Source organism: Dipodomys spectabilis, unplaced genomic scaffold (genome assembly GCF_019054845.1).
Source record: "Dipodomys spectabilis isolate Male_0828 unplaced genomic scaffold, ASM1905484v1 ptg000023l, whole genome shotgun sequence".
In the NCBI taxonomy this organism is placed as follows: domain Eukaryota; kingdom Metazoa; phylum Chordata; class Mammalia; order Rodentia; family Heteromyidae; genus Dipodomys; species Dipodomys spectabilis.
The window spans coordinates 4,875,255-4,933,473 of NW_024870700.1; the positions used below are offsets into that span (position 1 = coordinate 4,875,255).

A 58,219-nucleotide genomic window follows, 5' to 3' on the forward strand; every position below is an offset into this window, starting at 1 on the left:
GGAAAGGGAGTTCAGAAAAACACCCGAAGCTCCTTTGAATGTGACTGTGGGCATCTGGGCAAAGCCGCCCACCCATTCAAACCATCTGCTTACACGTTGTGGGGATCCTGGAGTGTCAGGCCCTGCGAGGGAGACATCCTCGTTGGTAGGCCGGGCACGCACGCGCGCGCGCATCCATCTTGGACCTCATGAATATTCATGAGGGCAGCAGCAGAAGGGCCGGCATCAAAAGCTGCGAGAAGCAACCACTCATAAATATGAATACGGGCCGGCCCACGTGCTCCCTTTCCCGGGAAGGCTCACCGGGCGGAGGACGCCCAGGCAGGCCCTGCGCGTGCCCGAGCGGAGCGGGTGCCCGAGCGCAGGCGCGTCCCCGCGAGCCCGGGCGCGAGCGCGGGCAGGGGGCGGGGCGGAGGCGGGGAGCCGAGCGGAGCGGGGCGCCGCGGGAGCCGCGGGGAGGGCCGGGGAGGGGAGGGGAGGGAGCGGCGAGGGAGGGGAGCGCTCGCGGCTCGCGGCTCGCTCCTCGCTGGCTCTCTGGCCGCAGCCGCTGCGCTCCGGCCCCGCTCGCCCAGGCCCGTGGATGGGGGTGTCCGGCTGAACCCGGGATCCGCCTCCGTCCACCAGGACCCGCACAGGTGCAGTCGCCTCCGGTGCGGACCCGACCCCCACAGCGGCTCGGGTGAGGGTCGGGTGGGGGTGGGTGGAGGAGGACAGTTGCGGGGGGGGGGGGATGCCGAGGTCTTCCTGCCCTTCTCGTCCTGGGGAGCGCGGGCAGATGTCAGACCTGGCGATCGTGCATGTGTGAGCGTGCAAGAGTGCACCAGTGCGCGCGCGCGTGCACGTGTGTGTGAAGGGAGGTGGCGGGGTCCAGAACCGTTATCTGGTCGGGTTCTGTGAACCCGGCCCACACTCCTCTTTGTGCGGAAGAACGAGACCCCGCGGCGGCCCGGCCCCTCCCCAGGGCGTGGAGCCTCGGCCCGGCCCGCGCCCGAGCCTTCGGCGGGGTCGGAACCGCTGGCCGCAGCTGCAGTCTGTCCGCTCGGGAGCAGGTCGGAGGAAGGACGGGAGCGGCGGCGCGGTGGTGGTGTGCGGATGTGTGTGAGTGAGTGTGCGTGTGAGTGTGCACACTGGGAACCGGTTCTCCTCCGGACCCAGGGCTCCGGAGACTGCAGGCTTGATTGGCCCTGGCTGCCCCCCTCTCGCCTTTCTCCGTCCCCCCCGCCGCTGGACACACACTTGCTCTCCAGTGTCCACCTCAGATTTGTCCCAAAGGGGCCGTGGGAGTGTGTGTGCGGCCTGCCTGGGATTAGCCAGGCTTCCCTGGAGCGCCAGCTATTGTGCTGCCTGGAGGAGCCCTTTCTTTACCCCCAGCAGAAGGGGGCGAGGGAAAGGGGGGTGCCTATGAGATTTGGAGGTGAATGCAAGAGCAGGAGTGGAAAGAAGCGGGGGGGAGGGGGACTCAGAACCACAAAGGGGTTGCCGATTTAGAAATGACAATGAAAAACTATTTCGTCCCAGCCGGGGAAGCTGCTGGGTTTTGCTGAAGGAGTGGAGGGCCGGTGCTAGGGATGGAGATGGAGATGGAGGAGGAGCATACCATCGATTGACCTATGGAGCAAGTAGTAGGAAGACCCAGGGAGACGCAGTGGGGCTTGCGTGGAGGTGCAGAGGCCCAGCATGGTGAAATTCCCACAGCTCCCACCCGGGATTCACTGGGCTCCGAGCGGCAAAGCAGGGACCGATAATGTTTGCTGCAGTCCCAAGCTGCAGATCCTGCATCATGGTGCTGCAGGGAGAGGCTTCTGTGTTTCCTACTGGGTCTCTGTCAAGCTCTTTTCTCTTCCAAACCACACCATCTATTGGGCGCCCAAGTGAATGGAATAAATTATAGGACAGAATCACACTATAGTCCTGGGTTCCATGATACAGAGGAAAAGAACACATGGGGCTTTGTGGCTCACTCTAGTAATCCTAGCCATTCAAGGGGCTGAGATCTGAGGATCATGATTCAAAGCTAGCCCATGCAGGAAAGATTGATGCTCTTATCCCCAATAAGTGGGAAGTGGAGCTGAAGCTTAAGTGGGCAGAGCATCAGCCTTGAGCAAAGAAAGCTAAGGGACAGTGACAAGGCCACCAGCTCAAGCTTCACTACCAGCACACACCCCACCCCACCCCAAAAAAGGAAAAAGATGAGCCTCCCAGGATTCATTCTTTCTGCCATTTCTTTTATTTACTTATTTATTTAAAGTGTGAACAGACTATCTCTTGTATTGACATTAACTTTGGGGTGGGGTATAAGAGGTTAGGAATAGAATCTAGGGCCTCACACATTCTAAACAAGTGTTCTGTCACTGAAACACATCACTTACCCTAAGAGTGTGTGTCAGTATTAGGGCTTGGCACTGTCCCTTAGTTTTTTTCATTTAAGGTTAGTACTCTACCACTTGAATCACAGCATCACTTCCAGCTTTTTGATTAATTGGAGATAAGAATCTCACAGACTTTTCTGCCCAAGCTGGATTTAAACCTGGATCTTCAGACCTGGGCCTCCTGAGTAGCTAAGGTTACAGGTATGAGCCATCCGTGCAAGCTTTAGCCCTAATTTTTTTTTTTTTTGTCGGTCGTGGGGCTTGAACTCTGGGCCTGGGTGCTGTCTCTGCACTCTTCAGCTCAAGGCTAGTGCTCTACCAGTTGAGCCACAGCACCACTTCCAGTTTTCTGGTGGTTTATTGGAGAAAAGAGTCTCACAGACTTTCCTGCCCAGGCTGGCTTTGAACCGTGATCCTCAGATCTCAGCCTCCTTAGTAGCTAGGATTACAGGCATGAGCTACAGGCACCTGGCTTCTCCTAACTTCTAAAGGTAGAAGGGCTCTGAGAGTAGCTAGGATAAGGACAGTAGCAAGCTTGCCAGGATGGAAAAGTAGAAGATTATTTTCGGTATTTTTGTTGTAAAATAAAGGCACCCTAGGAAATGAAGGCACTCTAGAAAAAAGGAGAGCAAAAGAACATGAGCTAATGAGACCCCTCCCCCAAAAAAGAATCCTGGGGTAAAGAAGGAGTTATGTGATATTATTTCAAGTCAAGTGCCAACTCTAACTAAAGACCCCACCTGGAGGCTATGGTAGGGCCAATCAGGATGATGGAAAGTCATTCTTCTGCTACAGTCTTTCTACAAATGCAGTTGGGTGCCCTGTAATTTCAGATCCCAAATTTGGGTTTTTAGTTTTAACTCCATCTTTGATTCTTTATACAGTGTTTCTTGATTCCTGAATAGTGAGTGAACAAAAACCAGTCAGGATATATTATGGGCTGTTTTGAATAACCACATTTCTGGACTCTAGCTTAGTATTTACTTCTTTTCTAGTCTTTTTAATTCATCTGTTTTTTTTTTTCTCGAGTCTTCCTGAACTTTCAGCATCTTTTCCTTTTGATGCAGTAAAAACTCAACCTCGGCCCTAGATTCTGACTGAACTGGCCCTTGTTGCTCGTTAATAGTGTAGAATCAGCATCCTTGCTAGTAATGCCTTCTCATTCCCCTCCACTCTCACACCCACAGAGGAACACAGATTTAAAGCAAGTGGAAATATCTGCTAATAGCTGGCTAGCTTTCATCTCTCTCTGTAGTAGGAAGTGGGACCAGTGACCCAGGAACTTTAGCCAAATGAATTGAAAAAGGCTTTAGTAAAAAATAAAAACAACCAAAAAATGTCCAAATATTTGGGGTAATAGTTCTCTCATTTGTTAAGCATTTGAAAATATCACACATAGTCTCTGATGGCAGAGATTACTTTTTTTTTTCCTTTGGTCGCGGGGCTTGGGAGTTGTCCCTCGGCTCTTCAGCTCAAGGCTAGTGCTCTACCACTTGAGCCACAGCATCACTTCCAGTTTTCTGGAGGTTTATTGGAAATAAGAGTCTCACAGACTTTCTTGCCCAGCCTGGCTTTGAACCACCATCCTCAGATCTCAGCTTCCTGAGTAGCCAGGATTACAGGCATGAGCCACTGGCTTCTGGCTGAGGTGACCTTTCTTTTGCTTGGAACATGCTTATACCATACATCTGTGCAAGTTATTCTGATTTTCTTAGCCTAATTGGCATTTATCAGACAAGCACTTTCTGAGTTCTTCCCCCCACCCCATCCTGGGGCTTGAACTCTGGGCCTGGGTGCTGCTCTTGAGCTCTTTTTGCTCTAGGCTAGCACTCTACCACTTGAGCCACAAGGTCACTTCTGGCCTTTTTCTGTGAATAATTGGACATAAGAGTCTCATGAACTTTCCTGCCCAGGCTGCCTTTGAACCACAATCCTCAGATCTCAGCCTCCTGAGTAACTAGGATTACAAGCGTGAGCCACCAGCACCTGGCTCACTTTCTGAGTTCTACACATTGTACTTAACACTGCAAATATGTCATTGGGTTCACAGAATGACCTACAAGGTAAGCAGTATTTGAAATCCCATTTTACAGTGAGGGCATTGAGGAACAAGGAAGCAGATAATTTGTCCACAGACTCCCAGGTAGGGTGGTAGAACCAAGATTGGAATCCTGAGTCTAGGCTCTTAGCTGGCTCTGCACTACCTCAATTAACAAATCCCTCGGCTGCCTTTCCCTACTCTCAGTTACACCTCAAGAGCTCTCCCTCCCTCCATCCCTTCTTCCTCTCTCTCCTCCCTTCCTTCCTTTCTTCCTCCCCTTTCCCTTTCATCTTTTCTTTTTCTTTTTTTAAGAGGGTCTTACTGTGTAGCACAGGCTGACCTTAAACTCTCCGTCCTCCTAAAAGCTCATCTTTTTGGTGCTGATGTTCTCTCAAATGAATTTCCTCCTCTTCTTTTTTCTCCCCCTCTTTTCTCTTCCTCCTCTTCTTCCTCTCCTTCCTTCTCATTTTCTTCTGTGCCCTCCTCCTCCTCTTCTTTTTCTTTCCTTTCTCCTCCTTTTGTGCTATGAACTCCTTTGGTAGTATGGGAAAGCCTATGGTATTTCTTCTCTGAATAATGTTTTAAAACCCATTAAAATACTTAGGTTTACAAAGGAAACCAATTTCATTAAAATACAGATATATGGGGGTTAATAAAGAGTAACAGTGAAGGTGAACAGATGAAAGTACATAATATGAATTTATGGAGAGACTACAGTAAAACTCATTTGTTTAATTTACACTGAAAACAAAGAAATATACATATGTATAGTCGAGAGCCTACTCTATAGACCATTGATGAAGGATCCTTAATACAATTAGTTGTGCATTGCCTTTTAAAATTGTTTTTAATATATTTTTATTGTGAAGATACTGTCAGAGGGGTTACAGTTACATGAGTCAGGTAATGAGTACATTTCCTATTGAGCATTGTTACCCCCTCCTTTGTTTCTCCCCTGCCATCCCTTCCCTCCCCACCTCCCCAACTCCTCCCTCCCCCGCCAAAGTTGTAAAATTCGTTTTAAGCTGTGTTGGGCAAAGTGGTGGTGACTAGCCATGTGTGGCTGTTGGATACTTGAAAGGAGATTAATTTGAAGATAGACTGTATATGTAAATTACACACTGGATTTCCAATGTAAATTAGGTCATTAATATTTAATATGAATTACATTGATATGTTAACACTTCGATTATACTGGATTAAGTATATAGTGAAAATATATCTTATAATTGAAATTATTAAATGAACTTGAATTGAAATGATTAAAATGAACTTCCCAAAGTGTGAGCTCTATATCAGCAGCTTCATATAACAAATGAAGAAATCAGTACCCAGTATAACAGCGATGGCAGGACCGTTGGTTTCCTCTTCTCCTTTTCTTGTGGGGAGGCCTGTGATTTTTCTAGGATATGGTTTTACATCTTTACATCTGTTTGGATATCAAGATTTTATCATATTGCTTTTGCAAACTGTGAATGCTCAAAATATGTGTGTGCACAAGTGTGTGTGTGTGTTAGATGTGGGGCTTGAACTCTGGGCCTGGGCTCTGTCCCTCAGCTCTTCATCTCAAGGCTAGTGCTCTACCACTTGAACTACACAGCACCACTTCTAGTTTTTGTGGTTTATTGGAGATAAGAGTTTCATGGACTTTCCTGTCTAGGCTGGCTTTGAACTGCGATTTTCAGATCTCAGCCTCCTGAGTAGTTAGGATTACAGGTGTGAGCCACTGGTCCCTGGCTGTGTGGATATTTTTTGTGCCACTACAATGCTTGGACTTAGGACCTTGTACCCTCTCTTTCTTGCTCACAGCTGTTGTTTTATCACTGGAGACACACCTTCGGTCTGGCATTTTGCTAGTTAATTGGAGATAGAGTCTTGTAAGCTCTTCTGCCCAGAATGGCTTTGAGAACTATGATCCTCCAGATCTCAGCTTCCTTAGTAACTAGGATTACAGACAGGTGTGATGTGAGTCATCAGTGATCAACTATTTGTTGATGCAAAGGTGACTGACTTTCTCCTAGCAAAACTAACATATGAACTGTGCCACTTGCCACACCCAGTTTTGTGAAGGAATGGGCACTAATAGGGCAAATTCTATGGCTCTTGCTGTCTGTTTGGCTTTTCTCAGCTTGTGGTTCCAACTTTAGCATGTAACTGGATCCATGATCCTACAGCTTGGGAGAGAAAAGTTGGGCTGCCTTTCTGTGTTACAGGGAAGGAAGCTGGGCATGTGTAGAGGAGTATGACAGACAGTATTGCTTGAGGGAAACTGTATATAGGGACAGAAGAGAATTTTTCAATGAACACATATTGATTGATTACTGGCCACAGGGCAGCTGGTGTGCTTGAAGCCGTGGAGGACATCAGAGGTTGTTTATGCCCTTGAGGAACTGAAATGAAAATTGAAAGGAGCCAGAATGTACGCACAGATGGATAAACCACAATTGAAGGTGCTATATGAAGAGGGCATGATAATGTGATGTGTGTGTATGTGTGTGTGTGTGTGTGTGTGTGTGTGTGTGTGTGTATGTTTAAGAAGTTTGCAGGCTTGCTGGAAAATGGAAGGCATCCTGAGTGTGCACTGCTCAAGATGGAAGTGGAGTTTGGCTTTGTAACACTTAAGTGACTGGGTTGTTTCCTACAAGATACCAGGTCATTGAGTTCATTCAAAGGCATATGCTCTGTATCTGAATAAAACTCAGGTGTTCATGGGAAAGTCTGTTTACTTCTGTGTCTGTCCCTGAGAAAGAAGTCTTGCCGTGCTGTCCCCAAGCTGCGAGGCTCAGGTAATACTCCTGCCTCCACCTCCTGAGTAACTGGGATATCAGGTATAAACACCACTAAGCTTGGCTGAAGTTTCTATTAGTGTTCTGTTATTTATTTATTTATTTATTGCCAGTACTAAGCTTGAACTCAGGGACTGTTTCTTAGTTCTTTTGCTCAAGGCTAGTGCTCTACTATTGAGCCAAAGCTCTACTTCTGGCATTTTGGTGGCTAATTGGAGCTAAGAGTCTCATGGACTTTCCTGGCCAGCCTGGCTTCCTACTATGGTCCTTAGATCTCAGACTCTTAAATAGCTAGGATGACAGATGTGAGCCACTGGAACCTGGCTTCTATTATTTATTAATGAGAAGATAAGGACTGTGATCCTTTATCCAAAATATTTAGGGCTAGGTTTCTTTCAGAATTTAGATTATTTCCAATTTTGTAAGGTAGTAACAGAATGCCTATTTTGCATTCTGTTCTCTGTGGTCTGAGGGTAGCAATTTCTTTACTTATTATTTTTTATTTATGTTAGGATAGAACCCAGGGCCTTGTGCAGCTCAGGATCATGGTCTATCACTCTGCCATTCAGCTATACCAGTCTCTTCTATAATGAAAAAGCTACAGCAAAATACAATAAATTAAAATCATAAGTAACTTCACATTCAGTTTGGGTTTATTTATTTATTTAGAGATAGAGTCTTTGTGTAGCCCAGACTGGATTTGAACTTGAAAGATTCTCCTGCCTTGGCCTTTCTTTCTTTTCATTTCGTTTCTTTTCTTTCCTTCCTCCCTCCCTCCTTCCCTCCTTCCCTCCCTCCCTCCCTTCCTCTTTCTTTCTTTTTTTTTTGGTCCGGTTGTGGGGCCTGAACTCTGGGCCTGGGCGCTGTCCCTCAGCTCTTCAGCTCAAGGCTAGCGCTCTACCACTTGAGCCACAGCACCACTTCCGGCTTTTTTCTTTTTGCTTATGTGGTGCTGAGGAATCGAACTCAGGGCCTCAGGCATGCAAGGCAAGCGCTCTACCACTGAGCCACCTTCCCAGCTTTCTTTCTTTCTTTCTTCCTTTCTTTCTTTCGTTCTTTCTTCTTTCTTGTTGGTCGTGGGGCTTGAACTCTGGGCCTGTGCACTGTCCCTCAACTCTTCAGCTCAAGGCTAGCGTTGTACCACTTGAGCCACAGTACCACTTCCGGTTTTCTGAGTGGTTTATTGGAGAAAAGAGTGTCATGGACTTTTCCTGCCCCGGCTGGCTTTGAACTGTGATCCTCAGATCTCAGCCTCCTGAGTAGCTAGGATTACAGGTGTGAGCCACCTGCGCCTGGCTGCCTTGGCCTTTCAATGCTGGGATTATATGTGTGCACCATAATGCCTAGGCTGTGTCAGGTTTTATTGGTAAAGATCTTCAGGTCATGTCATGTTTCTGCAAAACAAGCTATAAAATTTATAGTTTTTTAGAGCACATAGTGAGGGTCTGTGTACGTATGAGGTATTGTGGTAGTAGTAGTGAGAAAAAAATGTTGAATGATATTAACATTTGTCATCTGCTAAACTCTGATTTAAGCGCTTACCTGCTTATAGATTTAATCTTGTAAAGACCCTTTGAAGTAGTCCTGCTGCTCTTGTCTGTGCGTGCATGCATGTGTATGTGTGCACATGTGAGCACACACATGCATGCACACCAGTACTGGTTTGAACTCCGGGCCTGAGCTCTGCCTCCAAGCTTTTTTATTCAAGCCTAGTACTCTACCACTTAAGCCATAGCTCCACTTTCAGCTTTTTGGGTGGTAAACTAGAGATAAGTGCCTCGTGGACTTTCCTGGCCAGTCTAGCTTCGATCCTAGCTGCAATCCTCAGCTCTCAGCTTCCTGAGTAGCTAGGATTACAGGTATGACCCACTGGCATCCAGATTGCTATTGCTGTCTTGAGAAGAATAAAAGAAAGTACAGCTGAGTTTCTTTTTGTTAAGCTTGTTTAAGGTCATAGGTGGCAGGATCTGAATAGGATGGACATCTGGGCAATCTGGCTCAGGAGCTGCCTACTTACCCACAATGCTTTGGTTTTTGGAGCAGGGAATTAGAAGCAGACATATCTCCAAAGTTCACTTTATTTAACTAATTGATTAACATATTTTGAAGTCCTTAAGTGCACAGTAGAGGGGAAGTGCAGAAGCAGCAGATGCCAGGAAAACAGAATTTTTATTTCCAAGGGATATTGAGTAATGGAATACATGACTAAAGTTCCTCAGGACAAGCACAAAACCCAGCCCCAGCTCACACTGCCCTATGTATTTCTTTCAGGGAAACAAATCCTGAGAATTGCTGTTGTATCTCAGTGCCAGGATGGAGGCCCCACTGGTGAGTCTGGACGAAGAGTTTGAGGACCTGAGGCCCTGCTGCTCCGAGGACCAGGAGGAGACACCCCGAGGTCTCTATGGCACATCTCCCCACCATCTGGAGGACCCCTCCCTCTCTGAGCTTGAGAATTTTTCTTCTGAAATCATCAGCTTTAAGTCCATGGAGGACCTCGTGAATGAATTTGATGAGAAGCTCAATGTCTGCTTTCGGAACTACAACGCCAAGACCGAGAACCTGGCGCCTGTGAAGAACCAGTTACAGATCCAAGAGGAAGAGGAGACCCTACAGGATGAGGAGTAAGGAGTCTTACTTGCCCTCACCTGCCTCAGTGATATAGTTTGACCTCCTTGACCTAGAACTCGTTTCTGTCTGGCACAAGGTTTATGGGGCAGTGACCTGGTAATTGTTGGCATTGTTCTCTAGATGTCCCTACAGTCACCTGCAGAATGCTTTCTTAGACTGAAAACTTAGGGAAATGAAAGATTTAGCTTTTCCTCATCTCAAAACAGAATTTAAAATTTTTTAAAATTGTTATTATACAGTGATGTACAGAGGGGTTACAGTTACATAAGTAAGGTAGAGTAGATTTCTTTTTGAACAATGCTAACAAAATAGAATTTTAGAAGCACAGAAAATGTTAAGATCTAGCCAGTTTTGTTTCAATGGTAATCTATGCGTATATTCAAAATAAGAGGGAGAAAAAAATTGACTGTGATGGAGAGATCTGTCATTGGACCAATTTGCCCTCAAGAAACATCAGAAATCTGAAAAATTCAGAATTAAAACAATTATTTCCCACCTCCCCAGTTCTGGGAATTTATTTATAAATGTTTACCCAAAAAAGAAACTTTCCATGTAGCTGGGTGCCACTTGCTTCTGCATGTAATTCTAGCTACTCAGGAGGCTTGAGAACTGAGGATCACAGTTCAAAGCCAGTTTGGACAGCCAAATCTGAGATTAATCCAAATTAACCAGCAAAAATCCAGAATAGAGCGGGATACTGGTGGCTTACTCTTGTAATCCTAGTTACTCAGGAGGCTGAGATCTAAGAATCATAGTTCAAAGTCAGCCCAAGCAGAAAAGTCTGTGAGACTTTTATCTCTAATTAACCACCCCCAAACCTGAAGTGGAACTGTGGCTCAAGCTGGTAGAAACTAGCCTTGAGCACAAAAGCTCTGGTTCAAGCCCCATGGCCAACAAAACAAAACAAAAATCCAGAAGTGGAGCTGTGGCCCAAGTGATAGAGTACCAGCTTTAAGTGAAACTCAGTAAGACAGTGAGCTCTATACCCACAGAAAGAAAGAAAGAAAGAAAGAAAGAAAGAAAGAAAGAAAGAAAGAAAGAAAGAAAGAAAGAAAGAAAGAAAGAAAGAAAGGAAGGAAGAAAGGAAGGAAGGAAGGAAGGAGGGAACAAAGGAAGAAAAGAAGGAAAGAGAAAGGAAAGAGAGGAGAGAGAGAGAAAGGGAGGGAAGGAAGGAGGAAGAAAAGGAAGGAAGGAAGGAGGAAAGGATGGTTTCAAATTGAACTGAGAACTACCCTGGACAAAGTAAAGGGAGAAACTAGATGATACAGTTTTTGAGTATGCAGATTCCCTGTTTCACTTATTAGCTACCTCGTAGTGTCTTAGCAGATGTTAAGGAGAAAAAAAAAAAAATCTGAAAAAAGAGGAGGGGCTAGAAAGAGAAATGGGGGTAATTTGTTGTTTAAATTAAGCAAGAGTTGTAGGCATTTAGAAAAATATGCATGAATGCCTCAAATATGTATAAATTCCTCTTTAGGAAACACACAAATAATATCCAGTACTGGTCATGGAATATTAGTGCAACTGTGCTTTTGTTTATGATTGTTGCTGTTGGTTTGTTTTGTCTTTCTTCTTTCCCTCCCTCCCTCCCTCCCTCCCTCCCTCCCTCCCTTCCTTCCTTCCTTCCTTCCTTCCTTCCTTCCTTCCTTTTCTTTCTTCTTTCTTTTTTTGTGGTCCTGGGCTTGAACTCTGGGCCTGGCTGCTGTCTCTCAGCTCTTCAGCTCAAAGCTAGCACTCTACCACTTGAGCCACAGTGCCACTTCTGGTTTTCTGAGTGGTTCATTGGAGATAAGAGTCTCACAACCTTTCCTGCCCGGGCTGGCTTTGAACCTTGATCCTCAGATCTCAGCCTCCTGAGCAGCTAGGATGACAGGCATGAGCCGCTGATGCCCAGCAATTGTTTTGTTTTTCTCTGGCCATGCTGGGGTTGGAACACAGGGCCTTGTGCTTGGTAGACAGCTGTCTGTCACTGAAATCCTCCCTCAGCCCCTTTCACTTCTCATGGATTTGAGTTGCCCATAAATAGCAAGGTAAAAAGTGTGTCCTAGAGGATCTGACTGTATTTGATGTCTCCCAAGGTGGCACCTCTGTCAGTGCAGAACCCATACGTCTACTGTCTTCCATTGCATTTTTACCATTTAATTCAGTATAGTAATACACCGTTTAACACAATGTGTAGTAAGCGATCAAGTAATGTTTTAGAATGAAAATATGCATTGGATGAGTGGTATCCACAAAGCCTTGCAGGTCCATTTCTCACAGCATTTCCTTCTTTGTCTTTAATTAACGCTAGTCTGACTATAGGAAGCATGTCAGCCTGGTGACCAGTGTTAGAACGGTGCTTAGAAATGATGTTTTCATTCAATTTCAAGTTTCCAACCGATTCTTTTCAAATCCTAAGCTGGTTGTCATTTGCTCAATTTCTGTAAGTCAGAAAAGAATGTCTCTATAGCTACTTTATGCAGAGAATAGTTTTTCACTCCAGTTCAATAGGCGATGAACTAGAAACACAAAGATGATGAATTCTAATTTTCCTACTCCTCTCACTAACTCGCTGGGTGAACCTTGGGCACGTCACTTAACTCTAGTTGACTGCGTGGGTCTTCATCTTTGAAACTTCCAGAGCTCTATCTTGGTGAAGCAGGGCTAAGGACTCACAAAGAATCCAGTTTCTTCCTGCTCCCAGGATGTACTCTGCAAATGACCTTTTTAACGTGTGTCCCATTTCTATGGCTTCCAACAAATCATCCCTCCTCACCATCCACACTCTCCCTTTGCCTCATTAAGGGTTAAAGCCCAATGAGCAGCTTCTTCATCTCTCCAGATACATTAGCTGAGGCCACTCAATGTTAATTACTGTCACATAGCATTATCAGGCTTCTCTGACTCATTTTACTGCTTCATTGACTGCCTTGGCTAAGAGACTGAAGGCTAGATCACTTCTTAGAGACAGAGTAAGATGTCGGGACCTCGTAGAGGGAAGAAATAGATACCATACTTTCTAGACATTCGGTGTCTCTAACTGTACATCTTTTTTGTTGTTGTTGTTTTATTTCATTTCATGTTATTGCCTTATCAATTATACAGAGGGAGGGATTTCATTGTTACATCTCTATACGAGTCAATGCTATATTCCAATCAATTTCACCCTTCCCTCCCCAATTACACTCTCCACATTCTTCCCTTCCCTAAGCCCTGGCACATCTTCAAGTGAAACGTACACCACACATTAATGCAAACCTTTCAGCTGTGAAATTATGACTCAGTAAAGGGAAAAAGGTGATTTGAGATCTAACTTGGTTGCAAATATCCTTTATTGTTATTATGATAAACCTGCTCAGATTCAGTATCCAGAGAGTATCTCAGTATCCAGAGACATGTTTCATTCACAAAATGAATTGCAAGTGTTTTGAGTAGGGTTAGAATTAAATGATAGCAAAAGTGGGGAAATTCTTGGCTCAATAAAATTCCATAAAAATTGGAGAAATCCAGGGCTGGGAAGGTGGCTCAGTGGTAGAGCGCTTGCCTTGCATGCCTGAGGCCCTGGGTTCGATTCCTCAGCACCACATAACCAAAAAGAAAAAAGCCGGAAGTGGCGCTGTGGCTCAAGTGGTAGAGCGCTAGCCTTGAGCTGAAGAGCTGAGGGACAGCGCCCAGGCCCAGAGTTCAGGCCCCAAGACCGACCCCCCCCACCAAAAAAAAAAAAGGAGAAATCCTAAAGTAAGTGCAATGATTCCCTTAGAAGTTTTGATTCCCCCCATCCCCATCCTTATTTGGAACTATTGGGAGTTGACTGGAAAATCAGCTCATCTCTGGTTTCAGGGCATAAAGGCTGTAAGATGTTGAAGGACAGTCAGATTCCAATACCATGTTTATTTTCTGGTTTTGAATTCAGGATCTCTTTGTGTGTGAGTGATCACCTTTCTCCCTTGCCATAAATGATAGGACCTGGCATTTAGAACTCAGAGAGGTCCTGACAAAAAGGGGACTAGACAATCCTCACCTTCCTCCCCTCACTCAGCCCTCTTGCAAGTACCCTGCAAATGGAGGGGCCAGACATTAGCCTGGACTAATGGCTATTTCCTGTTCTTCAGATAGAATGGATTACGATGATGTCAAAGGCCACACAATAAACAAGTGATTATTAGACATACTTTATTTACTTTTGAGACAGAGTATTGCTATGTATCCTGGGCTGGCCTAGAATTTGCCATAGGTCCTGCCTCAGCTTCCTGAGTGCTGGGATTACAGGTATATACCACCATAGCCAGCAATAAGTGTTGGTTTTTTTTTTTTTTTAAGAGAATTTAATTCTCTTCTTAGAGGTTTATTTTCATCATAGAAGGCAGAAAGAGTGTTGGTTCTTTGTTTCTTTGAAGATGTATGGGGGTGGGCGGGAGGGATTGAATTTGCCAGGCAAGTGCTGTAGTACTTGAGCCATGATGCCAGTTTCAAATAAGGCCTCATATTTTTTGCCTGGATGTTGGATCTTCATTTACCTACCTGTGCCCATATCAAGCCAGGATTACATCTGTAATCCACTATGGATTGGGTAGTACTATGCCCAATAAGTTAGTTGAGGTGCCCAGGCTAGCCTTGAACCAGGATTCTCCTAATTTCCACCTCCCAAGTAGCAAGGATTATAGTTAGAGACCATCACTCCCGGCAAGATAGTGTGATTTCATTTAAATATTTGGAAAGTATCTATAAAAACTCCTCCAAGGGCATTCACATGCTAATTATTGCTAATTTCTAAACATGAAGTGCAATTTAAAAAAAGAAAGAAATAGGGTTGGAGGTATGACTCAGGTGGTCGTGTGCCATCCTAGGAGCAAAAGTAATCATCCGATAGCAAGTTCAAGTCTCAGTCTTGGACAATTAAAAAAAAACAAAAAATAGGAATCAAGAAGTGCAAAATGTGTGCATACTACTTAAACAAATAAGTGCAGACACTGGCATGACTGAACATAAAGTATTGGGCTAGGGAAGAAGCCACCTGAAGAAGAGTGAAGGGAAATGTTTCAAGTCAGAATTTAATTAGCTCTTTCAACTGTTTACTATATTGTCAGAAATAGATACTCGTGTGTGTGTGTGTGTGTGTGTGTGTGTGTGTGTGTGTGTGTGTGTGTGCATGTGTGTTTGGAGCCTATCTACTTGTCTTGGCACAGTCCATTCTGTTGGTTTTGCTCATACTCTGACAATATCCTTTTCCTAGTGCCCAGCCCATCTGTGGTAAAAGACAATTTTCTTTACATAGTACTTAAGCCTGAGCTATAAAAGATGCACACCTATAGCCTTTGCTGTGATTGTGGAGACTATGACCCCAAAGTGAATCTCTGGTATTGTGATAGGAACTGAGGCAACCTCTTTATCTTTGATAAATGATGGCACAGATCACTTACAAAGTCTTTCTTCAAGACAAGAATAAATAGCACAGCTAGGTTCCCATGACTCCTGCCTGTACTCCTAGCTGCTCAGGAGGTTGAGATCTAAGAATCTGAGATAAAAAGGCAGACAAATCTGCAAGACTCTTATCTCCAGTTAACTTGCAAAAGCCAGAAATGGAGGTATGGCTCAAGTGATAGAGTGCCAACCTCAGCCAAGCAAGAGGAGTAAATAGCAGGATACTTCTTAGAGAAGTCAATGCCTGGATGTATTTACAAGTATGTATGTATTTATTTGTTCATCTTTGCAGTTCTAGAGGATCACACCCAGGACCTTGCACATGCTAGGCAAGTACAAGTGCATTGAACCCATCTCCGAGAAGTGAAATTTTATAGGATACTTAAAAAAAAAGGAATATATTCCCCAGTGCTGGTGGCTCATACCTGTAATCCTACCATTCAGGAGGCTGAGATCGGAGGATCACAGTTCAAAGCCAGCCCCAGAAGGAACATTTCTGAGACTCTATCGCCAATTAATCACAGAAAAAGCGGGAAGTGGAGCTGTGGCTCAAGTGGTAGAGCACTTCCCTTGAGCAAAGAGGAATATATCCACTCCTAAGATAGTCTGAGAGCAAAGCCCTTGTTCTGCACATTCTTCCCCTACCACTGGCTCTGAGTCCTGGCTGGTCCCTGCCATGTGCCCCCTTTACCTTCCTGGGTAGGAGCTAGAGAAAAAGACACTCCATGCCCTGTTACCCCTGCACCATCCTTCCGTAATCTGATGAAAGCACAAAGACTAGAATAATATGGGGTTTGCACACAGAGCCATTGTTTAAACAGCTGTCCTAGGCTGTGATTTGGATCTTGGTATATTATTCGAATTTGTACGCTAATGGGCAGGCATGTAGCAAATCATAAAGAGTTGGAATCTTGCCTGCGTTCAAAGCCACCTTTGCCATCATTGGCTGTGTGCGTTTAGACAACTTATTAATGTCACTATGTTTTAGGTGTGTTTCATAAGCTTCTGCCTTGTGAGTTGTTGTAAGGATGATTGCATCAGAGAGCATAAAGAGCTTAGAAGAGCATTTGGCTCAGCAAGCAAGTGTCCATTGCTGTTGTAATTGTTAAATGGCCACTGAGTAAGCAGGAGAAGGGTATAGAAATGAGGAAATAGAAATTACAATAGAAATAGACATTTCTTCTTGAGTTTCATGACAAAATTCAGTCCATAGCAGTAAAGCTCAGATGAGAAAAGTAGGAGTTCCCTCCCTAAATGATGAGAATGCTCAGTTGTCACTTTTAGTCTCAAGGTCATTGCAAGGTGTAAGGTCTATTAATGTCTCAACTTCCATCCAACTTAGAAGAGGTACCAAAGACTCCGGCCTATTTTGGGCTCTGCTGAGTCTCACTTTTGCAGGTGGCAGGGACACATCTGAAGGTCAGTTCCTGCATGCATGTCCATAGTTAAAGCAGTGAATGTCAGGTTACATGGTGACAATGAATAGTCCCATGACCCTTCCAGTAGAGGGAGCTTTGAGTTAGATGTAGCAACTCACATTTGCTTCTTGGCTCCAGAAAGCGAATGGGTCTTCCATTTAGAAGTAGCCAGGATTGATGTAGTTTTAATAGTGCCCAGTGGAGATTGGGATATCACTATTTCCCAAACAGGCTCTATTCCCTGGCACCAGTGGCTCAAGCCTGTAATCCTAGCTAATCAGGAGGCTGAGATCTGAGGATCAGAGTTTGAAGCCAGCCTGGCTAGGAAGGTTCGTGAGACTCTTATCTCTAATAAATCAGCAAAAAACTGGAAGTGCAGCTGTGGCTCAAGTGGTAAAGCACAAGTCTTGAGTAAAAAAGGCAAGGGAGAGATCCAGGTTCTGAGTTCAAGTCCCAGTACTGGCACATGTATGTGTGCACACGCACACTCACAAGATTCTGGGCACTTGATGAGTTAGTCCTCTCAAAGTGTCTTCTTGTAATGATAGAAAAGTACAAGCAGATGCCTCAACTTGCCAATAAGTCATGTTTTCTTGGGCCTCTTTTATTTGTTTTACCACTATTCACATTCATGGGAAAAATCTTTTTGCTTATATCTGCATTTATTGCATACCAGGCCTGATTTTATGTTAGTAGAACCCACCTCCTACATTACTGCTATGTATCTGATTTCAAGTTTGTATTCTGAAATATCTAAATATTCTATACCTGTCTATCTAAATTTTGCACTTAACTTTTAGCATCTTATAAGGTAAAATTGATCTTTATTTATACCTGTTTGCTTATTTTTAAAAATAATTTTATTCTTACTATATTAATAAGTTGTACAGAGGGGCTACCATTTCATAAGTCAGCCACTGCATACATTTCTTTTCTTTTGTTTTTTGGATAATGTCACCTCTTCGTTTACTTTCCCCCAGTCTTCCCCCTCCCATCCCAGCCCACAAGTTACACAGGACACTTTTTACATAGTGAATATTGAGTAGCATGATTACATTTGTTCACTCTTTCTCCCTCCCTTTCTGTGCTCCATCTTTAACCTCCCCCAGAAGAGGAAAAAAAAAACCCAAAGCAAAAACAAAACCACCACCACCACCAATAATAACAATAACAACAAGTTATTTGCTTATTTTTTTACACGATTCTTTGATTAGATTCATATATTTAAATTAAATGTACCTCCTCAGAGCTTGGTATTATGAGTGTCAGTCATGTTGACAGGCACCTGCTTTGTCCAATAGAATATCTGTCATTAACGAATGTAAACTCCAGGGCTGCTGGTTTCCACGGATGACATTATTATAAGCCTGGCTCACTGATTAACATTAATATCTTGCTATCTACTAATCTATGCATTTTTTTCTTGATTTGTGATTATGATTTCAGATTTTTCCCCAATCCTGCCTTTAAAAAAAAAAAATGATGGTAGAGATCTAACCCAGGGCTTTGCTTATGCTGGGCAAGTGTTCTACCACTACCCAGCCCACACAGCCTGCTCTATTTTTCCCAAAAAGATCTTTTGGTGATATATGAGGCAAGTGATAATATTTGTAGGAAACTCTTACAATTTTTATTTTATTTATTTTCTATTATTAAGTTTTTGGTGGTGCCAGGAATTGAACTTGGGACTTGGTCCTTGCTGGACTTGCTTGGCTGGTGTTCTACCACTTGAACCATGCCTCCAACTCACATATCAGAATTTTTTTTCTTTGGGTCTGGTCGTGGGGCCTGAACTCTGGGCCTGGGCACTGTCCCTCAGCTCTTCAGCTCAAGGCTAGCGCTCTACCACTTGAGCCACAGTGCCACTTCCGGCTTTTTCTTTTTGCTTATGTGGTGCTGAGGAATCGAACCCAGGGCCTCATGCATGCAAGGCAAGCGCTCTACCACTGAGCCACCTTCCCAGCCCAGAAATTTTTAAAGAAATATAAACCAGCTGGGAAGATGGCTCAGTGGTAGAGCGCTTGCCTTGCATGTCTGAGGACCTGGGTTCGATTCCTCAGTACCACATAAGCAAAAAGAAAAAAGCCGGAAGTGACGCTGTGGCTCAAGTGGTAGAGCACTAGCCTTGAGCTGAAGAGCTGAGGGACAGCGCCCAGGCCCAGAGTTCAAGGCCCACGACTGGACCCAAAAAAAAAAAAAAGAAATGTAAACCAAAGTAACCTCATTTTCCCCAACCAAGAACTAACTGTATAGACATATTTATCTTAGAGTGTGCATGGCAGAGACAGGGCACACTCAAACTCAACATTACTAGAGGATATCATTGTGCTCCCCACATCCTCCCCAAGAACATTTTGGGTTATTCAAGTGGTTATTCAAGGCCTTGGCAATTTCCCCTTGCCTACATTACAGGTCAAGGAATTAATTGGTGATCATACACTGCAGGCCTTTGACATTGAAATGTGTATAGGTTGGATGATAACCCTAATCTTTTTGTGTGTGTGTGTGTGCCAGTCCAGAAGCTTGAACTCAGGGCCTAGGCTTCTTTTTGCTCAGGGCTAGTGCTCTACCACTTGAGCCACAGATCTACTTCTAGCTTTTTTTTTTTTTTTGATAGTTAATTGGAGATAAGAGTATCACAAGCTGGCCTATTTGGGCTGGCTTTGAACCTCAATCCTTAGATCTCAGCTTCCTGTGTAGCTAGGATTACAAGTGTGAGCCATTGATGATTGGTTCAATAACCTTAATCTTAAAGGGGTTCATCTGAGAAAAACTATCCTAATACTCCCCCTCCCCATAGGAATAGGAACAGAGTTACTGCTTAGGTTCTGAGAATGAATAATTTGGTTGGAGAGCAGATTAATTTCTTTTTGTGCTGGAGCCCTGGCCAGGCTCCATACCCTTGGCTCTTTCTCCCTTGGACTCGCCTCTAATTCCATTTTCCAGTTGCTTTGCCTCTGCATGCTGGAAGGCAGATGATCTCAGCCCGACACACACAACAGCCTCTCTCCTGCCTTGGCCCCAGCTCTTCCTTCCTCCAGGCGGGGCCAGGCCACAGATGCGTGCTAATGAGAGCTTCTCTTTGTTTACAGGGTTTGGGATGCTCTGACAGACAATTACATCCCTTCACTCTCAGAAGACTGGAGGGACCCAAACATCGAGGCCCTGAATGGCAACAGCTCTGACACTGAGGTACCTTTCTGCCGATGCACGCCCCCCCTTCCCCTCCTCCCCTCCCTCCCGTCTTGATTTAGAAGTGCTGGGGAAGATGTGGACTCCAATTAGAAAAACATCCTGTAGCTCAACAGTCCTCTGCCAATAGCTCAAAGTCAATGTTGGGAAAGTAGAATCACCCAGAGCTCAATGGGTCTGAAGAGCTGGGTGGAGCAGAATAAGAAATAAGGTAAGAGGGACCTCCACAGTATTTTGAAGGTGATTGGAATGGTTACCTGTAAAAAATAAAAATGTAAGCACAGGTAACTTCCACTTTATTTATTTATTTATTTATTTAATGCTAGGGATTGAACCCAGGGCCTTGCACATGCTAAGCACACCTCTACCTCTGAGCTATAGTTTTTGTCCCCTAGATAATTTTTTTCTTTTTGCCAGTCCCAGGGCTTGAACTCAGGGCCTAGGCACTGTTCCTGAGCTTCTTTTGCTCAAGGCTAGCACTTTACCACTTGAGAGCAACAGTGCCAATTCCAGCTTTTTCTGTTTATGTGGTACTGAGGAATTGAACCCAGGGCTTCATGCATGCCAGACAAGCATTCTACCGTTAAGCCACATTCCCAGCCCCTCTAGATAACTTTCATAGCTGATCTAGACACCACACCTCCCAAGAATGGTGGTATGAAATAAGAGTCAGAATCAGACAATGACCACTGCAGCCTTTGTTTGTTTGTTTGTTTTATGCTGGGACTGGGGCTTGAATTCCAGGCCTGGTGCTGTGGCTTAGCTTTTTCACTCAAGGCTGCTTTTCACTTGAGCCACCACTGTACTTCTGCCTTTTTTTGGTAGATAATTGGAGAAAAGAGCCTCACAGATTTTTCTGCATGGCATGGCTTTGAACCATAATCCTCAAATCTCAGCTTTGTGAGTAGCTAGGATTACAGCCTGTGCCATAGCTTCCTGGATCAAAGGTTTCATTGTGCTCAAATAATAAGTGGTTTTGTTTGTTCTCCACCTAGTACTCGGGTTGAACCTAGAGCCTTACCATACCTAAACAAATGCTCTCCACAGAGTTATATCCATGCTCAAAAATTCTTCATGAAACTCGACCAATGGGACATGTATGTGTCTGAACCAGGTTTATAATCTGAGGGTATTTTTGCCAAGGACCAAGTAAGGAAAGTACTTATTTTGCATTGATTTGCATAGGCTCCAAGGGTTGCATAAGGCTATAAGCCTTTCAGAAGGCTCAGATTGTCCCTCCTGATTGAATCAACATATTGAATGGATGGTGTCTTAGAATAACAAAATACCTCAGACTGAATGATTCATGAACAATAGACATTTATTTTCCACAGTACTGGAGACTGCAAGGCCAACATCAAGGCTGATTTGAGTCTGGTGAGGGTCCAGTTCTTGCTGTGTAAATGGCACCTCTTACTCTGTGTGTGTGTGTGTGTGTGTGTGTGTGTGTGTGTGTGTGTCCCCTCACATGATCGAAGGGACAAATGAGCTGCCTTTGTTTTATTTGAGTACTAATCCATTCCTTGTCATCTTAACAACCTCCTACAGGCACTACCTCCATGATCACGGGGAGGCCAGGAATTCAGCCTAAGACTTTGGTGGGGAAATGCACATTCAGCCCATAGCAAAAGAGAAAATCATTTAATGATGTTGCCTCTGTTAAATGCCAATTTCTGCCTTGGTTGGTTTTCTAGTTTTAGCTGTTCAGGAAATTTGACAATTTAGTATCCGGAAGGGCTGGCACAACTCTGTGGACTCAGCAAATGTTGGAGAGGAGATGGCTCTCCTGTTCCTAGGTGTTCCAGAATCGAATCCAAGTAGAAGAGCAGAAAATAGATTCTCCTGACTGTGCAGCACATCTGCAGATTATTGCTCAAGATAGCACAGCATAGAGATGAATATTTGGCTGACTTGTTGAAAAGGGGCAGTGTATCCATCTTGTCTTCTAACACGCAGACCCTTACAGCTTCATTGACAGGGGCAGGTCAGCCTTTGAGACTTAAGATTTTCTGCAAGCTTTCTCCACAGAGATCAGGAGGTTGGGTCTCAGGTTTTGTTTTGAACTTGTCTGTTCATTTTCCGTGTGTGTGGCGCTGAGTACTTAGCAAAATGCAAAGGAGAAGGAGGCAAGGATGGAATAAATGTAGTTATAGAATTTTTTAAGAAAGACCCATTATGGTGCAAAGGGAAGATCTGGCTTTGTTATGTCTTTGGCTTTCCTTACCAGTGAGAACCAAGGGCATCTAGAATAGCTTGTCCTTTCAAACAGTTCTAACTTATCTTCGTTTGCAGATTTTCCCAGAGAGGACTGATATTTCAGGGAGAACCCAGTGACTCCAGGAAGAATGATCTTGAGCTATTCTATCTAACCCCTGGGGAGAGATTAGGGAAGCAATAGTGGATGGAGGAAGGCTATTTTATTTCATCCTCCTTTATTATCTCAATTAATTACAATAGAAGCTCTTTAATCGACCTCTGTTTCAATGACTCAGTAGGTTAACCAGTGCCCTGGATTTTTGCTGTAAAACATACCAACTAAGCGGCCTTGGCATGCTGAAGGCTGAGTCTCCTTGGCACAAGCCCCCATATGGTCAGCTTAGTGTTCCATCATCAAGATCAGTGATTTGCTCCCCAACCTGTTTGTGCTTGTCTTGATGACTATAACTAAGTAATTCAATGCAACACTGTATACACTGTTGAATTGCAACTGCAATGGGAGTCATTCTTGCTTTGATAAAATCAAAGTAACACATATATAACTTTCAAAAAATCAAATGATACTTCTCATTGATATATAATAGCTCTCTGATAAACTGATATTTTTTTTGGGGGGGGGGGGGTCTGGTCATGGGGCCTGAACTCTGGGCCTGGGCACTGTCCCTCAGCTCTTCAGCTCGAAGCTAGTGCTCTACCACTTGAGCCACAGCGCCACTTCCGGCTTTTTTCTTTTTGCGTATATGGTGCTGAGGAATTTAACCCAGGGCCTCATGCATGCAAGGCATGTGCTCTACCACTGAGCCACCTTCCCAGCCCATAAACTGATATATTTTTTTTTCTTTTGGGTCCGGTCATGGGGCCTGAACTCTGGGCCTGGGTGCTGTCCCTCAGCTCTTCAGCTTAAGGCTAGCGCTCTACCACTTGAGTCACAGCTCCACTTCCAGGTTTTTCTTTTTGCTTATGTGGTGCTGAGGAATCGAACCCAGGGCTTCAGGCATGCAAGGCAAGTGCTCTACCACTGAGCCAACTTCCCAGCCCCATAAACTGATATTTTTATGTGTCCCTCTTTATCCCAGAATTCTTCTTCTCTTAAAATCTATGGGTTTTGTTTATTTGTTTGGTGTTGCTAGGGTTTGAAGTCAGGGCCTACTGCTTGCTGGCCATTTATTTGACCACTTAAGCCACTTTTGATATGAATTTAGCCACTCTAGTGTGCTTGCTTTCTGGCTTGCTTCTTTGCTCCCTTGCTCCCTCCCTCCTTCCCTCCCTCCCTCCCTCCCTCCCTCCCTCCCTCCCTCCCTCCCTCCCTTCCTTCCTTCCTTCCTTCCTTCCTTCCTTCCTTCCTTCCTTCCTTCCTTCCTTCCTTCCTTCCTCTCTCCCTCCCTCCTCCCATTTCTTCCGGCAGTACTAGGGTTTGAACACTTCAACTTTCTTATGTATACTATTTGTTTTATATTATATATATATATCTATCTATCTTCCCACCATCATATATATCAGATACCATGTACATATCATATATATTATGTGATATACAGATGCATGTATATGTGTGTGTATCTATATCTTGCATCAGTTCTTTAGGGAGGCTGTCACTGTTCATTTCACCCATGTTCATATGTTTACAATGTATTCCAGTCAATCTCATTCTATCACTCTCCCTTCCCTGCTTTCCAGAACAATTTCAACTGGTTTCATTGTTCTATTTTCATAGTTGCAATCTATTTTAACATTCTTCTCCCTGTTTATATTTAAAATGTATCTTTTGCAAGTAACATATCGAGTCTTGCTTTTATATGCAGTCTGATAATCTGTGATTTTTTTTTTCAGCTTAGTTCATATTTTCTTTCTTTTCTTTTTCTTTTTTTCTCTTTTTCTTTTTTGTCAGTCCTGGCGCTTGAACTTGGGGCCTGGGCACTGTTCCTGAGCTACTTTTGCTCAAGGCTAGCACTCTACCACTTAAGCTACAGCACCACTTCTAGCCTTTTCTGCTATGTGGTACTGAGGAATTGAACCCAGGGCTTCCTGCATGCTAGGCAAGCACTCTACCACTAAGCCACATTCCTGGCCATTTAGCTCATTTTCATAGTATTTATTCATTAACATTTAGGTATTATTTATAATTTGTGTTAACGTACTGTGTTGCATTTCTGTTTGTTCCATCTTTATTTTGTCCTCTTTTGTCATTGATTTTCCTTTGGTCCATCTTCTCTCCCTTTTGGGGAGGGAATCAAGCCTTCTTTGACATTTCCCTTTGTACTTTCTACTGCCTTTTATCTATACATCTTTTTAAAAAATTTTTTGAGATAAGATCTCCCTAAGTTGTCCAGGTTAGCCTCTAATTTAGAATCCTGCCTCAGCTTCACTAGTAGCTGGGATTACAAGCATGGACCACTATACATGCCCGGCCCCCCCCCCCCCCCGAGTTTATGTATAAAATTATTTTTGTCCCAGATAGTTGCCTTTTAAAGAAATTAGGAAAAGGAACAAATACAAAGATAATTTTAAAAATCTTTTCCTCTGTATTTATTAATTCTGGTTTCTCATTCCTTTTGTAGATCTGTTGTAGTTGTTTTTGTTTTTTTGTTTGTTATGGGGTTTTTTTTTTTGAACTCTGGGCCTGAATGCTGTCTATCAGCTTTTCAGCTCAAGGCTAGTGCTCTACCACCTGAGCCACTGTAGCACTTCTGGTTTTCTGAGTGGTTTATTGGAGATAGAAGTCTCACGGTCTTTCTTGCCAGGACTGGCTTTGAACCATGATCCTGAGTTCAGCCTGGGGAGTAGCTAGGATTACAGTCATGAGCCATCGGCACGTGGCTTGTATTTGTTTTTGAGACTAGGTAGCTCAGGCTGGCCTTGAACTCATGGTCCTCCTGTCTCAGCTTTCCTAGTGCTAGAATTGCAGGCATGAACCGCCATACCCAGCTTCAGATCTAAATGACTTGTTTTTCTTTTTTTTTTTTTTGTGGATCCTGGGGCTTGAATTCAGGGTCTGGACCCTGAGCTTTTGTGGTCAGGCTAGTGCTCTAGCAGTTGAGCTACAGTTCTACTTCTGACTTTTTACAAGTTCATTAGAGATAAGAGTCTCATGGGCTTTTCTGCCAAAGCTTCAAACAGTGATCTTCATGTCTCAGCCTCCTGAGTAACTAAATGATTTTTAAAAAAAAATCATTTCTCTTCAGCCTCTAAAACCTTTTACAGGATTTCTTTTTGTTGTTGTTGTTGTTATTTGTTTTTGTTGATCATGGGACTTGAACTCTGGGCCTGGGCACTGTCCCTCAGCTCTTCAGCTCAAGGCGAGCTCTCTACCACGTGAGCAACAGTGCCACTTCCTTACAGGGTTTCTTGTAGGGCTACAGGTGACAGATTTGTTCAGCTTTCATGTAATTTGCAGGTTATTTTTTTCCCCTTTGTTCGAGGATCACAGCCTTGCACTGCCTGTATCCAGTGCCTGAAAACAATTGGCTCATAGATTTTGTCCAGATGTATAGTTGCTGTGGCAGGAGGGGTAAGTCCAGTGTTATTCTTCTGAAATGCCTTCAAGAGGCTGTCTCTTCTGTGTTTGCTTTCTGGAATTGTTTTTTACTGAGATGTCTGATTTCTCAAACTAATTTAATTCTTCCTTCCACTCACCCCTACACACACACACACACACACACACAAACACACACGCACATGCACACACACACACATCCCATATACATTTCACATTCGAAGATTTTCTCAATTTTTGTCAGCATCATGCCAATGTAGCTTTTACTATCATACTTGTAACACACGTGCCTTCTGGTTTTCTGGTGAACTTCTATAAGCTAGTCATGTTGTATCATGGCCTTGAGTCCATTAGGATTGTTGCTTAGCAGGGATTTCTTCTGCTCTCTCTATTGCTGTCAACTTCCCTTTTGCATGGTTTCAGTCCCTCCCTTTCATATCGAAAGTTGTTCTCATATATCTCACAGCTTTTTGTACTTAAAAGTAAGGCACTAGAAGGCTGAGCTCTTTCTGCATGCTTGTGGCTTTCCCCCACTGGCTCACAAGTAAGAACTAGTCATTTTTCCTGGTGATCTTTTCTTTCTCCTCCTCCTCTTTCTCTGGCAGTACTGGGACTTGAACTCAGGGTCTTGCATTTGCTAGTTAGGTGCTCTATTACTTGAGCCACACTTTCTTGCTGAGGGCTGGTGTATATCTATAAATATACCCCATTCCTTCATGCCTTGTTTGGGAACAGTCCTGGCAGCCTGTGTTCCTCAGATTCTCCTTGAGGAAGGAGGCAGGGAAGGTAGAGATTGGCACTTATGCCCTGGTTTTTGTGCATCTGTTGTTGTTGTTGTTGCTGTTTGTATTGTTGTTGTTCTTTTGTTTTTTGCCTTACTGAGCTTAAGCTCAGGTCCAAAGTACTGTCCCTTAGATTTTCTGCTCAAGGCTGGTGCTCTATCACTTGAGCCACTGCTCCATTTCAGGCTTTTTGGTAGTTCATTGGAGATAAGAGTCTCACAGATATTTCTGCCTAGATTGGCTTTGAACTGCAATCCTCAGATCCACTATTGCCCAGTAAAAGACAGTCTCTTTGAGCACCTTATAACTTTTGTTTACTAGCAGACAATAGCTGTCAGGATAAGGAGAGATGGCAATCCAGGACAGAAGTTACATCTTTCTCCTCTCTGGGTAGTAAAGCAGCTAAGTTATCTGTGGGTGTGCGATGGCAATCCAGGACAGAAGTTACATCTTTCTCCTCTCTGGGTAGTAAAGCAGCTAAGTTATCTGTGGGTGTGCGACTGTATCCAGGTAGTCACAGGTCTGACCTTCTGACCTCTTTTTGTGGATTGCTCATTAATTCTTTCAACAAATATTTGTAGCTTACATGTTCTGGAGAGGCCAGCTGTGAGAATATAGAGCTTTAACCCGCACAGCTGTTTCCTGATTGGTCATAAAAGTAGAAAGACACAGTCGCCCTTTCTTGAGCTGAAAAACACATTGATTCTTTTTTCTGCTTTTTTCTCTAGAAGTTAAAAAAGTCTTGTTTTCTTAATAGTAGTCAGAGAAGCAATCACCCATGAATGGATGGTAGTAGGCGAAGGGACTTTCCTGTGAATACAATCATCTGGAATGCTTTAACAAAGGATACTGGTCAATAAAAGTTATTGGACACAAGGACTCAACAGAATTTTAACCCTTGTCCAGACAAGATTTGGTCATGTTAGGGGCTCTGCATTCATTGTATATGCATATGTGTGTGTGTGTGTGTGTGTGTGTGTGTGTGTGTGTTGTACCAACTGATCAAAATGTTTGGCTTACTCTATATTTCAAGGTCTTACCCAGAGACTTAATTTAAAAAAATAAGCAAAAACTAAACTAACATTACAGCCCAAGGTACAGAGTCCTGTACAGAACTTAAGGAGAAACTAATTAAGTGAAATATAAAGCAACACAAGGAAAGCCTGGGTTAGGGATCTTGGCTGAAAACCAGTTTTGAGTAGGTTTCTTGCAAGAACATCTTAAAAACCATGCATTCTTATTTGTTTGTTTGTTTTTCATAGCTGAGGCAGCATATGTGTTTTTTTTTTTCAATTGTAAAGGTGATGTATAGCGGAGTTACAATTACCTAAGTAAGGTATTGAGTACATTTCTGTTCTTTTTTTCTGTTTTTCCTTCCTTCCTTCCTTCCTTCCTTCCTTCCTTCCTTCCTTCCTTCCTTCCTTCCTTCCTTCCTTCCTTCCTTCCTTGTGTGTGTGCCAGTATGTGGCTCGAACTTAGGGCCTAAGCACTGTCCCTTAGATTTTTCACTCAAGGCAAATGTTCTACCAATGGAGCAATACCTACACTTCTGGCTTTTTGGTGGTTAATTGGAGATAAGAATTTCATGGACTTTTCTTTGTGGGCTGGTTTCGAACCACCATCTTCAGATTTCAGCTTCCTGAGTAGCTAAGACTGCTGGTGTGAGCTACCGGTGCCCATCTAGCAGGTGTGTTCTAAGGGCTGTTGGTGTTGGGTTCTCCTAGCAGGCTGTAGATGGAGAGCAGGACGGTCCTGATGTTACATAGGGTGGACCACTTCTTGAAGATGTCCAGGAAGATGTCACCCTGAGTGTCCACATTGAGGTGGCAGCTGGGAGGAAGGAACTGGAGTACTCTCAGGAGAGCTTGTACCTCAGGGCTACCATCTCTTATGCCAGCTCTCGGTGAAAGGTCCACATCTATTTCAGATGCTTGTCTGATTCAAGGAAGGCAGGCATTCCTCTGTCATCAGACATCCTGAGGGCCATCAGCTCCTGCTGTAGCTTCTTACCTATAGGATCCCACATGGCATCTTTCCCCCTCATTTGGGTCTGCAGTTATATGGGTGGCAGAAATGCTAGTAACCCTGGGTAGCAATTTGGGAGGCTAAATATATGTGTGTGTGTGTGTGTGTGTGTGTGTGTGTGTGTGTGTAACACTGTCAAGTAGACCAGAACTCAGAGAATGCCACTGCCCCTGCCTTTGCCCTTGAAAACTTTAAACTACAGGTACACCTCTGAGGCTCAGCCTTTCCCCAAAGCAGGAGGAAGGTGCAGCTCCCCCACCCATATGGTCAGACCCCTTTCTGCAGCCAGTTCCTCTTTGTTCTGGCAATTGAGGACTGGAAAAAGATGACTTTTTTTTTTTTTTTCTTAGAAAAGACTAGTAGTTCACTTCAACACCAAGAAACTCAGACCTAGCCAAATGCTGGTGGCTTATGCCTGTAATCCTAAATACTCTGAAGACTGCAATTCAAAAATAGCCCAAGGGAAAAGGCTGAGAGACTCATCTCCAATTAACCAGCAGAAAGCTGGACATGGAGGTGTGGTAGAGTGCCTTGAGCCTTGAGCAAAAAAAGTAAAGTGAGAATGAGAGGCACAAAGTTCAAGCTCTGGTACTGGCATAAGTAAATAAGTAATAAATAAATAAATAAGGAACTTAGCTCCAAATGTCCTGGTCTAAGAATTGTGTTCTGTATCCAGCTTTCCCCTAGGCCAAGCAAACTCTCAATGGCAGATTTCATTTTTGTGTCACATACTAGGAATAAAGCACGTATATGCAAAAGTATTTTGCTATTCAAAGTCCTTCTTGTCTATGGTTCTTTTTTTTTTTTTTTTAGTCCAAGACTGGGACTCAAACTTGGTACCTGATGCTTCTGCTTATTGGCTAATGCTCTACCATCAGAGCCATGCCTCTAATCCCATGTGTTGTCAGTTCTCCTCCAGCTTTCCACTCTGCACAAGATCCTGTCCTGGTAGAGAAGGGAAAGTCTGGACATCCTCTGTGAAAGGAAAAAAAAATGGTTTATGAGAAATGACAAAAGCAAATGGAGCAGAGCAGCATCTGGTAGAATTGAGAGAATATACAGGATCCACAGCATCTGGTAGCATTGAGAGAATATACAGGATCCAGAAAACCAGGACTAGGTCGATCTCCTTACCTTATCCTGACAATTCCAACCTGCAGGCTTTGTGCCTGCGAGGGGGATGGGAGACAAAGCTCCTGCAGGCTGCAGCCCAAGCTCTTAACCTTTGAACAACAGGAAGAATCTTTCCCTAAAAGCCCCCTCTCTGCCTTGACTTTGAGGGAGAAACTTAGGAAGGGAGGTTGTAAAGTTGAAAGGTGCATTATTAATATCAGCCACGTTTCAGAAAATGTAAACATTCCCTTTGTTTTTGTTTTCCTCTTTTGCAGGGTTAGGGATCAAACCCAGGACTTGGTGTACTGTGTCATTGAGTTACATCCCTAACTCTTGGTTCTTTGAGATAGGGTTTCACTAGTAGCCCAGACTGGTCTTGATCTTCTGATCCTCCTGTTTCCACTACCTGGGTGCTGGTATTACAGTCCTGCATCACCAGGCCCAGATAAACTTTTTTATTTTTTGTTCTGCTCTTGGAGCTTGAGCTCAGGCCCTGGGTGCTGTCCCTGAACATTTTTCCCCCTCAGATCTAGCATTCTACCACTTGAACCATAGCTCCGCTTCTAGCTTTTTGATGGTTAATTGGAGATAGAGTCTCTTGCACAGGCTGGCTTTGTACCATGATCCTCAGATCTTATCTCAGCTTCCTGAATAGCTAGGATTACAGGCTAAGTCACCAGTGCCCAAAAACATCCTATATTTAAAAAATTAGTATTGCTATTATAAAGGTGATGTATGGAGGGGTTACAGTTATGTAAGTCAGGTAAAGAATACATTTCTTTCTGGACAATGTCGCCCAACATTCTATATTTTAGAAGTCCAATGCGCTATCCATTGTGCTACAGAGCATTCTATATTTTATAGACTTAATACCAACCTCTCACCCCCCAAATTCTGATGAAAACAAATGGCTGCTGCCAGAGGCTTCTTTTTATATAGCAACCCAAACAGGAAACAAAAAAAAAATCTCCATTTCCAAGTAAGAGCCATATTCCTACTCCTGGATCGTCTGTCCTTCGGTAAGTTCTGCCACTTGGGTATCGTTATGAACAAAGTGTGACTGTAAGAGTTTTGTTCTGCCCGGTGGGGAGTCGTGGAAACCAAGTGTCTACAGCAGGTGGCAGACTTGGCAGAGACACAAGCATATGGGTTCCACCACAGAAATAGATGTCACCATCTGGCACCCCAGCCCCTCAAATGACCTCTTCACCTCCCCATCTTACCTCTTCTCCAGGTTGAACACAGATGGCATTTAAGATATATTCATTTAACATTCTTTTTTGGTAATGACTCAGTCCTGGTTTTAAACGGAGATAAGAAGGTGACATACATTGTCAGGGCTATCTGCCAAGGTAAAAAGTCAAAGAAGGAAGTCATTTTTTGAGGATAAACTTTCATGGATCTGACTGCTGGCATCCGGTCTGGGCTGAAAGGAAAAAAAATAACAATCCCCAGCGAAGCTAAGCAGCAGGTTAGCTCTTGGAGAGCAAACAAGATGGATTCCTCGAGGAGAGATGGCTGTGCAGACAGGTTTCCTGAAATCTTTTGTTGTTGTTTTGTTTTTCAGTTGAACTCACCGAACCTTGTGCTTGCTAGGCAGGCTCTCTACCACTTGAACTACGCCCCTAGTCCTTGGAGTCCTTCTTCTCAGCCCCTATATGACTTTTAATTCAGACTTACGGAAATAGAGTATCAAGTGGGTAGGTAATTAAATCTGTGCAAGATGTGAACGTAAACTCAAGACTGACTGTCACAGTTTGGGATAAGGTCAAGAATATCTTGTTGGAATTAAATCTTGAGTCTCAATGATTGTGAACATTTAGACTCTAAGAGGTATGAACTTGGAGAAAACAGAGCAAATGGGCTAAAGACATTCTCTTTTCATTTTTATTTTATTTATTACTTTTGGTGAGAATGTGTGTCTGCAGGTGCTAGGATTTCCCTCAGGGCCCGTCCCTTAGCTTTTTCATTTAAGGCTGGTACTCTGCCACTTGAGCCATAGCTCCACTTCCATCAATATTTTTCTTCATTTTATTTTATTTCGTGCCAGTACTAGGGCTTGAACTCAGGAACTCACATTCTTCATTTGGCTTCTTTTAACTTAAGGCTGGTACTCTACCACTTGAGCCACATCTCTATTTCTGACATTTTGCTGGATAATTGGAGATAAGAATCTGTCAGATTTGTCTGCCTGGGATACCTTTGAGCCATTATCCTCAGATCTCAGCATCCTGAGTAGCCAAGATTACAGGCATGAGCCAGAGGCACCTGCCTCTTTCACTTTTTCTTGTTGCTTAGTTCTGCTTGTTCAGTGGTATGCCCCACACTGATCCATCACATCTGTCATCCCTGATACAAGGCCTGGATTCCAATTGCAGGGTTGTCTTTCATCAAATTCATAATGAACCTGTGCCTGTTTGAGCTGAAACAGCTCACCCCTGAAATATCTAATAATATAAAATCTGGATTCCTCCCTACCCCACCCCAGACTGAGTGTGTCTTTGCTGCAAGAATTGGTTGCTGTGTCTCTAGCCTCGCAAAGGTTTCTGGTTCACCCAGGGATGACCTGTGTATATGAGTTATAGAACTCAGATCCGCTGAACCTTTCCAGCCAGAATGGTGCTGGCCGCTCCTGTCCCATTGTCCCTTTCCAACTATGCTGGACTTGCTGATGCCCGCTGTGCCACAGGGACACATTGGGACTGAATGAAACTCAGACTCCTCCAGCTTCTCTCTGAAAGCAGTGGGCTGGGCTGGCCTCTTAGTGTCATTCCATTTAAAGACCAGAATCCTCATCCTGCTGATGGTCGGTGTCCTATCTTTCTCTCGTCTCCTCCAGATCCACGAGAAAGAGGAGGAAGAGTTCAATGAAAAGAGTGAAAATGATTCTGGCATCAACGAAGAACCCCTGCTCACAGCAGATCAGGTAAAGAGTATCTTTTTGAGTGCTTGAAAATTAAAGTTATCTTTAAGTAGTTGTACAAAAGCATTGCTGTTGGGGCTGGGAAGGTGGCTCAGTGGTAGAGCGCTTGCCTTGCATGCTTGAGGCCCTGGGTTCGATTCCTCAGCACCACATAAGCAAAAAGAAAAAAGCCGGAAGTGGCGCAGTGGCTCAAGTGGTAGAATGCTAGCCTTGAGCTGAAGAGCTGAGGGACAGCGTCCAGGCCCAGAGTTCAGGCCCCACGACCCGACTCCTCACCGCCCCCCAAAAAAGAATTGCCATTTAACAAAGCAGTTTATGAATACAGTATATCTTGACCAATGTCACCCCTTTCAACATTCTCACCCATCCCTTCCCTACCCCTCCCTTCCCTCATTCTTAATTTAGGATATACATTAGATTCTTCCCCTCTCCATTCGTCCACCCCTTTCCCCTTAACCCCACCCCTTTCAAGTACCCACTTCCTGGTGTTTTATTCTAAGGCAAAGTTGAGTTCTCCTTTGAATGTAGCACATTTCAGTGAGTGCATTGGGACACTTGCATACCACCCAATGTATTTACTTATAAGTTTATAAGCTAAATCTAGCGGGTTCTTGAGAATTTTTGTTCTTTCAATAAAGAAAAAAGTATAAGAGAACATGCTGGCTACATTGTCAAGGACAGAAGAAAGATGTGTGTGCTCTTGTGGTGGCTATATTGATGCCTCAAAATAGCTTTCTTTTGGAGGCAGTGTGGTATGTGGGGTTTGAACTTAGGGCCGTAAACTTTTGCTTGGCCTTTTCATGGCCAGCACTCTACCATTTGAGCCACACCTCTGCTTCTGGCCTTTTGCTGGTTAATTGGAGATAAGAGTCTTAAAGATTTGTCTGTCTAAGCTGGGTTCAAACCTGATCCTCAGATTTCAACCTCTTGAGTAGGTAAGCCACCAGTGTCAGAAGCAATGTATCTTTTGATAAAAGGTTTAACTTTTCTTTATGCTACTGTTCCCACCTGCAGAAAATGTGAAGATACTTCCTGATGGTTGGGTTGGTTTGAGGTTAGACTTTGATGACTGAGACAGGCCTAGTGTTTACTCCTGCTAATTCTCTCACAACTCCTGGTACATGGAGTCAGAACACTTAAAGGAACATCCCAAATACCCTTTCTTCCAAAAATAGAAGCGATGGATTAGCCTTCTATGTGTGTGTGATGCACGTTTTTTTACATTTTCATGCAACAGTGAAAAATTTTAGCCTTCCAAAGGCTGTCTCAGAGTTACTTTTCTCCTTGAGAATATACAGTGTTTCACAGTTAAGATTAAATTAATTTAAATATTAGTTTAAGTCATTTTTTACTTAGTACAGATGTTGAATCCCTGGATTCCTGACTCAACTCTCTGTATATGTGTGTGTGTGTGTGTGTGTGTGTGTGTGTGTGTGTGTGTGTGTGTGTGTGTGTGTGTGTGTGTGTGTGTAATGAGACTTGAATTCAGGTCTTCGAGTTCTCATTTAGCTTTCTTTTTGTTCAAGTTGGAGCTCTACCACTTGAGTCACAGCTCCACTTCTGGCTTTTTTGCTTGTTAATTGGAGGTAAGAGTCTAATCGACTTTTCTTCCGAGGATGAAAGATTTGAACTGTGATCCTTAGATCTTAGTCTCCTGAGTAGCTGGGATTGCAGGCCTAAGCTATCAGAACCCAGTACACACTCATTATTTACACAGAGGCTTGGTTTTCTATATTTTCTATGTGTGTAAGCAAGTAATATGTACAATAGTTTGTCCTTAACCTTTTTGGCAGTTGCCTAACTTTGCCATCCATGTGTAGGAGCTGTGCCCACTCCATCATTGAGATAAGAGCTGAGGTGTTTTCCCCCCCTTCTTTCCAGATCCCAGCTGCCGCCTCCTCCTCCTCCTCCTCCTCCTCCTCCTCCTCCTCCTCCTCCTCCTCCTCCTCCTCCTCCTCCTCCTCCTCCTCCTCCTCCTCCTCCTCCTCCTCCTCCTCCTCCTCCTCCTCCTCCTCCTCCTCCTCCTCCTCCTCCTCCTCCTCCTCCTCTTCTTCTTCTTCTTCTTCTTCTTCTTCTTCTTCTTCTTCTTCTTCTTCTTCTTCTTCTTCTTCTTCTCCTTCTATCTTACAGTCTTTATTTTTACTTGTGGCTCAGCAGTACTCATCTCTGTCCAGGTGAATTCTGAAGAAACAGTCTTCTGCCCCATTTTGACTTGTTCTGAGAATACTTTTTTGTTTTTGTTTTTGTTTTCCAGTCACATGTATTGTGACAGCTAATGGAGTAGGTTTGGGGATGTTGTCAAGCAGATAAAATATTTTCCCACTTAGAATAAAATACTCAGCAAATTGAAGTAAATGCTCCCTTCCAATCAGCCCTGCCTTCATTTCCTGAAAGAGTAGTTTATTTCCAATAAAACATTCATCTAAATGGAGCTCTTGGAAGAGATTTCCCATGAAGAGTGCTTTACATTAAAGAAAGTGTGCATGTGTAAGCCTTTGCTCAGGTCTATTTTTATTATTATTCAATATCTATCAAGAAATGGGTTGGGTGGGGTCAAGGGGAGGAGAGGAGATGAATGAAGAGAAGGGAGGAGAATGCAGTCAAGAATTTTGTATATCCTACAAAATGGAGAAAAGTAAGGGAAGGGGCAGGTTGGGAAGGATGAGTGAGGAGGTTGAAAGGGGTGACATTAATCAAGATGCATTGTAGGGGCTGAAGGCATGGCTCAGTTGGTAAAGCGCTAGCCAAGGAGCAAGAGCATCAAGTACCTAGTCCAAGTCCTGGTCACAGATCTAAAAAAACAAGAAAGAAAAGATGCATTATGTTCATAAACTGCTTTGTTGAATGGCAACTTTTATGTAACAATGTGTAGACAATAAAATTTTTTTTTAAAGAAATGGGCCAGGTATCAATGGCTCATTCAGGAGGCTGAGATTTGAGGATTGCAATTTGAAGCCAATCTAGGCAGAAAAGTCCATGAGACTCTTATGAACTACTCAGAAAAAGTTGGAAGTGGCGATGTGGCTCACATGATAGAGCACTAGCTTTGAACCCAAAGAGGCTCAGGGACAGCATCCAGGACCTAAATTCAAGCCCCAGGACTGGCATAAAAAAGGAACTCCACAAAAACAATGAAAGAAATGGTATTCTTCCAGGAATTTCACAGACAGCAAAATGAGACCTGTCCTTACCTGATTAAGACACAAGCCAGCATGCTCCTTCTAGCAAGGAACAGCTTGCATTTTCTTGTGCACTTTCCTCAGGTGATTGAGGAGATTGAGGAAATGATGCAGAATTCCCCAGATCCTGAGGAGGAAGAGGAAGTTCTGGAAGAGGATGATGGAGGAGAAACCTCATCCCAGGCAGACTCGGTGCTGCTGCAGGAGATGCAGGCCCTAACACAGACCTTCAACAACAACTGGTCCTACGAAGGTGAGGCTCCTTGAGTGGCAGAGCTCGCCAAAGATGATGTACTTATTCTCTTCCAGGCAACACAAGGTTCACTGTCCTGGAGCAGACGTTCATAGAGCAGACCAATGGGCAACACCTGCCCTACTTGGTATCTGCAGAGAAATTATCTCTTTTATTTTGTGATGGTCCTGGGGCTTGAATTCAGGGTCTGGGCACTGAGCTTTTTTGCTCAAGGCTATCACTCTACCACTTGAACCACAGCTCCACTTCCTGTTTTCTGATGGATAGGTGGAGATTGAGTCTCGGACTTTCCTGCCCAGGCTGGCTGGCTTCAAACAATCCTTAGATCTCAGCCTTCTGAGTAACTAGGATTCCAGGCATGAGCCATGGGCACCCAGCAAGAACTTAACATTTTTGGCAAACAGACAAAAACACAAGACAACACATACACACACACACACACACACACACACACACACACACACACACACACACACACGAAAATTTAAAGGACAGAATAAACTAAACTAAAGAAAAAAAGACTAAAACAGAATAAATGGAAAAATCTGAGGGCTACTATCTAAAAGAAATGAGGGATACTACCACAAAATCAATGGAAAAAAATATGAGGCTGGGAATGTGGCTCAGTGGTAGAGTGCTTGTCTAGCCTATATTAAGCCCTGAGTTTAATTCCTCAGCACCACATAAGCAGAAAAAGCTGGAAGTGGTGTTGTGGTTCAAGTGGTAGAGCACTAGCCTTGAGCTGAAGAGCTGAGGGACAGCGCCCAGGCCGAGTTCAACAGACCAAAAAAAAAAAAAAAAATCAATGAAAAAATAGATGGTAATAATGGTAGCTAATCATTCTAGAATGACCTGTCTTTATCAGATCCTATTTCAATCCTGTTTTATGTATAATCTCCCAACAACCACACACCAGCCCCACTGGGATGGCGTTAACTGTCTTCCAGAGGCTAAGGGACTGGTCCAAAGCCATTGTTGGAGAAATTGAATAGAAAACAAAATCTTACCACCTCCCAGAAAAGCCTTACCACCAAGCTATGAAAGAAAGCAGCTGGGCTGGGAAGGTGGCCCTGTGGTAGAGTGCTTGCCTTGCATGCATGAGGCCCTGGGTTCAATTCCTCAGCTCCATGTAAGCAGAGAAAGTCAAAAGTGGCGCTGTGGCTCAAGTGGTAGAGTACTATCCTAGAGCTGAAGAGCTGAAGGACGGTGCCCAGGCCCAGAGTTCAGGCCCCACGACTGACAAAGAAATCTCACTGTCCCATAGCTAAGTGAATTAGAACCCATTATGCTGAAGTAGATTTGGCAATTTGGAGTCAGGTGGCTGACTTAGGCCCCTCTGCTTCTAGAACAGTGGGAATTTAGGCCTCATCTTCTTGGATGATTGTATTTCAAAGCAGCAACTCCCAGGCCCCTAAGGAAACTTTCCTGAACCATGGAGACAGACCCTAGGAGGCATTTGAAAAGGACAAAGAAATTTTGAAAGAAAAAGGAGGTGGAAGACAGGCAAAGTCTCTCCTTCCTTCCCCTCCCCTCCCCTCCCTTCCTCCCCTCCTTTCCCCTCTCCCATCTCATCCTCCCCTCCTCTGCTTTACTTTTCTCTCCCTCCCTCCCTCCCTCCCTCCCTCCCCTCTCCCTTCCTCCCTCCCTCCCTCCCTCCCTCCCTTCCTTCCTTCCTCCCTTCCTTCCTTCCTTCCTGGAGATCCAATCCAGGGCCTCACACATGTTAAATATACGTTCTGCCCCTGATCTGTTGCCACCCCCCACTCCCAGTCCCCACCCCAGCCTTCTTCTCTTATTTTCAGTGGGGAGAGGCTAAATTCTCATTGTAAATCTGCATTTGCCCTTGAACCTCATAAACTCATCCTAAACCAGAACCCTCTCCTGACAGAGATGTTCACTCCAGCATCCAGTCTCTTAATCTCTGAAGCACAGTAAGTCAGCCTGCAAAGGAAGGGCTGGCTGGCGTGTGAAATGAAAAAAAAAAAAAAGAATCACAGCACAGGCAAAGGGAAAGTAGCAGGTCCATCTTCTATGCCTGTGCTGCAGGAGGGTCCTCTTCCTGGGAGGGACCCCAAGTCGGGGATGGAGAGAAGGTGGGTGGGTCAGAGTAAACAGGTCCCAGGGTAGGTAAGAAGTGGCAAGACTCCCGCCTGTCATCCTGAGAACAGCGTCTAAAGGGCAGTGGCGGGAGATGGCTGCCTGGCTGCGTTCACTGCCACCCCATCAGGCCATTCTTGGCCACACAAAGGCCCCAAACAGAGAAGTGTTTAGTGGAGGACTTGCTGGGAAGCAGAGTGAAATGGCAAATAAACAGAAGGAGGAGGAGAGTGCCAAGGAGCAAGACAAAAGGGAAGGCTGAACTGAGTCAGCCAACACCCAGGCAACGCAGGAATGGAGTGGGGTGGGGGTGTAGGGGGAGGGTAACAGATTCTAAGGTTAAAAAGAAAAAGACATTATTAATCAAAGGCAAACTTTCAAAGATGGTCTCTAAATCTCTTTTATTTACTTCACTAATATTTTGACTGGCTCATACTAATGGGCCATAGTTATACAGTCTGGCGAGGCATTTTAATATTTAACTGTGGAATGATCAGTTTAGGGTCAGTGGTGCTGCTCTCGCCTCAGACACAACATTTCTTTATGTTGGGGACTTTATTCCCCCCTCCCCCCAGAGGATTATAGACATGAATCATCACACCCAGCTTGTTAGTTGAGATGGGGGGCGGGTCTAACCAACTTTTTGTCCAGGCTGGCCTTGAAGTATGAGCCTCCTGATCTCTGACTCTCGAATAGCTGGAACCATAGGTATAAGCCACCATGCCCACCTGTCAGCTATATCTTATTTAGTTCTTGGGAGAGGGTTTGAACACAGGCTGTTTACCCAATTAAAAAAATATTGGGGTTTATATTTTCTCTGCCACTTGAGCCATGCCTCCAGCCCTTTTTGCCCTGGTTATGTTTTAGATAAGGTCTTGATTTTTGCAAGGACTGGCCTGGACTCCGATCCCCCTATTTATGCTTCCCACTGTAGCTGGGATGAGAGGTGTGTGCTACCACATCCAGCTTTTCCAGATAAGATGGACTCTTGTGATTTTTTTTTTTGTTGTTGTTGTTGGTCCTGGTTGGCCTAGAACCATAATCCTTCCAAACTTAGCCTCCCATGTAGCTGGGATGACAAGTGTGAGCCACCAAACCCTGCTTTTTTACCCATATTTTTCTCTACAGAGTCCACATGCCTTGTTGCGGGGGCTGTTTCTTTTTCCTCTTCATGTGATCTCCTCTCCTGTATTTAATATGGGGCCTCTTCCTGTCCTATCCCTAAATTGTGGTCCTCTGGGGACCTCTAAGGAGTTGGAAGGGGTCCCTGTGAAGGCAACCTATCTCCCAAGGGCTCAGGCCTCTCTTTCCCTGCAGGGCTGAGGCACATGTCTGGGTCTGAGCTGGCTGAGCTGCTGGACCAGGTGGAGGGCGCCATCCGAGACTTCTCAGAGGAGCTGGTGCAGCAGCTAGCCCGCCGGGATGAGCTGGAGTTTGAGAAGGAAGTGAAGAACTCCTTCATCACGGTGCTCATCGAGGTTCAGAACAAGCAGAAGGAGCAGCGTGAACTGATGAAAAAGAGGCGGAAAGAGAAAGGGCTGAGCCTGCAGAGCGGCCGAATAGAGAAGGGGAATCAGATGCCTCTCAAGGTATGCATAGAAGCAACCCAGTTGGAAGACTGGGCTTAGGCAGCCTCCAGCTCCATTGCAGATCCCAACACCCACTCTTTTTTTTTTTTATTGTAAAGATACTATACAGAGGGTTACAGTTACATGAGTGAGGTAATGAGTACACTTCCTCTTGAACATTGTTACCCCCTCCATTGTTTTCCCCCTACCATCCCCTCCCTCCTTCCCTTCCCCGAGGTTCTTTTTTTTTTTTTTTGATTGTGGTTAAGTGATTACATAATTTCCGGAATTTCACAGTATTTTGGAATAATGATGCTCATTTAAAGTCACAAGTTCATTCTAACTTTCCTGGAGCAAATTGTCTATCACAGTCTGTAATATATAACGGTGTTCACATGTTATATACCCTATATGTGATCAGCAGCATGGGGATATTTAGTAGTGGTTCAACCAGATGAGCGGGAGTTCTTTGTTTCTTAAGTCCTGTTAGTTTTGTCATATCACCTAACATTTTGGATTTAGCATCCACTTATCAGGGAGACCATGTACCGTTTGTCTCTTCGTTCTTGGCTTACCTCGCTCAACATGATTCCTTCTAGCTCCATCCATTTCCCTGCAAATGCCATTATTTTGTCATTTCTAATGCCAACACCCACTCTTACTGAGCAACAAAACTGTGAGCAGAGGCTGTGAGGGGCTGCGGGTCAGAACAAGGGGGAAGATAAGCATGTGTCTCCTGGATTGCTAGGTTGGGGGAAGTGAGGGAAGGCATCCAGAGTCTTCGGAGTTCTGCCACTGGCATGGGTTGTGGTCCTCTTGCTTACCTTAGGATGTACTTAAGGTGTTTGTAGAGTGTTTCTGGGGCTGAAAATAGCCAGACCATATTGGTCTGTTGACAGCATTCTCCAAACCAGTGGTTCGTAATGGGGGATATCTCAGTAGAATCAACTAAGGAGCTGTGCCTGTCCCTGACCAGTTAAATGAAGACTATGACATGTGCATTTTAAAAACAAATAAGCAAACAAACTCCCCAGAAAAGAACAGTTGCTTTTATCTTATTTATTTATTTTTTTTGTGCCAAGCCTAGGGATTGAACTCAGGGCCTGGGTGCTGTCCTGGAGTTCTTTTTTGCTCCAGGCTATCACTTCCCACTCTTTAGTGGTTAATTGGGGATAACAGTCTCACAGACTTTCCTGGTCCCACCTGGCTTTGAACCTTGATTCTCATATCTCAGGCTCCTGAGTAGCTAAGGTTATAGGCACAAGCCACCAGTGCCTAATGAGGACAGTTGCTTTAAACCTCTCTTCTTTGTTGGCTAAATTGCATGTTAGCCAAGGAAGGCAAGGTAGGCCAAGGTCTTACATTGACTCTGGTTACCATGGAGCATTTATCTGATGTGACCTGGTGGCTATGGGTCTGGGTACTTAGTAAGGGCACAGAAGTCCCTGGGGTGTTGGCTTTGGGACAGGGAGCCTTTGCCCTCCTTCAGTGTCTCTCTCCTGCAGCGCTTCAGCATGGAGGGCATCTCCAACATCCTGCAAAGTGGCATCCGCCAGACTTTTGGCTCCTCAGGAACCGACAAACAGGTAGGTCTGAACAGTTGCGTTTTTCCTCTCTCCCTCCCTCCTCTATGATCTCACAACTCAGTCTTCCCAACCATGTGCGTGTGTGGGGTGCCAACAGAAACATTGTAGCATCTGGGCAAAAAGGGCTCTGACATGTCCTCCCACTGTTAAAGAAGAAAGTGCTTTCCCAAAGTGATTTTTTTTTGAGATCCTGTATTCTAGGATATGAACAAAACTTCAAACCCAACACTAATATCTATTAATTAAGTTGCATTGAAAGGAACCTATAGCTGGGCACTGGTGGCTCACACCTGTAATCCTAGCTACACAGGAGCCTGAGATCTGAGGACGGTGGTTCAAAGCTAGCCTGGGCAGGAAAGTCTATGAGACATAACCAGCACAAAACCAGAAGTGATGTTGTGGCTCAAAATGGTAGAGTACTAGCCTCGAGCAAAGAGCTCAGGGACAGCGCCCAGGCCCCCTACCAACAGAGAATAAAAAGGACGGGAGGCGGGGGAGGGGGGGGGGTACCTATTTCATGGCTGAGCCTATCTGAAAGTTTAATTAACTCCATGGCATTTCACTTCTGGCTGGGCCAATGCCCTCCATACTGCATCTTTAGCTGCCTGGCTCAGATTGTACCCCACAGCATGGCATCTCCTTGTTGGCTCCATTTTGTTAATAACTTGCCTACTGTATCAGTCAGCTTTGCATTGTTAAAGTAAGTTTCCTGAGGCCATTAACTTCATAAAAGTAAAGTTTTATTTAGTTTATAGTTTTCGAGGTTTAAGTGCAAGATTAGATACCCTTATTGGTTTGACCTCTGCTAGAGGTGTCACATCATGGTAGAAGTATACATAGGAGCAAACAGTCCCATCTCAAACCTGGAAAGAGAAAGAGAGAACTCTTTTCACTTCTTTTGAGGACACCCCCCCCCCCCCAATGACCTAAACCTTCCATTAGGCCTTGCCTCTTGAAAGTCCACAGTACAAATGCAACTATGGTATTCAATATGTACTATATAAAAAATGAACTATGCTACTTGTGGGCAAGGCCGGAGGTTGGGGGAGAATGGAGGAAAGCAAAGGAAGGGATAACATTGTCCAAGAAGAATTATACTCATTTCCTGCCTTTATGGAATTGTAACCCCTCTGTACAACACCTTAATAATAACAATACAATGATACGCATTTACAAAAATGTCTGCAGTATGTCCCAATAGCACAACCTTGGAGACCAAGCCTTTACAAATGTATCTCTGGGAGATGTTCAAATTACCCACCAACAGTAGCTTTGCAAAGTGACTTCATTTCTGGATGTTAGGAAAGTGTTCAAATGAATGCTATGCTATATTGCTAGGTCTTTAGGTACAAAGGCAAAAAGCCCTGGTCCCTACCCTTTGGGGTACAAGTCCAATAGACTTGGTGGTGTCAGCTGACAAGTTTAAACCTGTGGAATAAATACTCATGAAATGGCCGTGACTTTTAAATGCTTGTGCTGAATCCTACGTGTTAGAATTCTACACTGGCACCATGGGGAGACTTTTGGACTGTGTAATTAGCTTGCTCCCTTCACAGCAGTGAGATAAGGCTTAGCGTGGTGAGGCAGGTTCCCAAGGCCTCACTGCCAGCGGCAGGGCCAGGACCACAAGGCAAAGCTTCTCAACCTTGCACTCACCACTTTAGGCACCCTTAGGGTCTGTCAAGGTCTCTGGTGGAAGGTCCCCCTGCCCATCCTCAATGTTGGCTTTGTTGCAGGAGCACCTGACATCCAGCAGAGGGAGTAAATCCAACATCCAAGACCTTGGGTGGGGTTGATACATCATTTTTGACAAAAGAGAAGGAATTCTTTCTCAATTTTAAACACAACAACAACAACAAAACCCTCGGGGAATATTGTCTGCTACTCTAGGCCTGAAGGGGGACAAGGCCCCCCTGGTTTCCAAGATAACTTAGAAGTTTCTAGTGCAGGAAGAATGTATCTGCTGAGACGGAGCAAAGTTTTTCCTGGTTAATATTGGGAAAGTCTTATTTTCAAGAGACAGCCCCCAGGAGTTGGAGGATGAAATAGAGGTCTAAAATAGCAGTATGCCACTGACCTTGAGTGTTGTCAGCAAGGTCGAGTTTGAGAGTGTTTTGTTTCTTTGTGTCTTAGAGTACTGTGCCCATGCAACTTGTCCACTGTCCTTAACTCATTGAGGGATCATGTCTCAGGGGCCAAATGCTTGTTTGTCTTGCAGTATCTGAACACAGTCATCCCTTATGAGAAGAAATCATCTCCTCCCTCCGTGGAAGACCTGCAGATGCTGACAAACAGTGAGTTCCTCCTTCCAAACCTTAGAGGCATCTTGTTTCCCTCCTCCTGACTGCATGCAGCACTCCAGTATCTCAGGCTGGAGATTTCCTAGGTCAAAATATGCCCTGTATTGTGAGGGCACATCCTCCTAGCAAGGGTACAAGTAAAACTCTCCAGTGGTACACACCCAGAGCTCCTCTCCTCTCCCCCTCCTCCCCTCCCCTCCCCTCCCTTCCTTTCCTCTCCTCTCCCTTCCCCTTCCTCTTATTTTCTCCTCCTCTCCTCTCCTCCCTTCCCCTGTCCTCCCCTCTCCCCTCCTCTCCCCTCCCCTCCTTTCTGCTCCTCTCCCCTCCCCTTTCTGCTCCTCTCCCCTTCCTCTCTTTTTCTCCTCTCCTTTTCTCTCTTCTCTTCCTTCCCTCCCTCCCTCCCTCCCTCCCTCCTTCCCTCCCTTCCTTCCTCTTCTTTCCTTCCTTCCTTCCTTCCTTCCTTCCTTCCTTCCTTCCTTCTTTCCTTCCTCTTCTTTCCTTCCTTCCTTCCTTCCTTCCTTCCTCTTCTTTTCTTCCTTCCTTCCCTTTCTGCCAGTACTGGGGCTTGAACTCAGGGCCAGAACACTTTCCCTTAACTTTTTGCTCAACTTTGGCATTCTACCATTTGAGCCACAGCTCCACTTTTGACTTTTTGCTGGCTCATGGTAGGTAAGAGTTTCATGGATTTTTCTGCCTGAACTGGTTTCTAACTTCAGTTCTCAGATCTCAGCCTCCTGAATAGCTAGGATTACAAGCGTGAGCTGCTGTCCAGCTTTCTTTTTTTCCTCTGGTTCTTCCAGTAAGCAAGAGACCTGCTTGGGCGGCGGGAGGGGAGCTGGGGGGAGGGTGTGAAGTGGGGGAGGGAGATTTTTGTGTTCCTGGTTGTTCTCCAGGTGTCCTCTTCTCTGTCTCTCTGGTTCCCTCCTGCACTTGCCCGAGCCATACATGGGCACCTTAGCAAGGAGCTGGTCTCAGGCCTCATTATACTTGTGTGTGTGTGTGTGTGTGTGCGCGCGTGCATGTGCGAGCCTGTTCTGGGTTTGAACTCAGGGCCTGGGTGCTGTCCCTCAGCTTTTTTTTGCTGAAGACTAGCACTCTATCATTTAAACCACAGCTCTACGTCTGGTTTTTTGGTGGTTAATTGGAGATAAGAGTCTCACAGTCTTTCTGCCCAGGCTGACTTTTACTTGTGATCCTGTCCTCAGATCTTAGCCTCCCAAGTAGCTAGGATTACAGGCCTGAGGCACCAGTGCCCAGCTGTGATTGCACGTTTAAGAAGCAAGGTTTCTTGGGCAGAGTAAGGAGTAAGGCTGATTAGGAAGAATAAAGTCCATTTTTCCTTCCAGGAATTGATTGCTTCCTCTCCTCTGCTTTGGCTCTATTGTCTTATAGTATAATAACATTCTGAGCTATGGGGGGAGAAACAGTTATAATGAGTTTTGTAGGCAAAATCTCTTTGTCTATATTTATATATATATACATATCTATGCATGTCTACGTATATGTATATCTATGTATGTGTATATATGTGTGTGTATACACACACGTGTGCACACGCGTGCACACACACACACACACACAAACACACATCAGACTATATCTCCCAAGGGACCAGGGCACTTAGTGTCAGCTTGGCTCTCTTAGGAAGAGAAAAATCCTAGGAGACAATGTGATGACAGGCTCAAAGGTGTGAAAGAAGTCACATTTCCCTGGCAACTATGCATGCAGAATGATGGCTGCCTTGGAGTGAATGGGCTAGTGTGTGTGTGTGGGGGGGGTGGGTACGGACACCCCAGAGGAAGGGAGAGGAAGACATGCTTCCTGGGCCCTGGGCTAAAAGTGACCAATATCTACATTAAAAAAAATCAATTTGGAGAATGAGAGCAGGAGACTGTGGCAAATGGAAATTCTCTTTGTATCCACAGATACTGTGTCCTTGAGAATCTGGAATTTTAAATTCAAAACATTGACTTGCTTTTAACTCATTTTTAAACTCCTGCATTTGCATAAATATGCACTAAGATTTTTTTTCTTAAAGGGAACAGACAGAAATGCATTTGTAGCACTAGGGATGCAGCTCAGTGATGGAGTATTTGCCTCACAGGAGATAGGCCTTGAGTTCAAGTCCTAACATTGTTTAAATATATATATGTGTGTATATATGTATATATATATTATATATATATGTATATATATATATATGTATGTATCTTGTAGAGTTGTGTTTTCATAGTGCTAAACATCTGGAAAATAAACGAGAAATAACAAAGCCTGATAGATGTGAAGTCTTTTCCCCCCCCAGTCTTGTGGTTTGAACTCAGGGCCTGGGTACTGTCCCTGAGCTTCTTTTGTTCAGGGCTAGTACTCTACCACTTGAGCTACAGCACCCCTTCTGACTTTTTCTGTTTATGTGGTACTGAGGAATTGAGCCCAGAGCTTCATGCATGCTAGGAAAGCACTCTACCACTAAGCCACATTCCCAGCCCCAGATGTGAAGTCTTAAAGCAGAGAATAGCTAGTTGTTTATTGCAGCTGCCCATCCAAGAATTGTGTGACATTTTCTTTTCATTGTGGTTAAGAAACCACAGTAAGTAGGTTTGTTTACATTTTTGAAGTTCTTTTAGAAATTCCACCTAATATATCCATCATTAGAATACTTTTGATATGTGGAAAGTGAACATAATAACTCGATAATAATTATGTTAGTCTCATACACTGAGAAAACCAATGTGAAGAAGAGATGGTTTATTTTGGCCCATAGTTTTAGAAGTTTCAGTCCATGGTTTCTTGACTTGTTTCTGGGCCTGCAGTGAGGTGAGAGCATCATCGCCATGAAGCAGCAGAGCTGCTCACTTCATGGTGGTCAGGAAGCAGAGAGAAAGGGGGTGGAGAGGGAGATAGCTAGAGATTGTCTATCTATCTATCTATCTATCTATCTATCTATCTATCTATCTATCTATCTATCTATCCATCCATCCATCCATCCATCCATCCATCCATCCATCCATCCATCCATCCATCCATCCATCCATCCATCTATCCATCCATCCATCTATCTATCTGGAGCATGCCTTCAATAACTCTACCCTCGACTAGTTCTTACCTCCTAAATTTCCATCACCTCTCAAAAGCTCATCACATTATGAACTCATCAATGGGCTGGTCCATTTGGTGAGGTCAGAGCTGTCATGAGCCAATCACTTCCTCAAACAAAGCCTTGCCTCTCAACATTTCTGCACTGGGGAACCAAGCCTTCAATACCTGGACCTTCAGGAAGACATTTCAGATCCAAACTAGTTTAGGGTGTTAGCCATAATATTTTCTATCTTTTCTAAATAGTCATAATTAAACCAGCTATAAAATTTCGTATTTAAGTCCCACCAGTTGACATTTTGTTAATGTTTTATGGCTGTCTCTTTTATTAAATGGATATATCACATTCCAATATTTTATACCTCTTAAAGATTTCCAACTTCTCTCTTCTCTGAATACCAATTCTCTTATAGATTATAAGAGCTTTTTTTTGGTAGATTCTTGCATGGACAATGTCTCCTCTGTCTCCCCTATGTCCTTCAATTAAGGGCAGCAGACAAAAATGCATTTGTAAAGCTCCTTTGCCTGGGTAACTCAGATAAAATTTGGAATTTGGAGGAAAACCTAGAACCATATTGGCTGGATGTCATTATTGCTCTTTTACTGCAGTCTTCTGGGTGGCATTTAGTGTCTGAGGTTCCATTGCAAATCTCATGCATGTCTAGAAATACAGAAAAAAAAGAAACAAGGACTCTCAGCTCCCAGTTGAGTTGAACTGAACATTTTTCTAAAGATATAGAAGAAATAAAAAGAGCTTTCTTTTGAGCTTTCTTTTTCTGAACCTAGCCAATGAGTCAGGCCCATCAGTGAACTCTGTTCCTTGCCCTCTCCTGACTTGTGGCTTCAGGTTTCATTGCCCTGCCTTGAAATCGGGAAAGCTGATCAGTGGAGTTCAAGGACGTGGAAATGGACTAGGAAACCGACTGTTGTCATGGTTGTTTCCTGACTCTAGCTGATCCTTATTCTTTCCTCATTGAGAAGAGTCAGACAGCAGAGAAAGATGTCACAGAGAGAATACACCCTGTGGTCTCACACTCAGAGATAAGCACATGCACTGTTCTCTACACTCTTCTGTTTATTCTGTGCATTTCTATTTACTTCATTATTCTACATGTATCTATTTCTTATAACATTTATATGTGTTTTGCAATGTTCTTCTTCATTGATAAGGACATTTTGTGCATACAATCTTTCTCCTTTTCTTTTCCCTTCCTTCTTTCCTTCTTTCCTTCCTTCCTGCCTTCCTGCCTTCCTGCCTTCCTGCCTTCCTGCCTTCCTGCCTTCCTGCCTTCCTGCCTTCCTGCCTTCCTGCCTTCCTGCCTTCCTGCCTTGCCTTCCCTTCCCTTCCCTTCCCTTCCCTTCCCTTCCCTTCCCTTCCCTTCCTTTCCTTCCCCCCTTCAGCTCAAAGCTAGCAGTCTGCCACTTGAGCCACAGCCCACTTCCAGTCTTCTGGTGGTTTATTGGAGATAAGAGTTCACAGCCTTTCTTGCCCGGGCTGGCTTTGAACCATGGTCCTCAGATCTCAGCCTCCTGAGTAGCTAGGATTATATGTGTGAGCTACCTGAGCTCCGCTATAAAAAGCCTCTTGAAAAAGCCTTTAAGAGTCAAAAGCTTCCCTGTTGTTTGATTCATGTGTAAATGGCATGTCTGTGAACTCCAGAGAGAGTCCCTAAACCTTCATAAACTCCAGCTGTCTAATGGACACAAAACAGAAAAAAGGTATTTAACTTGTTATTTGCTACCATCAAATTGGAAATGAAGATGATTGTTTATGTGAAAAGAATGTCTTTAAAACACTATTATAGGCGATTCAGTAGTGTGACAATTTTTTTTATTAGTGTATTAGTTGTACAAAAGCATGGTTAACTGTGAAATTCCCATACACATCTACATTTTATTTTATTTTATTTTATTTATTTTTTGGGGGGGGGTCCAGTCGTGGGGCCTGAACTCTGGGCCTGGGCGTTGTCCCTCAGCTCTTCAGCTCAAGGCTAGCGCTCTACCACTTGAGCCACAGCGCCACTTCCGGCTTTTTTCTTTTTGCTTATGTGGTGCTGAGGAATCGAACCCAGGGCCTCTGGCATACAAGGCAAGCGCTCTACCACTGAGCCACCTTCTCAGCCCTGCATCTACATTTTATTATAGTCTCACCTTCTTTATCATTCTCCCTTAACACCCTCTATACCTGTCAGTTTTTATTAATATTTAGATCAACAATATTGAAAAGCTGATTTGTTTGGTTTGGTTTGGTTTGGTTGGTTGTGGGGCTTGAACTCTGTTGGGCACTGTCCCTGAGCTCTTCAGATCAAGGCTAGCGCTCTACCACTTGAGCCACAGCGCCACTTCTGGTTTTCTGTGGTTGATTGAAGATAAAAGTCTCATAGACTTTTCTGCCTGGACTGGCTTTGAACCATGATCCTCAGATCTTAGGCTCTTGAGTAGCTAGGATTACAGGCATGAGCCACTGGTGCCTAGCAGCTGATTCTTTTTTTGAACAATTGCTTTATTCTTACAATTATTAAAGATATAGAACAATTGCTTTATTCTTACAATTATTAAAGATATAGACTTAGTGGATGGTATGGAAATTATGGAAGTCATCAGTCAGGCTGCTTTCCCAGAGACAATCCTGGCTGTTCTTGAAACAGATTCTAGAGGTCAAATGAGTAATTTCCCAGTTGGGTGGGGGTGGGAGTGGTGGAGGGCATGTTTGGCTCTGGAAGCAACTTTGTATCCTTGATGATGTCTCTGCTTCTCTCTCTCTCTCTCTCTCTCTCTCTCTCTCTCTCTCTCTCCCTACCCCCCTCCCAGTTCTTTTCGCCATGAAGGAGGATAATGAGAAGGTGCCTACTTTGCTAACGGACTACATTTTAAAAGGTAAGAGCCGCAGTCACCTCCTGAACAGAAGTGGTGAGCTACGGAGGCTGCTCTGAAGGCCTAGCAGGCATCTATGCAGACAGACCCAGCAGGGGCCTAGGTGAATACTGAGGAGCCTTCATGGTAGTGGGTGCTGCTAGAACCCCTGCAAAAATGGTTCCCTCACTTATTCCTTGAAATATGTTTGTTGGGGAAATTAGAAGATTTGTCCTGTAGAATTTCCTCATTTTGGATTTTTTTTTCTAAATTCATCTCCATGTTATACTTTAATATGTTCATCTATTTCCTCTAGGCCCTAGAATGAGAGGCCTGAGCAGCTTCAGCCTTAGACCTTTTGTTTTGTTTTATTATTTTTACAGAGCTGGGGATTAATTAAACCCAGAGCATCAAGCATGCTAGGCAAATGTTCTACCACTGAGCTAGTCCTAGCCTTACATCTCCTGATAATCACTGTTATGTGTGGTTCTAGACATCCATCCCGAGACACATACTCTCTGCTTCTCTTTCTTTTCAGATGTCAGTAGCCACAGAAGATCATTCATGGTCTAAATCCATTGTTGGATTTGTTTTTGCTCTCGGTGTACACACAACGTTGTATAGTTTCAGATTGGTGGAACATAAATAAAACCCTGAGCTTCTTTCTGTAAGAGCCAGAAAGATTAATCTTATAGTCTAGTAGTTAAATTTTGGGAGGAATGTGTGACCCAAAGGTTTCTAAAATGAATGGTAAATTTTTTCTGAGGAGGCTTATAGAATGGTATGTATAACTTTGATGGTCTGAGGGCTAGCTTTTTACCCTTGTCAATCCACGAAAATGATCACATTCTATGTCTCTCACATTGGTACATTTTGTTTCATGAAAGAAGAAACAGTGTGGCTAGGTAAGAGCATTTTCCTAACTTATAGAGCTTGTGAGAAGAGGATCAAGGTTGTGTGTGTGTGTGTGTGTGTGTGTGTGTGTGTGTGTGTGTGTATGTGTGTGTGTGTGTGTGTTGGTATTGGAACTTGAACTCAGAACCTAGGTGCTGTCCTTTAGCTTTTTTTGCTCAAAGCTGGCACTCTCATTTGAGCCACAGCTCCATTTCTGGCTTTACTGGTGGTTAATTAGAGATTACTTTTGAACCTTGATCCTCAGATCTCAGCCTCCTGAATAGCTAGGATTACAGAGTGAGTCATCAGAGCTTGGGCAGGATCCTGGATTTAGACCCAGGCAGGTGGTTCCTAGAGACTATATGCTTAATCATGACATCACAGCAGAAAGAGAGCTGTCATTGTCTCTTCCTACTCTTGGTAGAACGATGATGCAGGACTTCAACTACTGCCTAATCCTGGGAGATTGTTCTCTGCTCAGGAGCTGCCCTGACTATGTGACCTGTAACCTCTTCCTCTTCTCGTTTCAGTGCTCTGTCCTACCTAACTTTGCCTTTGGAGCAGCCTGGCTGCAGGAGGTCACTGAGCAAGAGTCATTCCATCACAGGGACTGCATGACATCACGTAACCTCCGATATGTATTTAAACATGTATAGCTTAACTTGGATTAAACTCGAGCAATCGCGGGCGGGGTCCTTTGCTGTCGGCTTCTAGTGCTAGTAATCATTGGATGCATGATCAGGGCGCAGGGCCGGTGATGCTCGCTGCCTCTTCTCCAGCTGTGTCCGGGAAGGCAGGTGTCCTCACCGCTCATTCTGTAGTCTGGCTCCGGCCCTCAAAAACAAAAACAAAAACCAAAACAGCTTATACTCTTAAGACTAATTTTGAAATAAACCTTCATTTAATTAATATTCTTCATTGCTTTGGAGTCTGGCATCTGTAGCCCTCCGCTTCACACTCTGTAGAGAAAACACGTGTGACTGCTTTCATGTGCTCTCCTATGGCCCTACCTTGGTGGGTCATGGCGGGTGGTAGGGCTATGTATGTGGAAGGCCATACGCAGAACTCCTAGGTTCTTGCTGCTTGGCCATATTAAAGGGAATGCCATGGAGAAGCCAGACAGATGCAGTGCTTCGTGTGGGAATAGGCAGGTTGGTTCCTGAAGGCTTTGAGGATCCAGGGCTCTGTTGAACTCACCCAAGATGGCTTCTTTCCTGTGCTGGGACACTGCTTTCTCTGTGCGCAGTCACCCCTGGGAACAGGGCCCTGGAACTTTACATGTCCTTCTGCCTTTCCTGCTGCCCTAATGTTACAGCAGTGTGAACTCCTACATGCAGTTTCTGGCACTGACAGCTAGCAGCTGCCGGTCTCCACACATGAGCAGGCAAAAGCTGTCCTCATATTCCAGATGCTTCTCTGCTTCGTTACATTCTGAATTCTGTTGATTTCCTGTGTTCTGGTTTGAAAGATGTTAACCTGGCCAATTCCCAAAGCCTGGGCACTGTCCCTGAGCTTCTTTTGCTCAAGGCTAACACTCTACCACTTGGGCTACAGTGCCATTTCTGGCTTTTTCTGTGTATGTGGTACCGAGGAATCGAACCCAGGGCTTCATGCATGCTAGGCAAGCACTCTACCACTAAGCCACATTCCCAGCCCAGGTCTTATCTCTTTTTACATGGTGTCTCATCATGGCTATCAAATACCATGAGTAGTTACTGGTATTAGAATTTTTCCCATAGAAGGAATCAAAAGACAGAGAGAGATGTATCAAAATGAGCTGATGGTTCGTGCCTATACTCCTAGTTACTTAGAAGCCTGAGACCTGGAGGATCATGGTTTGAAGCCAGCCCAGGCAGAAAAGTCCACAAGACTCTATCTTCAAACAGCAAAATGCTAGACTGGGGGCAAGGTTCAAATAGTAGAGCACCAGCCATGAGTGAGAAAGCCAAGAGAGAAAACAATATAATGAGAAGAAGCAGAGATGGCCCTGTGCTGGCCTGAGGCTGCATAGGAAGTGGTAGAGAGAGACTGGCAGGTCTCTTATCCAATTAGATATCCGCTGATGCTTAGGAGTATGGCATTTGCTTTAACTGAGCATGCTACGTGCAATAGCATAGTGTTCAGAGAAGGCCACAGAGTGACAGTAGAAGACATGACACAGGTGACAATAAGATGACATCCTAGGTGCTCTGCCTCTAACTTCCTGGGCCTCTGCTGGGTGCTGAGGTCCCCAAACAAATCCACAGGGTCAACCAAGTGACATCACTATTCATCCTTTGACACAAAAGGGATGAGCTCAGTTCTGCCCCTCTGGGGCACTGGGGCTGAAGGCAGGAGGGGTCGCGGGTGGTGTGAGGTCACACAGGCAAGTGTCACACTTGTCAGCTGTCGATTTTTCATCAGTGTCAGCAAAGAGGAAGCAACGAATCCCCAAGAGCTTTTCCCCCTGCCTTGGATTTGTCAGATCTGGGTCAGCCACTCCTTTCCCCCAATTTATCCTGCCAGCAGGTGTCTGAAGCAGCAGAGACAAGCTAATCAAAGCTGCCGGTAGTTTAAAAATAAATCTGAAGTGTCAGGGACATACTTAGTCCAGGAGGAGGAGGTGAGCAGGAAGCGGGGAGAGCAAGGCCTCCTCTTTCCTTTCGCCTTTTGTCCACATCAGGAGTTTAGAGGGAATGTGAAACCCACACCTCATGATTTTGCATTGTCCTTCCCTCTGTCGGTGCTACTCAAGGTGTGATGTCCAGCAGCAATGTCCACACCTACTTGCTTGTTTGAATGCAAAATCTCAGGTGGGCCCCTAGACTTAGCAGGACAGCGTGCACACTCAACAAACCTCCCTGGAGCTAGTCTTTGCATCAGGTCTTAGAAGGCTCTGCTCTAAGGTTGCAGAGTTGCTGTAGCTCTAACTTGGGATGAAAGCAAAGGAAACAGGGATCGTCTGATTACAGGTACACCAAGCTTTCCCTTACAATTCCGTATACTCATCCCAATGGTGAATGTGGATAGTTGAGGGTCTAGTGAAAGTTGATTACAAAACTCAAGTACATTCTAGGATGGCCACACTCACTCACTGAGGAAAAGAGGAAAGTCTCTGGGAACATTCTTAAGAAGATCAGAGGCCAGCTGGCTGGTAGGTCCTTTAACTGAAGTGCTTTCTTACTCATTAACGGTGTTGTTGCCAGGCCCTTGTGGCTCACATTTGTAATCCTAGCTACTCAGGAGGCTGAGATCTGAGGACCATGGTTCGAAACCAGCCCAAGCAGGAAAGTCTTGAGATCCTTATCTCCAATTAACAACCAAAAATGGGAAGTGGAGCTGTGTGGCTCCAAGTGGTAGGGCACTAGCCTGGCCCTGAGTTCAAGCCCCATGACAGAAAGAAAGAAAGAAAAAGAAAGAAAGAAAGAAAGAAAGGAAGGAAGGAAGGAAGAAAGAAAGAGAAAGAAAGAGAGAGAGAGAGAGAGAGGAAGGAAAGAAGGAAGGAAGGAAGGAAGGAAGGAAGGAAGCAAGCAAGCAAGCAAGCAAGCAAGCAAGCAATCAAGCAAAAAAGAATTTTGTTAAATTTAGTCTGGTCAAGTCCACGGAAGAAAATTCCCTTGTGGTGCCTTTATTTCTCCTGAATTATAACTTGTGATCACAGGGATAGGCTGTTTTCCAAATGGAATAACTCCAGGGTCACTGTCCTTTCCCAACTTTTTCAGAATGGGACACAAATTGGTCTGCCAGAAAGAAAACTGCAAAGGAAAGGCTTTGTAGCGTCTCTACACCCAAGTTTTGGACAAATTGATTTTTAAAATTGAATCAACTGGCTTATACTCATAATCTAATCTATTCAGGAGGCTGAGATTTAAGAGTCATAGTTTGGAGCCAGCCTGGCTGACACATTCCTGACACTGTTATCTCCAATTAGCCTGTAAAAACAAATAAACAAAACAAAGAACAGACATGGAGGTATGGTTCAAGTGGTAGAATACCAGTTATGAGTAGAAAAAAACTGAAGGAAAAGTTCAAGGCCCCGAGTTCAAGCTTCAGCACACACACACACACACACACACACACACACACACACACACACACACACACAAACACTGACCTCTCGTGTGACCTCTCGTCATACATATTGGAATAACATCTAGAGTATGACTCTCTTCATTGGCCAGAGAAGGCTGGATGAATACTATCACCAACAAACAGGCATGATCGCCAAGCGCCAGTGGCTCATGCCTGTAATCCTAGCTACTCAGGAGGCTAAGATCTGAGGATCGAGGTTCAAAGCCAGCCCAGGCAGGAAGGTCCATGAGACTCTTATCTCCAATTAACCACTCAGAAAATTGGAAGTGGCACTGTGGTTCCAGTGGTAGAGCGCTAGCCTTGAGTTGAAGAGCTGAGGGACAGCGCCCAGGTCCAGAGTTCAAGCCCCATGACTGAAAAATAAAACAAAAACAAAACCAAAAAACCAAAAACCAGGCATGATCTATTGTCTTCTTTTGTTTTATTTTTTATGTTTGGAGCTAAGGATTGACGAGGCCTTCCACGTGCTAGATGTGGGATTACCATTAAACCAGTTGTTTTAGAATAAACTTATCACCATCTTCATGCACTTGGCCAAGCCCATTCTTTGGGAACTGGCCTTGTCCAAGGCATTTTCTCCACATGGAGGGCAAGAGCATTGTAGGGGCCACCTCAGGGAGCCAGCTTTCCCTGAAGCAGAAGCAAAAACTGGGGAGAGGCAGCTAGGATCCCAGAAGCCAGGAGAGGTGATTCCACACCTAGCCGGCCTCTGTGATTAGTATGCGTGGAGAGGGGAGTAATTACATGCTACTCGTGGGCCAGAGACACTCCCATTCTTCATGGTGCCTGATTATTTCTTTTGAGGATGTGAGGATGGTCATTTGGATTTCTGTCGGAGCCAGTGGTTTGCTCTCCTCCTTTCATTAAGAAGGGAAGCAAGCACAGGCCACTCTGCTGACCTGAAAGGTAGTTTGCTTCTTAATGCCTTTCTTCTCAAAGAACAATGAGCCACCTTGGCCTAGAGCCTTGCACCATTCTCTCCCCCCCACCCCAGGCCCTCATGCATATTCATCTTGCTTCAAACAGCACAGCATGGTATATGCAAATTGGCCAGGCAGGAGCTGGTTGGCATTTTGATAATAGCTTTGTCTGAAAAAAACCCCAGGGACACTTGCACATCTAGCTTGCATGTTCTCTCTCTCTCTCTCTCTCTCTCTCTCTCTCTCTCTCTCTCTCTCTCTCTCTCTCTCTCTCTCTCTCTCCCTCTCTCTCTTTCTCATCCTATGTCCAGAGCTCTCCCACTCCTAACCTGCCCCAGGAAAATGAATCACAGAGTAGACTCAATGAAGAAGTTAATGGGAAACCAGGGGTCTGGATTCAAGTCCAGAGTAGTCCCTCACCCTCTCTCTTCCTTGAAGAGAATCATTGAGATTTTTTCCCCCCTACCAGTGTTGCTGGGTCTGACGATTCCCCAGAGCCCCAGGTCTGCCCTCTGCTTTCATTGGACACCACCTCCCTCTGCTTTATGGTCTGCTCACTCATCCTGCGTCATCTCTCTGAGATTAGCTCCCCGGCCCTTGTCACCTCCCTCATCATCCAACCTAGTTTTGTCCTTGCTCCTAGTAGCCAAGACTAAAACCCTAAGCTCTTGGCCTCGATCTCCAAACACTAGGGGAAGTGGGGTGGGTGAGTGGGGTGGCGACCTACACAGAAAAACCAGGTATGGCTGGAAGCTGTCATCACTGACATATCACTTAGATTCAGTAGTTGCTAACACAGGCAAGTCTCTAAACCATCAGCAATGGTGTAGCTGATAGGCCCTGGTCTTCTCCTCCAGCCTAGCCTGTAGCTGACTGACTTCCAGATCCCTCCTGGAACAGAGCTTTCTGGAGAGTACACAGAGCAATTTCTGAAGTTCCGATGACGAGTGTTGGATCGATTCTCTTAGGGGAGGGGTCCCGCTGCAGGGGAAGTGGGCTCAGGTGGTGTCTTAGCTCTGGACATTAGTGGAGGACCAATGAGGCAGATGAATGGAGGCAGGCCTCTCCCAGGACTCCAGAGAAAAGTCTCTTCTCTTGACCCTGAAGGCTAGCCCTAGTGGATCCAAGGTTTAGGGAGCATGGGTTTAGGCCTTGGATTCAAATCCTAGCTGTACTACACATTAAGCCAATTATTTTTCAATTCAGTGCTGGGCATTAACCTAAAGGTCTTACACAGGCAAAGCACAGGTTCTAACGCTGAGCCATACCCTCCACCCTAAATAAATAAATCTCTGAGGAAAAAAAAAAAACCACAGTGCTTAATTTCTCTTAGCTTCAGTTTTCTTGTTTTGAAAATGAGACTGCTGGCCAGGCATTGTGATATATGACTGTAATTCCAGTTACTTGCTTGTTTTTTTTTGGGTTCAGTCGTGGGGCCTGAACTCTGGGCCTGGGTGCTGTCCCTCAGCTCTTCAGCTCAAGGCTAGCGCTCTACCACTTGAGCTACAGCACCACTTCTGGTCTTTTCTGTTTATGTGGTGCTGAGGAATCGAACCCAGGGCCTCATGCATGCAAGACAAACACTCTACCACTGAGCCACCTTCCCAGCCCCATTCCTTGCATCTTAACCAACAAGTTGGGTGTGATGGTTGGAACCTGTAATCCCAACTACACAAGTGGCATAGGGAACAGGATGACAGTTTGAGCTCAAGCGGTAGAGCACCTGCCTAGCAAGCTAGGGGTCCCAAGTGCAAACTGTACTACCGCCAAAAAGAGACTGGTAATGTTATTAATAATAATACTAGCAGTTCTTCTAAGGTTGTTTTGAAGAATCTTTAGTGTCCATGCCATATGCTCAATCAAGTATGACTTATTTTTATTAGTAGTTATTGTTTGTTGTGCTAGTCTTGGGGCTTGAACTCTGGTCGTGGACACTGTCCCTGAGCTTTAGTGCTCAAGGCTGGTATTCTACTACTTGAGCTCAACTTCCAGCTATTTCTGGTGATTAATTGGAGATAAGAAGTCTCACAGGGCTGGGAAGGTGGCTCAGTGGTAGAGGGCTCGATTCCTCAGCACCACCACATAAGCAGAAAAAGCCAGAAGTGGCGTCATAGCCCAAGTGGTAGAGCACTAGCCTTGAGCTGAAGAGCTAAGGGACAGCACCCAGGCCCAGACCAAGCCCCATAACCGACAAAAAAAAAAAAAAAAGAGTCTCAAAGACTTTTCTGTTTGGGCTGGCTTCAAACTACAATCCTCAGATCCCAGGCTCCTGAGTAACTAGGATTATAGGCATGAGCCACCAGGACCTGGCTTACTAACAAACTTTGATGAACAAAGAAAGGGCAAGGCCTTATGGCCTTTCTAGCCTTCAGTGTCGGCTGAACACAAAACCAAAACAGCAAGCAAGGCAGGTGGAGCCAGCTCCTCTAAAATCAGCTTCACACCTGCACCGGGAGCCCAGAGCTGCTGATTCTAGAACTCCAGACTCCAGCTGCTGAGGATGAGGAGACTAAGTAGATACCCAGATTCAGATCCTTCCACCTGTTCCCTCAAAGAAGCACTGGAGGGGGAAGGGTGCAAAGTCAGATTTAATTTTGAACTTAGAGCATAGATTCTATTTTCACTGACAAGGTGACAGAAGAAACTCACAGACCAGCCCAGAATCACTCAGAGAAACTGCTTGGGGGTTGTTATGATCAGATGGGAAGGTTTCTAGAGTCTAGAAAGACCCACAGGTTTCCTGAAGGGCTGCTTGCAGACACATAACCCAGGAGCCCCAGGACTGCACAAATGACAGAGGTGCTGTTGCTGCTGAAGACAGAAGGTGAAGGTTGTCCTGATGGACAGAAGGTGAAGCTGTGAACCGTCTGCGCCCTATGCTGGAATGGGCTGCTGTTGCTATGAGTGATGGATCTATAGACAGCGAGCTTTCAGTAAACATGACGCCTGTCCCTGCCTTGCCTGGTGTCTGTGTCTTTTTTTTTTTGGTCAGTCATGGGGCTTGAACTCAAGGCC

The 58,219-nt window shown here is 44.6% G+C and overlaps 1 protein-coding gene across 3 annotated transcripts; it reads left to right on the forward strand.

Moving 5' to 3' along the window:
* Nucleotides 1-549: 549 nt before the first annotated feature.
* On the forward strand, nucleotides 550-51,122 carry Fez1 (fasciculation and elongation protein zeta 1). Of its 3 annotated transcripts, none has more exons than XM_042674896.1 (10): nucleotides 550-650; nucleotides 9,468-9,820; nucleotides 19,738-19,837; nucleotides 32,307-32,393; nucleotides 35,654-35,822; nucleotides 39,237-39,508; nucleotides 40,993-41,073; nucleotides 43,292-43,367; nucleotides 49,278-49,343; nucleotides 50,744-51,122. In XM_042674896.1, the coding sequence occupies exons 2-10, from the start codon at nucleotides 9,510-9,512 to the stop codon at nucleotides 50,758-50,760; spliced, it is 1,179 nt and encodes a 392-aa protein (XP_042530830.1). In that variant the 5' UTR covers nucleotides 550-650; nucleotides 9,468-9,509; the 3' UTR covers nucleotides 50,761-51,122. The 3 variants fall into 3 exon arrangements, with proteins under 3 accessions (XP_042530830.1, XP_042530829.1, XP_042530832.1); XM_042674895.1 differs by having other exon boundaries at nucleotides 550-635; XM_042674898.1 differs by lacking the exon at nucleotides 550-650 and adding an exon at nucleotides 6,838-6,860.
* Nucleotides 51,123-58,219: the final 7,097 nt, after the last annotated feature.

Coding starts and splice junctions, on each gene's coding strand:
- Fez1 (XM_042674896.1), top strand. CDS start 9,510: ATGGAGGCCCCACTGGTGAGTCTGGACGAAGAGTTTGAGGACCTGAGG. Junction 32,394..35,653: donor CCCTGCTCACAGCAGATCAG/GTAAAGAGTATC, acceptor CACTTTCCTCAG/GTGATTGAGGAGATTGAGGA. Junction 35,823..39,236: donor CAACAACTGGTCCTACGAAG/GTGAGGCTCCTT, acceptor CTTTCCCTGCAG/GGCTGAGGCACATGTCTGGG.